Genomic DNA, 67,255 nt, shown 5'->3' with positions numbered 1-67,255 from the left:
TCCTGGGGGCAGCAGCCACACGGAACTGGCCAGAGGACCACCTCCCTTTGCTCCAGGCCAGAGTTTAGATCCCAGGCAGGTTGGTCCTGGGGACCCCTCACCTGACCCCCTCGATCTGCCTCTCTGATGCTGGTGTCTGGACATTTCTCTCCTCCAGCCCTGCCCACTCTGGACCCCGACATGTGAACATCTCTTCTTGCACCCTGCCCCCTGGACCAGTGCCCCTGAGGTCAGCCTGCCTTCATGGCCCTGCCCCAAGCCTTTCCATCAGCCCCTCAAAGGATCCTAGCCAGTACTTGGCCTCCTGAGGCCCTCTGGAGTGCCCCCTGACTCTCAGCTGGGGTTGCCCTTGCCGGGCCTCCTGCCCCGGGCAGGCTAGGGCAGGCCCTCAGAGTGTGCTGAGTCGGCAGCCTAGACAAAGCACCCTTCTCTGCCTTAATATCCTTCCCTAGCTGCCAGGCACAGCCTCCAGGGAGACCACAGCCCACAGCACGGTCATAGCCAAGGTGCCTGAGGTCCTGGCTCCGGGCTCCCCACCCCCCGGCAGGACCTGAGCTTAGACTCTCAGGGCCTTTCTCTTACAACCAGCTTCTGCTGGTTCTCGGGCTGGCCTGAGGTCCCAGAGAGGACGTGGAATACTCTTCCTCAACTGGCTCTCGGTCTGGACGCGGCAAAACCCCTAAGCACATCCCTCACCCTACGGCTCCTGCTGAAACTGAGTGTGTGCCACAAAGTGCTGAGACTCCAAAAAGGGGAGAGTGAGGCATCAAGGAAGGCTTCCTGGAGGAGGAGGTGATGGAGTCAGTTGTGAAATCCCAGTGGGAGTCCCCAGGGTGTGGAAATAGGAGAGAGTGACTCAAGCAGAGGACACAGCAGGGGCGAAGGCCCTGAGGTGTGGTGTGAGGCCGGCTGTGAGGGTGGAATGAAGGTTCTGTGGCCATAGACAAGCCTGTCGAAGCCTTGATGGCCAGGCCAAGGAGTCTGTAATTCACTCTAGAGCAGGGCTAAGGGCGGGGGGAGGGGCGGGGCGGGGTGATTAGCACTGGCCTGGCACATGGACCCCCAGCCAGTTCCCTGGGACCCGCAGCTCATTTTTGACACTGCCGTCCCTTCCCTCGGGTCTGCCACCTCCCAGGCTTCTTTCCATCAGGGAGTCAGCGCAGACTCAGGGGCCACTCCTGCCCAAGGACAGCTGCCAGCAGTTCCTGACCCATGGCGGGGAAAGACCACGGTGGACACTCTCAGTCCGAGGCAAACCCAACCCTGCCTCACCGTGTGGCCGTGGGCAGAGTGTTCCCACTCAGGGCCTCAGAGTCCGCCTGTCCTGCAGGGGTCCCATGAGGTTTGGCCAAGGCTGGGGACGAGTGAGGAGCCTCCCCGACGCCTTTGTCCCCAGAGCAGGCCACGGCCCCTCAGAGTCAGGCCCTGGGGTGGGAAGTCAGATCACTGTGACCTTGGGTGGGTCATCAGAATGGCATCTGTCACGGGTGCAGCATGGGCTCCGGCAGTAAATCGATGGCCGGGGCCACTGCCCCGGCGCCTGTTTGCTCTCTGGGAGATAAGGGCCAGGCGGGCTCCGGAGGCACAGGGATCGTGCACAGCAGGCAACGCCGGCCCTCGAGTGTCACGGGGTGCGAATTTGTCAGGCACACCTCGGCAGGTGTTGAGTTTGGCTAATTAAAGATTTCAAGGCCCAGGAATCCAGGCCACTGCGTGGGTTGGCTGCTGTGGGAAGCACACCTCTCTGCTTTCCTCCCCAAGGCTCTGGGACGAAAGTGGCTCTGCAGTAGCGAGCTGGCTACTGGGGGCAGCCGCACTGTCCTTCCCTCAGCCCGGCGGCCACGGCCTTGGTGGAGGCGCGGGCCCCACAGAGCTTGCTGCCACGGCCCCAGGCTTCTCGTGTAAGGGCGGCCCAGGTCTGAGGAGATGAAGCTGGCCTGGTCCGAGGGTCCACTGGGGTTACTTCGGGGGGCTCAGGCATGAGGGTTGCCCCCAGTTCCAGCTCGCCCATCCTTACCACTCCCCTCCTTGGCTGAGACGAGATGCCCCTTCCATCCTGGTACCCCTCTGCCTACCTGCTTCTCCAGGCTTCAGAGGGAAAATGCCCTTGTGGGACAAGCTCTCTGTCAGTAGGGGAACTGGATTCACCGGACGTGTCTGAATTGTGTTTTCAAGGCACAGCCACAAGCACGCATGGGGAACTGATTCTAAGGCCAGGGGTCTGGAAACAGGGTGGCTAGGAAGGTGCTCAGAGGAGGGGAAGGCACTGAGACACGCCCTGCGCCTCCCCCAGACCCACGGCTCCTGACCCTGACCCCGACCCCAGCAGGCCCCGCCCTCCACCCGCTCCTCCCTCGTTGTCCACAGCACTGGGTACGTGACTAGTATGTGGCCGAAACCCGGCTGGGGCAGGATGGAGGGGCAAGTCCGGGGAAAGGCAGGTGGCTCAGAACAGTGCTGTACTAGGCACACCAATCCCTCATCCCCTAGCTCCCTGGCCCTGGGGTCGGGGCATCTGGAAGGTGGGGACAGAAGGTGGACTTCCCTGTGACAAGGCACATTTTCTAGACTCCCAACAGATGCCTAGAGTTGGGCCTAGCCCCAGACACCTAGGCCTCCCCTCCCCCGCCCCCCAGCCCTGGACCCTGCTAGCTCAGGCTGACCCCAGCAGAGGCTACAGCTGGAACTTCTTGGCTCAAGACTGGACCAGGGCCAGCAGCATCCCCCTCCCCCCGTTGCCAGCCTGCTGAGAGGGACGTGCGGCCTGAGGCCCAGCTGAAGCAAAGGACAGGACATCACATGCCTGTGGCCCCCCAGGATCAGGGGAGACCCCGAGCCAGCCAGCCCATCCTCCTCCCTGCTGACCCGGAATCCCCTGGAGGCGGCCAAATATTTGGACAGCCGGACTTCTGGCCCCAAAGAAAGCTGGAACAGGGGCCTGGGGCAGCTCAGGACTCATTGGAGACCCCACTGTGGGGGCTAAGGGCAAGGTCAGCTTGAAGGAGAGGCTCCATCCAACGTCAGGAAGAAGCAGAGAGAGGCCGAGGGAGGGAAGAGAGAGACGGAGAGAAAACACAAGTGGCACATGCGTCCAGCACACTGACCCGGACCGAGAGGCGCTGGGAGTCCAAGAACTGCGAATGGACAGACGGGGACACAGACAGAGAAGAGTACACAGGGAGCTGGAGCGACGTTCAGGCAGGGAGAGAGGGAGACGGACAGCCAGAGAAGGCCGACCAGGCAGAGAGAGCCAGACAGAGGAAGGACAGGGACCAGACAGCAGGAGGGGACAAGGGACAGCCAGCGAGAGACAGAGAGCCCCAGAAGGTGCAGGGGGAAACAGGAAGCCAGACGTCTAGGTGAGGGGGCAGCAGACCCAGTGTGCACTGCAGGGGTGGCCGGGTAAAGCCTTGCAGGACCCCTTAAAATGCTGCCACAGCATTTCCAGGTTCCCACAAGGGCAGGGTGTGCCCCCGTTAGCCAGGAGCAGGGACATCCAGAGGGCAGGTCTGAGCCCAGCAGGGCCACAAGGTGGGGCCCAGCTGGAAAGAACCCCCTAGCCCAGCACCTGTGGCTTGTCTCCCCACACAATGGAAAAGATACACGGAGCGGACGGCCGGCGGGAGTGGCCCCGTTCTCAAGGGCCATGCACGTGTGTAGACGTGCCAGCGGAGAGGCTGTGTACAGGACGTGGCCCGCAGAGCGGAAATTCAAAACCAAGCCACCTCAAGCTGCTGGCCGGAAAGCCCCTCCTGCCCCAGCAGCTGGTCCTTCCCTTTGGCCCCTAGAAGCCCTGCCTGGCCTTCTAGAGCACCCCACCCAACCTGCGTTTGTCTTCTTCCCCAGAGTCAAAGGCCAGCCCTCCACCCACCGGACTGAGGGCGCACAGGGCACGTGGTAGGTCCAGAGTAAACGTCGTTAAACCAGTGGAGTGGGTTCAAGGTTCTTGACAAGCCCCCGGCCCACCTCACCGGCTCCAAGGGACACCTGGCCCGCCCCCGCCACGTCTGCACTAGAACATCCTCCACGGGACCCCTGTTCTGCTACAGCAACAGCTGTGCGCACACAGGTGCCGAGCTCCCCAAACACGTTTTCCCCTCAGACTGAGCGCCTGTCCCCACGCACAGCCCAGGCTTTCAGGGTGCGCTCACTCCAGCTCAGAAGCCTTTTCTGACCCCATCCAGAGGCCATGAGCCCCCAAGCCTGTCCTGTTTCACCTCAGTTTCTCCACTGGCCCAGGGCTCCACGACTACTTGCTAAGGGCAGGAGGCACCACGACAGGAGCAACCAAACCTCACGGTCTGATACCTGGAGCCCTAGACTGGGTGGTTTTGAGGTTTGTTTTTTTTCCCTTTGGACCAAAAGAACCAGTACTGAACAAAGGTGTGGTTTCAGAAGCCACTGAGGTCATGGGCTCTATGGGTCCGGGCAGAATAAAGTTCTGACACATGTACCCCCACCGCCCCCAGAGATATAGTCCTCTGCCCCCAGCGCCAAAGAATCAGAGATTCTCATTCTTGCTCTCAGTCATTCCAGTCATCTTGGATATGCGTCAGGCCTGGCCTCATCCACCCCTGATTCCTCCCACCTCTGGTGCTTCCTACAGGAAGCCTTCCAGGTTTGTGCAGAACCTTCCCCTCTTAAAACGGAACTGTCCCCAGAACACTTTCTATGCTCCAGACTGAGAACCTGTGAGGGATAATCTTCCTTTCCAGAAGGAACTGAGCCCCCATGCCAGACTTCCTACTGAAAAGGATCAGTAGCAGGTTCAAAGGCCTCTTCCAGGGACAGCACCGTGGCCCCAGGCAGTCATGAAAGGACAGGACCCGCAGGCTGAAGCAAGGATGGACCTTTGACTTAGCCACCCTCAGACCTGTCCTAGAGCCCAAACCTGGCCTCAGGGTTCAGGTGACTGTGGGGGGGAGAGGGCGGGTCCCCCTAGGCCCCGCCCCCTGTCCCCCTCCCTGAGTGTAAACAAACGCACGCAACCGGTGCGGCCAATCGAAGGGGCCAACCGGGCGGGGCGGGCTTCTGCAAACTAGAGTCCAGCTCCTTTCCCTCGGGGGATACGCGTGCCATCGCCCCCAGCCCCGCCCGAGCACGGGGCAGTGAGGAGCGCACACGGAGCCTCGCCCTCAGACTCGGGAGTCACACGTGCCCGGTGCCCGCCGTGCCTGCTGGCCGGGCTGCAAATGGCACGGGCTCTAGGACCAACATGTGCCCCGCGGCCCCTCAGGCAGCCTGGCCCGATCTGCCCTCAAACCTCTGCGCAGCGCGGCCGGGATAAATATACCCGGACTTCCCGCCTGCCAACCGGGCTGATTTGCCTGCCAGATGCCCGTCGGAGCAGCGCTCCAGGGCCTGCTCCCGAGCCCTCTTAGGCTCCCCTCCGGGGCCCTCTCCTGCCGCCCCCACAGGCAGAGCCTCAGGAAGCCCATCGGCGCCACCGACCTCCTGCTGTCCCACCCGGCCCTGCCGAGAGGCCCCGAGGCGACGTTGTGCCTCTCCAGGACACCTGCTCAAGCTCGGAGCTGAGTCTGACCGGTGGGTTCCCAGACCTGGGTCCAGAGCGCGCGGGGCTCTGGTTCTCGGAGCCCGGGGCGCCTGCCCCAGGCGGGGCGGGCGAGGGTAGCTACCCAGAGCCGGGTTACGCACGACAGGGTGGGCGATAGGGCTCGGCCCGCCCGGTGCCCCTTGGGCTGGGGGTCGGTGCCCCTAGCGGTACCTGGTTTCACGGGTGGGGACGCGCGGTGCTCAGCTCTGGCTGGCGCTGACCTCTCTGCTCCCGGCTGAGCGCAGCGCAGGGGGATGAAGGGCGCCCGGCCCCGCCCCCGGCCCGCCCCCCGCCCTCCAGTCCCCCGCGGCCCGCGGGAGGAGGGGCTGGTCAGGGGCGAGGCGGGGGCCCGGCCCAAAGAGCAAAGGGGCAGCCGGAGTGCGGGGCAGCCCCTCGCCAGAGTGCAGCTGGCCCGAGAGGGTTCAGTTGAGTCCTGTGGGGAGCGAGGGGATGCTTCAGTCCAAAGCAGATGCCCTCTGAGTGCCTCCTTAACCCCTGAAATGCTCTGCCCGCATCCCCCTGGGCCAGAAGGGGCTCTTCAGCCAAGCGGAGTGGGAACAGGGAGATGCTTAACCTCAGTGGAAGATGCTTGAATGGAGGACTCTCAGACCTCACTCAGGCTCCAAAATGTCTTTCTTCCTGCCTCCCCCTTCCCAAGCAGAGGTGGGATAGGTAAGGAGGGGGCCCCTGCATCAATTCTGTCTTCACCCCAGATGTTCAGAAGTGATTGAGGCTGGAACAGATGGGCCAGGGGCAGTGAGGTCAGGGGGGAGCCAGGCTTGGCTTCTGCCCGGTCAAGTTCCCCATTTCTTCATTTCCAAGCAGTAAAGGACAGCTGTCAGTCTGCCCATGGGGAGTGGGGCCTGGGACTTGGTGTCCTGGGGCCAGGGGCTTTGGGATGGCCCTGTTCTTGGCTGGGGGCTCCCATCCCACCCCTACCTGCTTCCCACCCAAGACTTTGGTGCCCAAAAGTGGGTGGTGGGTGTTAAGGCCCCCAGGCCCAACCAGCAGGGAGCTGGGGGAGGCCTTGACCATGGGGGTGAGCTGGGGGGGAATGGAGATTCCAAGAACATCTGTGTGCTTGCTTCTCAGCCACTGGCTCTGATCCTATTAATCCCATGGCTTCCGCTGTTCCTGGGCAAGCTGGGTGTCTCTGGGTCTTGTCTGCCCCCCTCCCTGGGGCTGGGGGGAGTGCCCCCGGAGGGCAGGCCTCGCCCCTCCGCCGCCCTGGGCTGGGGGTCAGAACTCCTGGACTCTCTTCCTACTGACTCATATCACCACAGCCAAGCCTTCGGTGCCTCAGTTGGCCTATGTGTCACAGGAAGTGGCTCTGTCCTGTCCCTCAGCCTGGGGGGCTGGGTGGGCCAAGGGCAGAGAACTTGGCTTTGGCTGGGAGCCAGAGGCCTGGAAGAACCACGGAGAAAGGCGCTAGGGCGGCGCCATCCCTGCAAACCCCAAACCACCCAAGCTCTCACCCTGCTGATGGCTGAAAAGGGGAAGGGACTGTCTTTCCCTCCTGATCTGGGGCTGATATAACCCCCAGATCAGAACTAACCTTGGTCATGAGGGACCGAATGACACTCATCCTCCCAAGGGGCCTGGGGACTTCCTAAGGGGCGGTCGGATAGGAGAGGTGCTGACCAGGGTGTCAGGCCTCCCCCCACCTCCCACCCATAGACATCTTGGATGCTCACAGAAGCCGTTTGCAAAGGGCTGGGGGCTCCCATTGGCAGTTCACGAGGGGTCAGGCCTGGCTTCAAGGTCACCCAGTATGTGGGGGTTGAGGTCCTCAGTCCAGAATGGCTGTGTGGGGTCCCGGGGCCAGGCCAGTTGTGGCCAGGCTGGGGGAGGGACTGCCTGTTTGTTGATGCTGGGCCTGGGCCCTGGCCAGGGCAAACACAGCTCTGAGGCCTTTCCCGCCACCTGCCGAATCTCCCAGCCCAGCCTGTGGTGGCCACACAGCTGGCAGCCAGGTTGGGGCTCTGAGAGCTGCCAGGCGCCGCCCCCCAGAGACCAGAGGGGACGTCCATCCTTGCAGCTGCCGTGTGGAGGGCAGCCGCCTGGAGTGGAGGCTGTCAGGAAGCTCAATTGCTGTACCTCAGCCTTCAGCCCAGCCCTACCTTCACTCCCCATCCCTGGAAACTGAGGCACAGGCCCAAGGGACTGGCACACTCATGAGGCAGGACGTAGGGTCCCAGGATCACTCTGAGCCTCCTTCCAGGGTCCTGGCAGCTCCTTGCTCTCCTCCTCCCTCTTCAGTCCTGCCCTCACTGCCTCCAGCTAGACAGCCTCCCTCCCCCATGCCACCGCTTCCCCTGGCACGCTGTCCACACAATGCACCCAGACCTTGTCTGCCAATGAAGCCCCATCTTCACCACCCATCCAGTTCTCCCCCAAGCCCAGCGTCGGTATTCACTGACTCCTTGGACCCCCTGCAAACACCTGCCTTGCACCCAGCTGCCCTCTACCCCCCATCCTCCTGACCCAGCGGGCTTCTCCACCTTCCTCGACATGTGGCGGGCCACTCCAGGTTCTCCCTTCACTTCCCCATGCCTTCGTCCTCCTAGTTCCCACCCTGTCCCACCTCCTGACCCAACTCCTACTTGTCCTTCATTCAACCCCCTGCCCAAGCCCCTGGGGAGAGCCAGCTCCTCTGGTACTTCCTGTGGCTGTTCCTGCCTGCCCCTCCACAGCCCGAGCCGCAGCGTCTCTAAGTGCCCACTACAGGCCAGTTAGGCAGAAAGCTCCTGCCAGGCTGGAGGACAAGACTGATGGAGAAGCAACCTGTGGGCTTGTGTCTGCGGAGGGGAGAGACGCAGCCACCTGGGCGGGGAGGAGTGAGGGTGCTCCTTGGGGAGGAAACAGCTCGGCCGCAGGGACACCTGGAATGTGGCTGTGGGATGAGCACGGACAGGTGCGGGGCTGCCTGCGGGGGCTGGACGCTCGGCCTGGCGTCAGTGTCGGGGGTTGCTAGGCCTGCCAGGACGGTAGCTCTCCCCTTCCAGCCCGCAGGGTTGAGGACCCACGCTTCCAGCTCCTGGCTACGTTCCGCTGCCCCTGCTCAGTGTCTGAGACATTCTACCGTGAGCATAGCTGGGGCTCAGTTGGCACAATACCCGGGGAGGCTAGAGGGGACCCTCCTCTTCAGCCTTTACCCTGAGTCCCCAGAGTTGGTGACCTCTTGGCTGAGGCCTGTCCCCACAGTCTTGGCGTGCCTTCCCTCTCTCTCCTGAGATCTGGCCCCCAGCGTCTCTGGCCACTGAAGCAGCTTAATGAGCCCAGGTCACGTGGGCCAAGCTCCTGCCTGAAGGGAGGGCCCAAGCCCCCAGTGGCCACCCAATCGGGCCCTGACGTCAGTGGCATTAACTGTCTGCCAGGCTCGTCTAATCTCTGGTCAGTGGCTGGGCCAGGTTAGTCCCGCCAGAGCCAGAGCTGAAGGCCATGAGGGCCCTCAGGGGCACCTTGAGGTTGCAGGTCAGGCGGGACGGTGGTGGCCATCGGTGCTTACAGTAAACGCCCCTAACTACGATCCTGGGGTGTGGCCATGGTGCCAACCCTGGGCCCGCTCTCTCCGATCCTCTGCCGTGGACTGTGAGCTGGGCACTGGGCGCCCACCCTGCTCCATAGGGTGTGATTACACTGGTGTGGTGAGTGGGGCTGAGGAGGCTTGCCAGCCATGCACTGGGCAGCCTGCATCCAGGCGTCATCCCCAGTGCATGGAATCCAGGACTCTGTGGGTGGAACCATGCATGGGAGGGGACTCTCTGGAGGGTGGCCTCCAGCCCCTGGATGGTGTTGGACTTCTCTCTGCCCCTTGCCCAGGAAGGCTCGGGGCTCTTTACCTTTCTTCCATGACAAGGTGGCTATGTGGAAGATCCCATTTGCCCACCACCCTCGGCAGCTTCCTCCCTCTCCAACCCACCAGCTCCTCAAAGCTTCCTGTCTCCCTCCTTGCTTCCCTCCATTAAACCCCACTGTCACTCTCCCCTGCCCAGCTCACTCCAGACAGAGGTGAGCAGCCCCAGCTCAGCCAGGCTCCAGGCCACCCAGCGGGGGCCCTAAACCACTAGCCCGGGCCCCAGCCTCCCCTCTGGTCTCCGAGTACCAGTGTGGCTGCACACACACACACACACACGCACACGCACAAACACGTCCTCGGCTCCCTAACCCAGCCAGGGTCTCCCCCCCCCCCCCCCCCCCCCCCCCCCCCCCGGCAACCCGCACTCTCCCCTCTCTAGCCACCCTTCATTCGACAAGCTCACAGCTCCACCCTCCCCGGGACATTGAGGGTGCTGCTCAGATGCTGCTTTCTGACCAGCTCCAAGAACCCATCTGCCTTGGGGACAACCCAGGCCCTCCAATGTCCCCTGTAGTCCCAGCTTGGCGGGGGCATCACATGTACTCGGTCAACAGACAGGCCTGGGTCCTGTCGCCTTGCAGACCCTGGCCCCTCAGGGTAAGGAGGACATGTCTTCCCCATGGATTCCCCTGCCCCCTTGTCTCCTCCCCCATGCCCCGCCACAGGTGCCCCGGCAACATGTGTGCCCCTGCATATGTGTTTTTGTGAAAACTTTCAATGATTATTTTTTCCAGAAGCAGATTTGGAAAATATCGTTGATGATCTTATTTCCATTAAGGTCAGGAAAATAAAATTATAAATTGTTTTATGCATAAGTAAAATATTTAAGCTTAAAGTAATAATTTGAGATTTAATATACCTACTGTAAATTGTTTCAATGTTTTTGCAACTAAAGTTATGTGACAAAATTAACCATTAAAATACATAAAACTGTATATGTGGGAGTGGGCATTTTTCTTTTTTTCAGGCTCCAATGTGGCGCCAATACAGCTTCAAAGGGCTCTCTCGGATTTTGTTTTTATGTAGAATTTTGATATTTTGTGCATCTTGGATTTTTTTGCAGTCATGTTGATTTTTAAAAGTATTGATCAATATACTATTTGATCACTGAAATGTTTGGCCCACCGTTAAATTCTGCACCGGAGGTGCTGCCTCATTTGCTTCACTCGGCCTGATTCCAGCTCAGCGATTCTGTCCTCGCTTTCGGGGCTTCTGGGTCCCATCGTCTTGTGCAGGAGGCCGAGGCCTCCAGGCTGGCATTCGGCACTTCCCACTGTTTCCCCACCCCGTGTCCCCCTTCCCTGCTTCTGCTCTACTGAATTCCTGTGGCCCCCAAGCCCCTGTTCCTGGAGCTTATACACCCTACTACCCCAGCCAGAATGAGCTCCCATCTCAAAACTCCCCCTTACCTTGGCTGGTGTGGCTCAGTAGATTAAGCATCAGCCTGTGAACCAAAAGGCTGCTGGTTCGATTCCTAGTCAGGGCACGTGCCTGGCTTGTGGGCCAGGTCCTCAGCTGGGGGTGTGCGAGAGGCAACCTGTTGATGTTTCCCTCACACATCAATGTCTCTCCCTCTCTAAAAATAGTCTTCAAAAAATAAAAACAAACAAGCTCCATCTTGATCCAAGACCACCCCTGCGAACATTTCCCACGGCTCCTCTGCCCCTTGATGGGGATCAAGAGGCACAGGTCTGCCCCATGCTCCCAAGAGTGCCCCTCTTCCATTAGGCCACGTGCTTCAACCTGGAAGGAACCATCTTCCCGCTCAAGTCCAGCCCAGCTCTGGGCACTTCATAAATGCTCATGACTGGTGACAACCAATCCTCCCCCCTCCCCCCAAGAAAGGACAGGGAGGCCGGATGCGAAGGTTTATTGATGAGTCTGTGCATCTAGCTGAGGGGAGTGCGAATCCCGCCCTGGCCTCAGAGACGGAGGCACCTGTCCTCGCCTGCAGTACAGGTCCCGTCCACGGACATCAGCAAGCGCTGGGTGATGGAGGGGCAGTAGGGAATGGGGATGAGGGAACGTGGGCCTTTGTCCCTCAGTTATTCCTGCCAGGGAGTGGGCCCTGGATAGAAAGGGCAGAGTAGGTGCTGTCAGAGATGAGGGTCACCTGGGTTTGCTTGTGACCCTACCTGAGATAGACCCCTGGGGCCTCCATCCTGTCCCCCATCCCTGCCTGGGGCTGATCAATGGGAGCTGGACTCTGCCCCAGCCACCCCTCAGGACAGTTCAACCATTGGCCACCACTGGTGTCAACAGTACCCTCCCTCAACAGACCGTCCCTTTGGCCAGCTGGCCCGAAGTGCTCTGGGTTGGTGGGTGAGGCAGGCCAAGGATCTGGTGTCCAAGAACGGAGGGGGCAGGGTCTGTGGGGGAAGGGGCTAGGGGCCGCTCTGAGACTGGCACGGGGGGATGGGTCCAGCTTGAGTCTCTCCCCTGGCACCCAGGGGCTCCCAGGCCTGGCCCCACTCAATAATTCACCTATGTAGGAGCTGCACAGGCCAGAGCTGGCTTAGACTTTGGACCCCCAGAGCTGCTGGGAGGGACAGTCACTGGCCACTGGGTAGACAGGTGTCAGAGTTGTCACATGGAGGTGGTAAGGCTGGAACGGGCTGATGGTGAGCAGCAGGCCTGCCTGGAGGAGGGATCCTGGCCTACCCCCCGCCCTTCATGAAACTCTGGGAGGGAGGGCTGTTTGCTGAACTCAGACCCACCGGGTGAGTCATGGCCCCCTGGGGCGGGAGAGCTGCTGGAGATTGGTCAGTCGGGCACTGCTGAGTCACCGTGTGCTCTGGCTGCCCCAAGTCCTGCCAGCTCCTAGCTGGGGCTGGCTGTGGTGGGTCCTGGAGGCCAGCGCAGCCAGGCCGTGAAGGGCAGTGCGGGGGCTGGGCACCTGGCTCAGGGAGGCCTGGGAGCCACAGGGGAGGGTCAGGAACTCAAAGCCAGTAGGGCTCTGGGTTTTGGTTCTGTGGCTGGTGGGGCCACAGGCTGGGCCCTGGAGTCCTGAGGGGCTGACTGGGTCCTGTTGGCTGAGGCTACAGGGTGGACAGGCTGCAGGGTCTCAGGACAAGCCTGGGTTCAGGAGCCTGGGAAAAGAAGAAGGAACCTCGTCAGCATCCCCAGCCCCAAAATCATTGGGCTTAGGCTCAGAGACATTGTGGAGGTGGATTTGGAAGCGAGGCCATCTGAGGGATTGGGGCCTGGTCCAAACAGATTAAGTGGGTGGGACTTGTGAGCCAGGGGAGGGGCCTAGGACAGTGGGGTAGAGCCTGAGGAGCCAGGGTGGGGCCTGGAAGCAGAGGGTTCTGGAAGCTGGGAGCGAGGCAGTGGAGTGGGTAGGCTGTGGTGAAGTGGGGTGGGGATGCAGCTGGGGCACTGAGACCAAGGGTCACTACTGGGAGGCCTCCCAGCTGGGAGACACCCACCTCAAAAGAGACCGCAGTCTTTGAGGTTCTCCTTGATGATGATGTCCGTGACAGCGTCAAAGACAAATTTGACGTTCTGCGTGTCGGTGGCGCACGTCATGTGGGAGTAGATCTCCTTCACATCGCGGCGCATGTTGAGCTCCAGGAACTGCACCTTGATGTAGTTGCCTGCGTCCTCGTACGTGTTGGGCCCTGCGGGGCAGGGGGCTCTCACTCCCAGCCCCAAGTCTCTCGGGGATGGCGCAGGAGCACGACCCAGATCATGCGGGTGGCGCGTCACCCTGCGGCGGGCTGCGGCGGGGCAGGGCCGGGGAAGGGGGTGTTTTCTCACCGTCATAGTCGGGGAAGCAGATGCTGAGATGCGCCTTTTTTATCTTCTCGGTGAACACGTCCTTCTTGTTGAGGAAGAGCACGATGGACGTGGTGGCGAAGTAGCGGTGGTTGCAGATGCTGTTGAACAGGTGCAGGCTCTCGTGCATGCGGTTCTGAGGAGGGCAGAGGCCGTCGGGCACCCCGGGCCACGGGCAGCGACGAGTTCCCTCCAACAGCTTCAGGCCAGCCTCCCCTGGACCCTCCCCGCGGGGCTGCGGGCTTCCCCCTCTCCTCTTCAGACAGCTCTGGAACAAACGTCCCCTCCCGGACGCGCCCTGCTCCCGCAGCACGGGTCCTGCTGGGCGCTCACCACTTCGTCGTCCTCCACCAGCACCATGTCGTAAGCGCTCAGGGCCGCGATGAAGATGATGCAGGTCACCCCCTCGAAGCAGTGGATCCACTTCTTGCGCTCCGAGCGCTGCCCGCCCACATCGAACATCCTGCAGGGCCGGTGGGGCCTGAACCCGCGAGTCCAGCCCCCTGGACATGCCCGCAAGCCTTCCCTCGCCTCCCAAGGTTGGCTGGGGAGCACTCGGACGGGAGGGGCATCCAGAGGGGCCGGGCCTTCCTGCGGGCGGGATAGCTGGGAAGGGGCAGGGTCTCTCAGGGGGGACGGGGCCTTGGGGAGTGAACTTGCCCGCATGGGGCCCCTGAGTTGGGACGCGGGCGCGGCCGCTGGGTCGTACCGGAAGTTGAGGTCCTTGAAGGAGAATTGCGTCTCGATGATGCCGGTGGTCTTGACACGCGAGCGCAGCACGTCCTGCTCAGTGGGCACGTAGCCTGGTGTTACCAAGCGTTCCAGGTCCGAGAGGTAGCTGCGAGAGAGCCGGGGATGTGGGCGGATGGGGCGCAGGGGCGTGGCCGGGCCCGCCCGCGCCCCTGCTCCCCCGCGCCCCGCCCACGCGCTCACTAGCCCGCGGAGTCGTTGAGCTGGTACTCAGAGGCACGGTCGAAACAGGCCTGGATACCCGAGTCCTTCCACAGCCGCTGGATGATGTCCGACATCTCCTTGGGCATCGTGCCCTCCTCAATAGTGTCCGCCATGTGCATCAGCTTCCGGGCATCGTCCTGGGGACAGGGTGGGAGTGGTTGGTGGTTGCCCGGGACTTGAGCCCGGTCCTGCGCCTGGAGTCCTCCGAGGCCCCGCTCGGCCCCGCTCGGCCCCCCTCGGCCCGCCTCCCGGCACACCTGGCGCGCGGAGTCTCCGTACTGGATGTTGAGCGTGGTCATGGCGCGCACGATGGCAAGGATGGACTGCAGCGTGTTGCCATAGATGATGGCGATGAACTCGAGGCACTCTTCCAGCGAGTACCCATCCTGGTGGATAATCCTGCGGCCGGGGCGAGCCGGGGTCAGCGCCTCGTGGTCAGTTGGGGAAGGACTGGCCGTGTGTGCACGCCCCCACCCCTCCCCCCCACCCCGCGGCCTCGGGAACGGCACCGGCACTCACTTCATCTGCTTGACGATGGTGCTCTTCCCAGACTCACCCGCACCTGGAAGGGAAGCCCCGCCTCAGAGCCGCGCCGACCGCCCCTCCCCCCCACTCCCTCCCATCCCCTGCCTACAAAGTTGGGGAAAGTGGCTAGGCCGACCCAGAGCGCCAGCCTAAACCTCGGTTCCCCCTGTTTTCCTCTCATTCCCCCATAGTAAGGTCCTGACACCCTAGCAGCAAAAACGTTTGTAAAGGCCAGGAGTGACGGAAGAATGCTGAAGAGGGGCATCAGCGACCTCAGCTGTGCTGGGGAACCTGCAAGGTCCAGGTTTCCTCCATCTGTTAGTCTGACACGAAAATAAAGAAAGCCTGGAGCGCCACCTTGTGAAAACATATGGGATTGCATGCCCGGGATTATTTGAGCCGGGTGGACCCAGCTTTTCAGCTGGGGTGGGGAGTGTCTCCCTGAGGCTCAGAGGGCATTAGCACCTTTGGTGGGGGAGAGACAGAGCTGACAGCCCCTCTAAGCCTGCCCTCGCAAGGGTATTGGGCACAATTAACGGGATTTCTGGCTTAGCCTCCCTGTCTTCCCTGTCCCTGGAGAGCCCGGGTGGAGCCTGCACCCCTCTCATAAGAGTTCCTTCTTCCCCTGGGGGGATGGCAGTGGCCTTGAGGTGCTGGATCCGAGCCCCACGTCCCTCATGGCCACGGGGCCATGGGCACGCTTTATCTATTCCCCTCCGTGCCTTAGTCCCTTCCTCCCCCTGAAGCTGCTTTGCAGTTTGCCCACAATACAGCTCTGAAAACTGGGAGCCAGTGCGTGGCCCTGGGTGGTCCTAGAGGGTGCCCACTTTCAGAAGGCCTGTGACCTCCTCCCCAAAGGAGCAGCCCTAGTGTGTGGCCCCCAGGAGTTCCCTGGTTTCTGAGCCTTGCCCAGCAGGGCCACCAAGCCCAGCCAGGGCAAAAGTGTGCCCGTAAGCACACGTCTGTCTACAAGAGTGGCTGGTACACACTTCTTAGGAGGGGAGGCTGCCGGAGGTGGGCCCTCTGGAGAGGGGTTCCACAGTGTGCCCAGCTCTGGGGAGCCAGGGCACCAGCAATCAGGTCTGGCCTTGTCCGGCCAGGGCTCCCATTCTGTTCCCTGCCCTGCTGCAGGCTCTCTGTGCTTCCCAAAGTCATCCCTGCTTCACAGAAGGACCACCTGCCTGCCCCCAGACCTCTGGCTTTGTGGCAGTGGCCCCACCTTGGCCCACACCCCTACCCAAAAGCAGCAGTTTCACAGTTCGGGCATCCTTCTCAGCATCTTCTTTCAGCTTCTTTTCTAGCTCCCTTGAGTGCTTCTCCTCCGCGCTGGCCCCGGCCCCCATGGCCCCGGCGGCAGGTGAAGAAATGGGGTCAGCTGTCTCTTCTGAATGGAAGGGTCTCCAGAGCCAGGCTCAGGCCAGCCTCTGGCCTCCCTGGACACTCTTCTGGCCCCAGGACTGGCAATCAACTGGCTTTCCAGACCTGTGCAGACCCTGGTGGGGCTGCTTAGTGGGATTTGGGTGCTGGGGGTACCCAAGAGCCAATCAGAGACAAGGACAGGTGAATCCAGCTCAGCCCCCAGCCCTTCTAATCAGGCTGGCATGGCCCCAATCCCTCAACTGCTGACTCTGCACCCCCTCTACCACCTCCTCCAATCCTCCAGGAGACACCCTGGACGGGGAGATACATCAATCTCCTGCCCCTGCCCTGGAGGAGGGAGACAGGTCAGGGGGGTCCAGGCTCAGAAAGGGGAGGAAAAGGCCTTGAGCCAACAGGGTGGGGGCCATCGGGGTGGGGCTGGCAGCAGGGAGTGAGGGGGAAGGATGCATGGAGCACCCCCACTCCCGCCGGGCCCAGCACCGGGCCGGGCACTGCTCCTTGTCTTGTGAGGTCAGGCTGCCCCTGGGGGAAGGCGCCCGCATCCTCGGCCCGTCGTACTGGTGAAGGAGCAAAGGCTCAAAGAGTCACACAGCAGGAGGTGATTGGGAAGGGCAGGGTGACTCTGGACCTGGACCTGGACCTGACTCCCTGGACTCCACGCTCTTCAGGGAGTCAGAGGCAAACGTGGACATGGCATTTGTGCCACATGAGGGGGCGGTATCCGGCCCCGGCAGGGCCGCTGCATGCTGTGTGCCAGTGGGCTTGGCGGGTGTGCACGTCTGCTGTGTGTGCCTGGGGGGGTGTCTATCTTTTACTGGCCCCAAGTAAGGCAATGGCATGATACATATTTGTCCGTGTATACACGTGTGTACACACGTTCCCGTGCCTTTGCGAGCACATGTGCATGCCTATGCACACCTGTTTGCACACATGTGTACGTATATGTATGCACTTTTGTACACTTCTCTTTGTGTGTGCATGTGCTTGTGCACGTGTGTTTGGGTGGATTAACATGTGTGCAAAATGTAGAGATGTGTGTGCATGCATGTTACTGCATGTTTACATGTGTGTCTGTGTCCACATTTGTGCATGTGTATACCGGTATGTGTGTGCTTTCCTGTGCTCCTTTTAAAAAAGATTGTGCTGATTTATTTATTTAAACTCATTTATTTTCAGAGAGAGAGGAAGGGAGGGAGAGAGGGAGAGAAACATCCATTTGTGGTTGCCTCTCCCACACCCCCAAGGGGGGACCCGGCCTGCAACCCAGGCTTGTGCCCTGATGGGGAACTGAACCGGTGACCTTTCGGTTCGCAGGCCACTGTGCCTCCTTCTGTGCATATGCACCTGAGTGCAGCAAAGTCTCTGACCTGCAGAGGTGGCCGAGCTCGTCCAGGGAATGTTTTGCAGGTCTGTTGTCAGCTGGGGAAACTGAGTCCCAGAGCAAGTCTGGCACTCAAAGGGAAAGGAGGGGTGGGGCCCATCTGCTCTGCTCCTGTTCTGTACCCTGTGGGTGCTCTGGGACCTGCCTAGTGGTACCTCTGAGGCCTGCCTGCCAGTCTTTGGGGACTGTGGTCTGTGCGTGGGTTCAGGTGGGACAAGGCGTGCTGCTGGGAGGCAGTGGCTCGAGGGAGCCTGGAGTGTTAGTCCCCAGGCTCTGGAGATTTCCCACCACCCATCAGAGGACCCAAACCCTGGGCTCCCAAGCCTCCCTCCAGGGGGGCCGGAGCCTCCTGCTTGGACTGTCTTTGCCTTTTAGCACTCAAAGCTGTTCGAAACCCGAGACCACGAGAGGTTGCCAGGGCCCCAAACCCTGAGCATTGAAGACTGTCGCTGACACAGATGGGGGTACTGGTTCAACTCTACCCTGTTGGGAGAGGGAGGGAGTCTGTCCAGGAGGGAGATCATTTGTCCCTTTTCAGCTGCAGGTTCCATACTCCACCCCCCACATTGTAAGTGGGGCCCAGGGAGGTTCTCTGCAGCCCTTTAGACACTCACTGCCCAGAGGTTTGGGGGGGTACAGGAGCCCAGGTTCGTTAAACCCACAGAACCCAGGTTTCTGCATATCGAGTTTATTTAAGGTGGGGACAATCCACTACCTCCTAGTCCCTACCTGGCCACCAGGCACGGCCCTAAGCCCTGCTGGGTCCATGGGCCTCTGCAGCTAGGGCCTGACTCCACACGTGTGGCCCAGGGTTCCCAGCCCCACTGTCTCCCCTGCCTCAGCTCTTCACCTATCTGTTCTCCCCGCCTCCGCTCGTCTGCTCCTGCGGGGCCCTCACCAAGAGGAGAGCCGCTGGGTGCAGGCAGGAAAGATGGGGCTTTCGTTGCTTGAGGGGAAAGGGGAAACTGGGCTGTGGGGCTGTGGCGTTGTCTTGCCAATTCTGAGTCCCCAGTGATGGCACAAGGCGGGACACAAGGCCAGGTGAGGAGAGTGTTGAGCAAACCAATCAACAACCGAAGGAGCGAATGGAAGCTGGTCTGCAGGAGAGAACGTGTGGGAGCGATGGCCAGGCCACAAGGATGGGGGTGCAGGGCAGGAAGGGCAGAATCTGGGCATGGGCTGAACCCCCATCCTTCTTCCCCTGCCAAGGAGAAAAACCAAAGTCCAGTCCCAGAGCCAGTGTTTATTAACAAGATGGAACCCAAAGGTGGTGGCGGCCTGGGCAGCAGAGGGCCACCAGGAGCCCCCCACCTCCCCAGAGGCCCCCCTGAGCTATTTACACCCATCATCTGAAGTGGTGGGCAGAAGGGAGCCTGGGGAGCCCCGCAGGCCCCAAGCCTCCTCCGTGGCCCCCTCTGCCCTCAGCCCTGCTTGCGCCCGGCCCCTCTGCTGTTCTCCCAGCCCCTGAGTCAGTGGCACAAAGCGAGGAGGTAGAATGGCCAGGCGGGTGGGTGGAGGATGGGGTTGGGCTTGCCCATGCAGGGCTCCTCTTCTCTAGTCCCCAATAAATAGAGAATAAATACCTGGGAAGGAGCTGGCCTTAACTGAGTGCCCCCCTCCCAGGCAGGGGCAGGCATCCCGCGCTGGCCCCTCCTTCCCTCCCTCTCCGAGTGCATCTGAGCCCCCCCGCCCACCCCCAGTCTCCAAAGCAGTCCTCAGTCCACAGCACGGCTTAGGCCGACAGCACACACTGGTGAAGGTGTGCAGCCACGCCTGTCTGGGTGGGCGGCGGGCTCCCTCTCTGTGTCTTGTGGGTCCCAGCAGCGGCTGTCAGGCAGGTGGACCCCCAGCTGAGCCGGTGGCCTGTGTGGTCCTGGCCAGGCCCTACCCGCTGGCCGGGCCCGATTAGGTGGCCTTTGTTTCCTGTTGTCTCTGACCAGCATGGGTCTGAGTTCTGGATGCTGCTGCCACGGAGGCAGGCTATGTACAACCCACCAATAAATACTGTCTTTGCAGGGGCAGGGTGTGTATAGAATATAGATATTTTTATATATATATATATCTATATATCTTTTATATTAAAAGGGACAAGGGACAGGCTGGCCCACGGCCCGGCTCAGGCAGCTGGCCTCATGTGTCCGGCGGGTGGTGGCGGCGGTTCCGGGGCTTTTTCTGGTCCTGGGGGTCAGGAGGCCTGGGAGCCCCTGGGGCCTCCCTAGGGCTGGGGGGCACGTGGCGCCAGTAGCCCTGGCAGTACTGGTGGATGAGGCCCACTTCCGGCTGGGCCAGCAGCTGGGCCAGCTCCTGGTACGAGGGAGTTGGGGGGCCGGCGCCTGCGGGCGGTGGGGCGCTCATGGCCAGTGGTGGGAAGAGGGCAGCATGGACAGCGTCCCGGCCCAGCACGTGCAGCTGCACCCGCGTGACCACGTGTTTGAAGTTGTTCTCGGTGGCTGTGCAGGAGTACAGGCCGCGATCGCTGAGCTGCAGGGCGCGAAGCAGCAGGCCCTGCTCGGTGCGCAGGAAGCGGTCCTCGGCACGGATCTGCGGGGGCAGGGAGGGTGGCTCAGGGGCTGTGCAGCCACCCTGCTTCCCCAGCCAGCTCCCAGATCAGGCCGCCTTTGTGGCCGTCCCGTGGAGGGGCACCCACGTGGAATGTCCATACACCAAGAAAACCCACACGGAGGTTTCACATAACACCTGAATGAGGCACCCGTACAGTTTTCATCTCAGGAGGGGTGACCCTTAGGGGATTCTGGACGACGAGACAGTTTTGGAGCACACACGGAGTGTTTCTATTTAATGAGAACATCCAGCTGGGCTCCCTCAGAAAATTTCCGTGGAAGGAGGGAGGCCTGGAAGGCATTTCCATGAAATGAGGGCCACCCCACAGAGCTTCCACATGCCGGGCCCACCCCCAGGAGGTTTCCCTACAATGGGCACACTTCCCACGGAAGCGCACACGGAGCTTCATGTACAGACGCACGCCCATACTTGGTCCCCTGCAATACGGACCCCCGCAGAGCTCCCACATGACTAGGGGACTCCCTCATAGGGAAGGGTGCTCAGGTTGGCTCCTGTCAACATTTCGCCCACGTGGAATTTCTACTGTACGGAGGACTCCCACACCCATGGGGGTGCTGCGGGGCACAGGAAATCACCTCCCGGCGCCGGTCACTGGGATCTCGCTGGAACAGCCACTTAACGGTGGCCTGGGGCGAGCGGGGTTGGCACTCCAGGAAGGCGGCGCTGCCCGCCACACCATACTGCACCGATTCCACGGCATTCTTGTTGGCTGGGGAATGAGAGGGCGCTGCGTTTAAGCTGGTGAGGGGCCGGCACCGAGGAGCCCGTGCAGGGGCAACCCCCACAAAGGCAGGGATGCACCATCGGGCATCCACTCCTTGCGGGGGTGGCTAGGGACATCCCATCTGTGAAACCCCAAGCCTCCTCACCCCTGCGGGTCACGTGAGACTCCTGTCACTAAGGCCCCGTGAGCAGCTCGGTGGGGGGGCCGCATGGGGGGCCTGCACACTCACCATTGGAGTTGAAGCCGCGGCACTGCCTGATGGGGTTCCCGTGCCGGACGTCCTGCCGGCGGCTCCGCCTGGGTGAGGAGAGCTCCTGACGGAGGGTGCCTGAGGAAGCTTGCCCCCCAGGTCCCTAGCCCCTGGAGACCAGGGCTCACAGACTCCCCTGGGGTGATATCACATCCACCTCCCAACCCCCGGGACAGGGCCCTGGGTGTGGTGGCTCAAGTTCCAAGGGTCTGGGGGGTCCACACCTCTTGGAGGATGCTGTGTAGCGGGAACAGGCCTGGCCATCCCAGGCGCAGTAGGGGTCCCGGGCAAGGCAGCAGTCAGCACAGGCAGCCCCATATGCCTGGCAGCGGTGCAGGCTCAGGTGTGTGACACCCACAGCGGAGGCCACGTACAGTTGTTGCTGGGGGAGGGGATGGGGCCTGTCAGTCCCCTCCTACAGCCAGCCCCCATCCTGAGCCAGCTGGGCTGGGCCCCTGCTCTTCCTGTTCCATGCCTCAGTTGCCCCATCCCTATGCCAAGGGCTTGACCCCAAGGGGCCGCAGGCTCCATCCCTGCTCCCAGACCACTTCACCAAACTCACCCTCTTCGAAGAGATGGTCATGGTCTTAACTGGTGCTGGGTCCTGGAAGAAGATAAGGATCAGCTGTGGGTTCTGGGGAGCCCCCACCAGCCCTACCCTGGAGGTCTGAAGTCAGGAGCTGGTACTGGAGGAGGGCCTGGGTGAGGGTGGGCCTGGGGTGTCACACCGACCTTGAAGACCTCCACCTCCTCCAGCATGAGCTCCTCCATCTCCTGGTCGTCCTTGGGTAGCACAATGACCTTCTGCACTGTCCCGCGGTCTGGAACGGGCCGGGCAGGGCCTCAGTGGGGCTGAGGACACTGGGGAAGGGGCACCAGCCTCAGCCCCTTCCCCCACCAGGGCCCAAACCCCAGAGGGCAATGGGGCAGCAGCTCTGTGCGAAGGTTGAAGAGTTTCCCCAATGACGGGAAGAAGTCCAAGGGGACTGGCCCGGGATGAGGGGTGTCAGGGCCAGGGCCTGCCCCTGCCACCCTAGACCCTCCTTTGGACTCTGCTCAGAACAGGAGGCTGGAGGTGGCCCCTGGCTGAGGGCTGCCAGGACTGGGGTGGGTGTGCTCGCATGTGTGAGCATGGGAGTGCGGGTCAGCATTCGGACCCACAGGTCCTGGAGGCGTCTGCCACCTGCTGCCCCTTTCCTACACATACGTGGGTCCTCGGCACCCAGTGTCCCTGCTCTTCTGGCCCCCAGGGGGTGAGGATGGGTCTGCCCACCCCTAGTCTCAGTTATCCTGGCAACAGGAAGAACGCTCCAAAGGATGAAGGTGGCAGAGCTGACCTTGACCCGCCTGTAGCAACCCCTAGCAGCGTAGGTCCCAGCCCCGCGGGTCAGCACCCTCCACCCAGCGGGCCCAGCGCAGGAGGAGCCGGGAGCAGCAGTGGGTACCTGTGCCCAGGAAAAGCACCTCATAGCGCCCGTCGGCTGCATCCACCTGGTCCACGGCGACAGTGGTGAGCCGGTAGGGAGCGCCTGTGCGGACCACCAGGGGTCGCCGCTGCAGCGGGTACACGGCCTGGTACATGAGTGGGTGGCTGCGCATGAAGTTGATCACTTCGTCAGGATAGTCCTTGGTGGACTTCATGGACGGCGTGAAGGTCCCACCAGGGCACTGCAGGCAGGTGAGAGCGTCAGGCCCCGGCCACCCAGGCGGGGCTCCCTGGGCCCCTGAGCTGCAGGAGAGGCCCCTGTTCCGTCTGTCCCCCCCCCCCGCCCGCTCTGCTCTCCAGTGCAACTGGGCTTCTGCCCACACCCAGCCTCTCTGCAGGGCCTGCTCCAGGGGAGGTCCCAAGGTCCCGCATCACCAGGTCCCACTGCCACCTCCCTGGACTCATGTGCCACGACCTGGTGGCAGCATTCAGCAGAGCTGACCACTCTCTGTCCATGTCCTCACCACTCTGACGTCTGTTTCCTCTGGATGTTCCTCGCCCCTCCCCCCCACTCAGCAGGACTGCAGGCCCTCCGCACCTCTGCCCAGCCTCCCATTTCACCTTCTGGGGTCAGCCTCCCTGACCTCTGCTGAAACCAGCTTCTCCATCCCAGTCCCGACCATACTGAGAGGGAACCTCCCACTGCCTTTGATCGGATCCCACGGCCTCGCCTACAGTCAGCCGGCCACGCTGACCTCCTGCCCGCCATCTTTGCTTCGGGATCCTGGTGGGGCTGCTTCACAGCCTGATGCTGTGTGTACATGGTGGGCTCACATGTGTGTATGGTCCACCTCCCCACCTGTGAGCCGCACGATGGCGGGCCCCTGTCTGCACAGGGCTGGACCCAGAGCAGCCCTCCCAGACGGCGCAGAAAGGGAGAGGCAGGGGGTCCTCACCGTGCCAGGCCGTGGGTAGGGCATCTTCCCTGAGAAGGGCATCCACTGGTAGTTGGGGCCCTCCTTATGCGCAAAAGGCCCATTGAAGACCATGCGTATGTCTGCCATGGAGTAGACGCACACGGCCGAGCCTCGGAACACGGAGCTGCGGGCAGGGCGGGCTGCTGCTGTGGACGGGGCAGACCCTCGGCCCAGGGCCCGTCCTAGCCGGCCCCACCCCACAGCTGACCAGCAGGGTGGGGTCCTCCACAAGGCACAGCCCCCCAACCTAGCCACACCCTGCCACTGCTGGCGTGGGCCCCAGCCTCACCCCGAGGAAGTAAAGACAGCGTAAATGACAGGGTTCCTCACATCCTGGGTCTGCTGGACAAACACATCCTCTGGGAGCAGAAGGAGAAGGCGCTGGGAGGGTGCCATAGCCAGGAGCCCTAGGGCCCTGCCTGCTCCTGCCCAGGGGGACCCACCCCAGGTGCCCGCACCAGCCGCCTCCGCTCCCGTGGGAGCCATAGGACCCCACCCGCCTGCTGGGTGCTCACGGAGCTCATCAAAGTGCGTCTCGATGCCGTCCTCGCCCGGCACGGAGCACACCAGCCGCGCCTTCAGGAACGTGCTCCACTTGTTGACCAGGCAGCAGTGGCCTCCATCATCGTTCTGGGGGGCGGGGGGCAGGGGGCTGGGTCAGATCAGCTCGCTCAGCCCCAAGCCCATGCTGGGGAAGGGCTGACAGAGCCAGGACCCGGGCTGCCCACCCGCAGCGCCTACCAGGCAGATCCGCCCGATGCGGGCGTACACCGCGGGGCTCTGCGACGTCTCTGCCGACCGCTCGCGGAAGAAGAAGTAGAGCTTGTCGTCATTGCGCTCTGCGCTGTCGGGGATGAGCTCCGCGTGGATGAAAGACGGGTCTGCAGACGGGCAGGAGTCAGCTAGGCCAGCCCTCCTGTGACAATGCCTCTGTCCCCAACAGAATCCCTGCCACGTACAGGACCACCCCCAACTCTTCCCAAGTACAGGACCCACCTCCTCCACCAGTCATAGGGCTAGACACGCCCCCAACCCAACCCAGACAGGCTCCACCCCCCCCCGCCCCGCCCCGCCCCCAGGACCGGAGGGATGCGCTCACCATTGAGCCACCGGGAGTTGTACTGATCCGTGCGCATGGCCGTCTGCTTTCCAAGGGTGCGGAAGATGGCTGCGTCCGTGCCCATGAAGTCGATGTACACGCCAGCATAGAGCTCCTCATCTGTGGGGGGGCCGACGGGCCAGTCAGGGGGACCGCCCTTTGCCAGGGCCAGAGCACAGCCCAAATGACCTGCAGGGCAGGGTCCTGTCTCCCCCGCTGGCCCCCCAGGGCACAACCACATCACCAGCAGGATGCTGGTCCATGTCTGCTGGCTCTGGGAGGCCTGGGATTAAGTGGCACTGAGCTGTGATTAGCAGCCAGAGCCAGCTTCTATGGGGAGACACCCCCAGCAGGGCTGACGGCAAGGGGCACCTGCGGTCCCTGGGCAGCCAGCCCCACTGTGTGCTGCCCCCACCCCGCCAATCCGATACCCGTTAATAACCTCAAGAGCACAGATAAGAACAAAATGGAGTAAAACAATTAGGAAGTAATGAGTTGGAGTGTTTTCACCTTTTTAAAAGTAATTGATTTCATTGTAAGTTTATATAATTTAATTTTGAATAATAGCTGTGTTTGACAGCTGGCTCACAAAACACCTGAAAATGGAACCACCTCACTGGCTCCAAGTCTTCCTTCTAGACTCCCCCAGGCAGGCCTTGCCTTCCCGTGGGACCCCCTGGTCTGGGTGCTACCTGCAGGCTAGGACCCTGTCACTCACCAGGAGGGGGAGGAGAATGCCCATCCACTGCCCCGGGGGCCTCTCCCAGGCCTGAGGTGGCATGATGCCCAGCAGCTGCTCTGGGAGGCAGACTGGGGCGGGCAGACAGAAGGTGGGCATAGTGCAGGGCCCAGGACCAACGGTGGGCTCCCCCCACCTGTGGGCAGGGGCGGCAGCTGCTCCCGAGACCCCAGACAGGGCCCTTCCTCAGAGAACATTCTCCCAACCTTCCCAGATACCTGGCCAGATCAGAACCAAGCTCCCTCCAGTGGGTCATGGGGCCAGGACCCCAGGAGGGCTCTGGCCTTTGCAAGGGCCACACCGTGGATTTGGGGATAGGATCTGGCCTCCACAGCACCCAGATCTGTGGGGCTGGGTGGTGCCTCACACGGCCTAGTCTCTGCTGCTCAGCTCACGCTGGGGTAAGCTGTACCCCTTTCCCCTGCCAGGTGGGGCTCCACCGCAGGGGTTCAGGGCCATCATTTTCACCCTGGGGTAAGTGTTGGTGCCACCCTCCCCCCCATAGGCAGAGGCCACACTTCCCAGCTGTAGGACCAGGGTGGATGAGGGTGGGTGAGGGCACTCACTGATAAGGGCTGAGGTTGTGTCCAGCTTGGGGTCGTATGGACACTTTCCCTTCCCTGACTCGAGTCTCTCGGGCTCCAGGTAGAAGATGTAGTCCTGCAGGGCAGAGGCGGGCTCAGCATCGTCCAGGCTGGTCCCACAGCCAGGAAGGGCATGGGTCATCGGGCCCCCAGGGATACCCTGAAGCCGCCGCCCCCCTTCACTCCCCAGATCTCGCTGGGTTTTAACTCAGTCCAACCAGGTGTCCCAGGGCAGGGCCACAAGGCAGGTTCCAAGGGAGGTGCTGCCTGGTCCCAGGTCTCAGAGGGCTCTGCTTTGGGGGCCATTAGAGGGGTGGGCTTACAGGGGCTGAAGCCCCCGAATGCCAGCTGGTTCAGGAAGGCTCTGGCTGGGGCCCCCTTGGGCCATAGAGGCGCAGCATTGTGAGCTGTGGCTGCCTGTCCTGGGCCGAGAAGGGGCTGCCAGCCTGACCGGGGCAGCGGCCACTGGCCAAGGGCCCGGCTCCTGTCCTTTGGCGTCAGGTCCCACCAGGTCAGAGGGCTCTGAGGCAACTGTGTCCCCAGGTTTTGCGCCCTACCTGTGGTCCTCAGGCCAGACTATAGGCCTTTTTCTTGCCCCTTAGCAGAGCCCCCAACTCCAAATGTCTCCCCAGGGAGGCAGGAGTTGAAGGGTCCAGCTCAGACCCCACAGAATTCACAAAGGTCCCCGTGCCTCCCAGCCTAGCCCGGAAGATGCCTTCACGGAGGAAGGCTGGTGAAGGCACTGGGAGCGGGATGAGCTCACGGGGACAAGAGAGGGAAAGGAGAGAGGCGCAGAGGCAGAAGGAGGTGGCAGCAGGGGTGGGGGGCAGGGATGGTGATGGGAAGGTGTACACAGGCCCAATTCCAGTTACACATTGCACAAGCGACTTCCTGCATACATGGGGCTACACACAGAGCTTGGCACACATCACTGGCAGCGCACGGAGCCCACTGTTCACACCCTGGGCACACACACGAGGTCAGAGCAGCCCCACTCTCCAGCACTGCCCACCACACACACATACTCGAGGGACCACTCGCTCTCACACACCGGCAGCCACTGCCCAGCCCCAGCCCTGCCCCCAGCTGTCCGGGGTCGACAGGTGACAGACAGCTCTGCCACTCCCACCCCCCTGGGAAGAGGTCCTCAAGCATGTGAGTTTGCAGGACACCTGTGCTAACTCAGGACCCAGCACAGGAGGCATGCGGCACAGACCCGATAGTAGCGTGTCACGGCACACATGTGCCACATTCCCACTCTGGTGCTGAGTAAGGTGTGGGCTTGAGAGAGAACAGTGTGTGCCCAAGTGTATGTTGGTGTGTGCTCGTGCGCGTCTACACACACGTCCCGAGGGCTGAGGCATGGCTGTCCCCAGGGCTCCTGGCTTCCCCACCTGGTGGCTTCAGGATTTCTTGCCTGCAGGGGTCCCACTGAGGCCGACTTCAGTCCAGCTGGGACTGCCTTCAGAATCACTGCAGGGGAGGGGCTGGGAAGGGGCACACGGACAGAGGGGAGCCCCCGGGGAGGCTGGCCTGGGGTACAGGCTCCTGGCTGGAAGGCCAGGCCCAGGAGAGTTCAGTTCAGAGGCAGGGCTGCCTGGCAAAGGCCTGGAGGGATGAGGCCCACCTGGCGTGGGGCTGTGGGCGTCGGGCGGAGGGCACCATCCGTGGCTCTGCTGCCTCGGCCTCGGACCACCTGCATCTGGGTCCAGGGAGCGGCCTGAGAAGACGAGGAACAGGGGTTAGAGCCAGGGGCAGCAGGGGCCGGGGGAGCGGGCTCGGGCTGCCAGCCTCTCACACCACACATGCCAGGGACACACATGAGCACCTGGGCCCCCAGAGTACATACATGCACCTCTGCACACACATATACACATTGCTTGGCTCACACACACGTGCCCCCTAGGTCCAATCACTCTTGCACACGCCCTATGAGGTCACACCGGCTACACACATGCCCACATGAAAATGGAAAGGGCAGAAGCAGGCGGGAAGCGGGGGCAGAGCTGGGGAAGCGGCAGCTCTCCCCCAGGCCGGGTGGCAGAAGCTGACCCAGGCGTCTAGCCTTCTGACGCTGAGGCCCCCGCCAGGCCCTCTGGCTTGGCTGCAGGGCACGGTCCACAGGCATGGCCCAGAGAACTGCTGGAGCGAGTGCTTACTACGCACCAGGCCCGGCGCTAAGAGCTTTGGGAATGTTAGCTCACTGCCTCCTCCTCACCCCGACCTGTGAGAAAGGCAACTATTAGCCCCATCTTCAGAGGAGGAAACTGAGTCTCTGAGAGGTGAAAGAAGTCACTCACCCAAGGTCACAGGCCTGGGAAGTGGCAGGGCTGGGGTTCAGGCCCAACCTCCCATCAGAACCCTGGAATGCAGCCTCCCACGGAGGCAGCACAGGGTGGGAGTGGGCGGGGCTTACCTGGGCCCGGCGGCCACGGTTTACATAGGTGCACATGGGGTTGTAGGCGCCAGTCCCACACACGTACAGGTGTGTTCGGTTCCAGGGCTGGATGAGCCTGACGAAGTTCCCGCACTCACCCTGGGGCCAGAGGGAAAGCCAGGGAGGTACCCAGATGCCTCCCTGGAGTCACCTGCCCGCCCCCCCATCCCACCTGTGGACCCACCACACTCACATTGCCATCCTTGCCTGAGAGCACGCACTCCTCAATGCGCTGCCGGGAGGCCGCCCAGTGGATCTGTTGGAGACAGGCGTCAGGGTGCGCAGCCTGCGGGACAGGGCCCCAGCCCTGCGGCCCCTTGCCCCCCAGTGCCCCGCCCCACACCTGGGCTGGCCCTTACAATGAGCGGCTCGCGGTTGATGTCATGCAGGTCCAGAGACAGCACGTAGTCCTTGCTGCCCACGTACATGCGGTCGTGGTCTTCGTCCTTGAGCAGGATGCGGTAGTCGGTCGTGTTGAGCAGGAAGTTGAAGAAGTGGGCCGTGCCTGTGGCCTTCAGCTCTGGGGACAGAGGGCAGGGCGGCAGTTGGGACCCTTGGAGACCGTCCAGTCATACCCCCTTTGGCAGAGTGGGTCCCCCTGCACTCGGTCATCTTAACCCCCCCAGGGATTACTTAGCTCTTTGTTTAGTCCCTGGTTTGCTGGGAAGAGAAAGTGGGACAGGTGGGCAGGCCAGGGACGGGCCACACCCAAAGCTCGAGTCCTGATTCATCGGCAACCCCAGTCAGTCTCTGGGTCCCAATGAGAGGACAGTGGGCGGGAGCCAGGGAGTGTGACCGCATCAAAGAGTCCTTGCTCTGGCGGGGGTTGGTGCTCCTCCGCTCACTCGGGGCAGGACTAAGGTCTCACAGGGGCCTAAAAGGGTTCGAGAGTGGGAGGTGCGTCCAGGACAGCCCGCAGACGCTGGCACAGTGCCGGGGTGCCCTGTCCTCACCCCCAGGCAGAGGGCGATGCTGGTACACAGCAAGGCCCCCACCTTGTCTGAGCGGGTTGGCCAGGATACGGGCAAGCCCTGCCGGAGCTATACTGCCTTGTGGAGTGAGCTCTCCCCAGGACCCCCTAGGCTTCCAAAGGTCGGGGAGTCTCGGGCTCCTTGGAGGCAGCCAGGAGCAACAGCCATTTCGGCAGGAGTCCAGCAGCTGGGCCCTCCCACTTCCAGGGTGCTGGGGAGAGTCCTCCCTGGGGATGGACGACAGGAGGGAACTTAGCAAATGACAGGCCAATGACAGACACAGGACTCCAGGAAACTTGGGAACCTTCCTCTGTGAGGGGGAGTGCCAAGGGGTTCCCTGGCAAGCCCCTCCTGCACCCACGCCTTGCTATTTTTAGCTCAGCGGAGACGGAAGGCTGTAATGAGGGTGATGAATATTCACCAGTGCAGGAGACTTGAGACAGAAACACACAGAAGAGCACATGCACGTCTGCACAGGGCGCAGGTGTGCACGCGTGCACACGCGCCCGCAGTCAGACGAGGCATCCCCCGGGATCGCACCCCATCCACCTCCCCGACCCGCCTCCCATCCCGCTGCTGGTTCCCCACCCACAGCTGGCTCCCCACCCACAGCTGGTTCCCCATCCCACAGCCGGTTCCCCACTCACAGCTGGTTCCCCACCCCACTGCTGGTTCCCCACCCACAGCTGGTTCCCCATCCCACAGCTGGTTCCCCACCCACAGCTGGTTCCCCACCCCACTGCTGGTTCCCCACCCACAGCTGGTTCCCCACTCACAGCTGGTTCCCCATCCCACAGCTGGTTCCCCACCCACAGCTGGTTCCCCACCCCACTTCTGGTTCCCCACCTCACAGCTGGTTCCCCACCCACAGCTGGTTCCCCACCTCACAGCTGGTTCCCCACCCACAGCTGGTTCCCCACCTTACAGCTGGTTCCCCACCCACAGCTGGTTCCCCATCCCACAGCTGGTTCCCCACCTCACAGCTGGTTCCCCACCCACAGCTGGTTCCCCATCCACAGCTGGTTCCCCACCCCATAGCTGGTTCCCCACCTCACAGCTGGTTCCCCACACCACAGCTGGTTCCCCACCTCACAGCTGGCTCCCCACCCCACTTCTGGTTCCCCACCTCACAAGTGGTAACCCACTGCACAGATGGGGCAATCAACGGGGAGGCCTGGAGAGGGAGAACAGCTGGGATCCAAGGCCCTACAGGGCTCCCTGAGGTGGAACCAGTGGGTGGCCCCATCCCATCAGTCAAGGTCACCCTCGCTCAGGCAGCTATACTGGAGTGGCCTGGCTGGCCCTGACCCCTACTGTGTGAGGGGAACCTGGAGCAGAGCAGGGAGCACTGTGCCTGCACACAGCTTCGGACACAGCTCCCGGATGTGCCAGGACGGGCGTGTGCGGTGGGCTGGCAGCCAGGGGCCTCCCACAGCAGACCCAGAGCCCATGTCTGAGGGCTGGAGGGCAAGCAAAGGCCTTGCCCTGTCCAGCCCTGACTGTGTGGCGACAAGAGAATACAGGTGATGACCTTGGCCAACCTCTGGGACGCAGGGACGCCGAAGGATCAAAGGGCCGATCCCTGCCTGGCTGCGGCCTCGCCCGCCTGTCCGGCGGCGCCTCTGAAGTCCTGGGCAGGGCAGCCTGGGCACCTGTCCTGCACCTGTTGTTGGGCCACTCGGAGTCCCCTGCCTGGCCACCCGGCCATAGCGACAACAGGAAAGTAAACATTCCCCCACCCCCAGGGCAGGAAGTGGACAGAGAGGAAGTGGGGCTGCCAGCGGAGCCCCCCCAGGCTGGGACGGCCCGCCAGGGGTTATTTATACCCTGGCTGGGGGCATGGCTTGGTTGTGCCCTTACCCGCCCTGCTGGGACAGGGGCATTTGGGGGACAATGGAGGGGAGGGACGCAGAGACTCAAGTGGCACCTTCAGTCACAGGCACTGGGTGTGGGGGAAGCTCCTGACATTTAGGTCCAGGGACGGTACCAGCCAAAATCCCTGCCCTCCCTGCACCCCGCCCCCGCCCCTGCCCCCACCCCTCTGACATGCTGCGACTCCCCAAGCTTGAGCCCCAAGGCCAAGTCCCCTCCTGGGGCTCAAAGCCCCGGCACTCCAGGCTCCAGCCGTGTGCAGGAGAGGCAGGGGACAGGCCACTCACCCTGCAGGTTAGGCAACTGACACATACACGGGGAGTGGAGAACGGGCCTCGGTCTGACATTCCACTTTCGCCCCTCTGCACCCCTGCCCTCGGGTGGGAGTGGGGAGAGAGGGAGCCCCTCACTTAGTCCTCAAGCTTCTGTGCTGCGCAAAGCCCTGTGTTCACAACACGCAGTTTACAGACGGGGCGGTCCAAGCACAGGGAAGGGAGGTGGCATGCAGAGCGTGTGGCAGGTGGGCTTCCCACCTAGGGCTACAGCCCTTTGGATAGGAAGGAGAGGTGGCCCGGGCAAAGCCAGTCCTGGTGGTGGGGACTGCCCACCGGGATGGCCAGGGCCGGAAGGCGACTTGCCTTCCAATGACAGGGCACATGACTCAGGACCCTCGGTTTCCCTCCCAGTGGCCATGGGATATGGCGTCAATGGCTCAGTTGCCACAGGACATGATGTTTTGGTGACTGAGGAAACTGACGGGGGCAGGGTACCCCGTGAGGCCCTGTGGTGTGGGAACAGGGTGGGACAGAGGGCTAGGAATCTGGGTGTAACGCAGGCTTCTGCGGTGGGCTTCATGAGCCTGCCAGGGCGCTGTGCCTCACGTCCCTCCCAAGACCATCCCCTGGTCTCTCCTAGTGCTGACATTCAAGGGGATCCTGGTGGGGGAGGGCGCTACCACTGAGCATCTTTGGGTCCTCCCCCCGCCCAACAACCTTTTGGGGCCATCTCTGCCTTGGTGGGGAGAGGAAGCTCCTTCGCCATGGATGCAGGCCTCCCAGAAGTCAGCATCTCTTGGAGGCCATCTACCCTCAGCTGTGTCCCTGCCTCCCCATTTCCGAGTGCTGGGTTGGGAAGTGGAGAGGGCAATGAGCAGGAAGGAGCTTCCTGTGACTCAGCCCCAGCCCTGCCCTAACTCCTCCCCAACCCCCACCCACAGGAGCACAGCAAGACCCCAAATTATCTATCCAAAGCCAGGCTACCGAGGGGGAAAGGGAAGGGAGAGAGGGTGGGAGTTCCTCAGGGTCCCGGGGTGAATTGGAGGTAGGGCTCCAGCCCCACCGCCCACGGCCGGAGTGTCCTGCCAGACTGGGAAAGTGTTCGGACAAGGGGCCGCAGCCCCAGGGCACAGTCGTGTTCACCGCAGGTCACACAGGGTGAGGAGTAAAAGTGGTGTCCTGTCCCCTTCCCACCCTACCAAAGGGCCAAGGAACTGCGGGTCTTTCTGCCAACAAGAAGCCTGGGGTGGGGCCGGAGGCAGGGCAGGACCCCTGGGCCCTCTAAGAAGCAAGGACTCAGCCAAGGATCTGGGGGCCAAGGGGCATGACTGTGTGTGGCTACGTGGGCCCAGCCTGGTCATGTCCTCAGGCCAGTGCCCACCTCTGCTCCACTTGGCCCAGGCCCAGGCCTGGCGGCGGGAGTGTCACTCCTCCCCCACCCCCACTCGCTACTGAGGAAGAGGCTGGGTGCACTCAAGGGTTCGGTGGGTGTTGGGACTCAAGTCTGGATAAGCTTTGACCTTGGGGAGGGAAGGTGATGTGCCTGGGGAAGCAACCTGGGAAGGGCACCCCACCCCATACCCTCACCCAAGCTGGGCACAAGTTGGGTGGGGCAACATCCGGGAAGACTTTTCCCGTCATCAGGGAAGGAAGAGCCTTTTCTGGCATCAGACACCTCATTTCCGCAGCCGGTCCCAGCCTCTAGCCCTCCCCCATGGCCATTAGACACTCAAGGTCCCGGCCAGAAAGCCTGGCAGAGGGCCAGGCGTAGGAACATCCTCGGTGTTTGGGGGCTTCGTGCGGGAGTCTCTGTCCCCTCCTCTCTGGAAGCTGCCGATGATGCCTCATTTTACAGGAGGTGGTGGGTGGGCGAGGGCAGCCCTGGGGAGGCGTGTCTGCAGCCCCTGGCCCTGCAGACCCCAAGTGGGGGGCCCCAACCCCTGCTGCCCGTCTCCAGGACAGCAGGTCCGCTGCAGAAAGGGGATCCTGGACCAGAGGTGGGCGCCCGCCCCCTTGGTCACAGCCCCACAAAGCAGCGGGCCTTGACTGACAGCAGCACTTCCTGGGCTGTGCTTGGACGCTGGGGGGTGATAGACAGGTCCCTGCAGCCCAGCCCCGACCTCTGACCTCATGTGGGCTGGTTCGGCCCTAATCCCTTAGCTGAAGAGAAATGAGGTTGGGGGTCAGGGGTAGGCGTGCTGGCCAGGGTCTCCATCAGCCCTTCATCCTCCTGCCCTTCTGAGGAGGGAAGCTGAGGTGGACAAGGAGACAGCAGTGGCAACAGCATGGACGGACCCGACCAGACACCCCCATGGGCTCTAGGGAAGGGTGGCCCCCAGTCCTTTTCTCACTTCCCCAAAGCTGCAAGGGGCCCCAGGGGAAGGCCCAGGGGCGGGGCTGGCCCCCTGGCTCCCTGCCTAATCCTCTTTTAATGAGCGGCTGGCTGGAAGGCCTCAGGCCTGGCCACAGCCTTTCCACCCTGGGAGCCCCAGTCAGTCTGAGCTGGGGCAGAACAGCCCCGAAGACGTCGCACACACTTTTCCCCTGCTCAGCGTACCCAGCTCACTGTGCCCCAGTGCCCACAAGACTCCGACACTGGCCCGGGCAACCCAGGGCCCTGGCGTCGGCAGGGGTGTACCAGCGTGACACCCGCCCTGTGTTCCCACGGACCCTCTCTTGGGCTTTTCCCATTATTCGGGTCCAGGTGCCACATGGGGCTGGGAGGACAGGCTGATGATGCAGGGGCTTGCTTTCTCAGTAACCGCCCCCAGGATGTTCTTGATGGAAACCCCTAGAAACCAGATCCAGGGTTTTGCCGTGGATTTGAGCTGCCTCCTTAGTACCTGTCCCCTCCAGTCCTGTCCCTGAGCCCGGCTCTCCAGGTTGGAGACCCAGAAGCCTTCCTGGGAGCCACTGACACTTGCCCCCTTCCCCCCAGGCAGGTGAGCCAGGTCGGTGCCAACAAAACAAATTACAGCCGCTCTCACCCAATTAGCAACTAATTATGGCCTCTAGTCCATTCAACATAATTAACATGTAAATGACTTGGTGTGTTTATATTCAATAACTACTCTGATTGAATTTAATTTAAATGTCTGAACTAGGGACCCAGTTACCATATTTCACCACCTAGAGCTGCCACTTCCTGGGACTACTCACTTCTCCAGGGAAGAGGGACCGGGGGCCAGAGTGGAGAGTAGAGGGGCAGGCGCCTCAACGCTAGCCGGCCCTGGCAAGGGTGGGGATGGGTGCAGCCCCTGCGTCCCTGACATGCCTATCCCAGGGGTGCGGGGAGGCAGTGAGTCGGAAGAGCCCTCAGTGGAACCCTCAAGATGGGAAACCCTCTGGAATGAAGGGCCCCATCTTAAGGGCTACTGTAAACATCCCAGCTGTTCAGTAAACACCAAGCTGGACAGGAGCCTGAGCAGAGGAGCCACCCAGCTGGACTAAAGCTCCACTGCAGGGTTCTCTCCCATTTGGGGAGCTGGGGCTGGGCTAGGGCTGGGGCTGGGCTGGGGCTGGGGCTGGAGCTGGGGCTGGGGCTGGGCTGGGCTGGGGCTGGGGCTGGGGCTGGGGCCGGGGGTTGGGGGCTCCGGGGCTGGGGCATGCTGTTCCCACGCCCGTTCCGCCCCAGCGCCCACCTGCTCCGCCCAGGAGAGGACAGGCTGGGGGCACAAGAGAAGCTAGGAGGCAAGGGGCAGCAGGGTCACTCCCTGGCACACAGGCCAGCTGGAATCAGAGGCTCTACACTTCTCCCCTGCAGGACGTTAGTGAGTTTCAGCCATTTTGTCCCCAGCAGGTTGGGGCTCTCCAGCCTGGGCACCTCCACTGATTGTGGCCCACCCACCGGGCCCCACGGGGCCTGATCTTTCCAGGCCTGGGCTGGTGGCTCAGGGGGCCAACAGGTCCCACACGGACCCTAACAGGGGACACGGATGATTGTGATAAGACCTCTGGGAGTTCACCAGCCACACCGCGTTCAGAGCTCCAGCCCAGCTTGGCAAAGACGCAGAGCAGTGGAGGGAGCTGGCCCGGCCCAGCCGGGCAGCGCGGCCCTGCACACAGAGCGGGAGGACATGGGCTGGGTCAGGCAAGCGGCTTGCACAGCTATGTGCCCTAAAAAGTGTGCGGGGGTGGGGGGCGGGGGGAAGAGGGATTGGTGGTGAGGGGGAGGGCTGCCCTGACCCATTTTTCAGGTGGGGACAGGGAAATGACCGCCAGTGCCTCCAGCTCCACAGGCCTGGGGACCTACCCCTCCTCCCACATTCCAGACCTGGCCCGGAAACTCCTCACTCCTTCCTCAGCCACCTCCTCCTCCTACGACTGCAAAAGACAACAAACTCTCCATGGCTCATTTACTCCGATAAATCAACCAGATGGACAGGCCGTGATGGGCGACAGGCTCAGCCCCAACCTCTGCTGCCCTCCTTGGACTCCCAGGCTCCCTGCGGCCCCTTCACATCACCCACCCAAAGATTCCCAGGATGTCCCAGACACTCTGAGCCCCCTGCCCAACACTTGGGTGGGGAGAATGAGGCACCGCACAGACAGATGTGTGCCCAGGGTCAGCCGTGGGGGATGCCGTGTGGCCGGGGCAGGAGCCCTGCAAGGAAGGCCTGCACTGGGACAGGAAGGTGTGGGACAGAATGACAGTGCGGCAGCCCTGGGCTGAGGCCCCCTGGAGCGCCACCCACGGGACCTCGGTGATGAGGAGCCCACGAGGCCCCCACAGCTAGCTGCTGTTCTTCCAGGGATAGAGCATGACCGGCAGGGACAGCGGCCCTGCCCCGGGTGGGGACTGAGGGTGTCAGCACCAAGCCTTCGGCAGGAGGAAAGAAAGCCCCTTGGCTAGGTGCAGAGACCTCAGAGGAAAGAGCATGTCCGGGTAGGAAGCCAAGGACGGGTCAGGGTGATGATGGGAGGGGGTGCAGGCAAGGAGGGAGTGGGGGGAAGGAAGGAAGAAGAGTGGGGGAAGGGGGCGGTCTGGATCCGAAGGCTTCCTGGTCCCAGAGGGGCCAGCAGCTTTGGGGCTGCCCCTGCCTGTGAGGGGTGCAGCAGCAGACAGCCAGTTCTTGCAGGGCTGCCCCCTGCGAAAGCCCCCGTCAGCTCACTGAGGCCTCCCGCCCCCCCAGGCTGGCCCCTGGGTCCTCCACAGCCACCACCCAGGCCCCATTTTCTGCTGGGTCAGGACTGGTGGTCAGGGTCTGGAGCCCAGGGGACCACTGTCCCCTCCCTGCAGCTGCTCAGCTGCCTTGGTGGGATGGGGGAGGGGGGGCTGCAGACCTGCCAAGCTCAGGCGCCCACGTGAGCTGGGCTTGGGATTCAGACTGAAGCATTCTGGCATCCAGGCCTCTGGCAAAGGTCCTCTTTCTATTTCTAAGAAAAATGCGGCAGGAATCTTCTCTGCTTCTCCAAAGTGCCAAGGGCCCCCTTGAGGTGGAGCCCAGATTCCCAGGCCAACACCAGGCCAGGCCAGCTCAGGCTAACAAACTCTGGGCCCAGCTGTATAGATGCCCAAGTGAATGGCCCAGGTCCGGTCACTCCGGCACAAGCTGCAGGAGGCAGGACAGTGCCCGGGGAGGGCCACTGCCACTGACGTGGGCCCCAGCTGGACTGGGGAGCTTATCCCCTGGGCGCCCCTCCGAGGCATCCCCTCCCCAACTGCATCTCTGTTGTTGGATTTTCCCCACGATAGGGAGGTGTCACCTCTGCCGAGATTAAAAAGAGCTTAAAAATCACAAGGAGAAAGTGTAAAGGACATCCTGGCACCAAGGGCGACCAGACTCCATCCAGCACTTTGCCCTTTCCACAGTGCTGCAGCACATGCCCCGCCTCTGCTCCTGCTTCTCTCTCTCCCCAAACCGCCCTTCCCTTACTTGAGACATGGCTTCCTCCACCAAGAAGCCTGCGGGGATGCCCATGGGAGCCACTCCTCCTCCTGACCCAACTCCACCCACAGGGTGCAGGGGCCCTCCTGCAGTCCTCACCAAAGGTTAGAAATCCAGAGGAGGGGGGCAGTGCGGGACTCCTTGGGCACCCTCTGGGGCCACCCTCAGTGAGGCTCCTGGTTACTGAGAGTCCCGTCATGGAGGCTGCAACCCAACTCACAAAGTCCACGCTCCCAACAACACAATGAGGGTGGTACCATGTTGCAGACGAGGTAGCAGGGCCACCCGAGGGACTTTGCTATTCAAGGCCCACCCCCGGCCAGGAGGCACCAGGATAGCCTGAGCCTTCAGGACGCTGCTTCCACAGGGCCAGGGAGAGGCCCGGGTTGAGAAAGGCTAGGGCACTTGTCCAAGGTCACCAGGCTGACCAGGGTGGAATGGGGTTTGTCTTCAGGGCCAGTTCTCTCAACCCCCACCACCAGCACCTCGGCATTCTACCAAGTTGCAGTGCCCGCTTGCTGCCCTGAGTGTGGGGGTGGGAGTGGGAAGCGCTGGATGTCTCCCAGGAGTCAGAGGCCAGGTACCCTCGGCTCTGAGACACCCGCTGGGCCCGCACCACCTCTGGAGGGGCTGCCAGGTTGGGGTGCGCACACACAGGTGCAGACAGTCCGGAGCCTGTGCTGAGGCTGCTGCCTCCAAAGCCACAGGGTGAGAGATGCTTTCATGAGCCGGGATGAGATTTTTATCTTGGCGGTTTCTCTTTAAATTCTTTACGATTACAAAGCAGTGGGGGCTGCCAAGGAACATGATTTACTCCTTGAGCATGCACCAGCTCCCCGATCAGTGCCAAGGAAAGCTGGAGCCAGGGAGGGAGGGGCAAGTGTTGTACCAGGGACTCAGAGACAAGGCTGCGGCTGCTGAAGCCCAGCTGGTGGCGATCCCATCCGAAGCCGGGATGGGCATGGCGAGATCACAGCTAAAGGCCCGGCCCCTGGCCCTGCTGACTCAGGCAGGGCCTCAGGCAGGTTCTCTGCAAGCACAAGGACCTGCCCCACTCCCTCCCAGGCTGATGCTGGCCAGCTGAGAGGCGGGGAGCCAGCCCCCAGGACCTCCCAACTCTCTAGAGTGGCCACTTCCAAGTTCCCTCCCAGGAGGGAGGCAGCTCCCATTTCCAGGAACACTGGTCCCAAATGCAGGGATCTGGGCTCAAGTTCATGAGTTGGGTCTTCCTTCCTCTTTTCTGGCTCATCCCAAAACACCCACCCATCCTGGTTTGCTCGCTCCAAACCCTCCTGTAGGTGTCCAAGGCACCTGACCCTCTGCCCAGCTACCTGGTGCCACCCCTGCAATCCGAAGTTCCATGCCTATCTGGCTGACCTGGGACACCAGCAGGTAAGGGTGGGCCCTCTAACTCCCCACCCCCACCCCACCCCCATCCCTGTGCATCAGGCCTGGGGAAGTGGCAATGTGCCATCAAGGCTTGCATAACCCCTGCCCACGGTGACCCCTCCTAACCTCCAGTCTCAACATCTCCTAACAAGGAAACCAGGAGACTGGCTCTCTGACGCCATATGAAAACAACGTCGGTGGTGGCACAATTCTGGGCCACCTGGGCCATTAGCCGCACCCCCTCCCCAGGTCAGAGGCCCCACCCATTGCTCCTCCAGAGCCTCCGGGGCCAGGTTTCCCTTCCTGAAGGGAAAGCACCTCCTAGGGACACGAGAAGCTGCCCAGTGCAACCCCAGCCCTTTCCTTGGGAAATCTGGGATACCTAGAGCGGGCCCTGCAGGACCCTGACACCTTGTCCCTAGCTCACAGGGGAGGGCTGGACTTGCACCCCCTATATGCTCCACTCAGTCCTAGGCCAGTCTCAGACATCAGGCAGGGCCTGGCTCCACCCTGGTCCTCGTCCTGCTCCTGCTCCTGCTCCCGAGCCCATTCGGGAAGCCTGTGGATCTCCTGCCTCACAGGAAACCCAGGGAGGCCCCTCAGGTCTTGGGGAGATGGCCGGTTAGCATCGTGGGCACCTACAGTTGTCTCTATTTTTGGCATCTTTCCTGACCTCCTTTGGCAAGATGATCTTCTGCTCCATCTCCCCACCCCTGCCTCAGTTTCCCCTGTAGCCCAGCCACCTCGTACGTCATCAAAAGCCCTCTTTCCCCCACCAAACACCTCATGGCCCCAGTCCTGGCCAGAGCCAGCCCAGGCGGCAGCGTTGTATTGTGGGGTGGCTTCCTGGCAAAAAGTAAACATCCCCCAAGCTGAACAAAGGACCTGGCAGGGCCCTGGAACCTCCCTGCTGCAGCCAAGGTGGTGCCCTCTCGGGGTCGGGGGTCTCCTTCTGCCAGACCTGGTCAGTGACTTTCGGGTGAAGGGGACCCCAGGCCCAGGCAAGGAGGGGTGGAGGGAAGGGGTCCTGCTGTCCAGGCTCTCTCGTCCCAAGCCCCAAGAACTCTCAAGGGCACCTCGCCTGCTCCTGGAGATCTTGACCCCTCACTTCTGCTTGACCTTGGCTGTGCTGCTGACAGGAGCTCAGGAGGTGGGCCACAGGAGCCCTAACTCTGACCGAACCCTGGGTCCCTGCCAGGGTTAGGATCTCTCAGCTACAGGCTTGGCTGGGGCGCCCAGGCAGGACAGGCAGGAGACAGGCCCGAGTCTGGCCAGGTCCCTGCCTTTGTTCCTTTATCTGCCCCGGGCAGGCTGGCCCCTCAGCCAGCACCTCCCAAGTGCAGCAGGACAGCAGCAGGGGAGGGGACGAGCCTTGGCTGAGTCCCTGAGGCCTGGTATGCCAGCTCCTATACCCATCCAAGGCACAGATGGAGAAACTGAGGCACGGAGCCGGAGAGTCCACCAGTGCTTCTGAGAGCACCCCTCTCTCTGCCTGCCTTGTGTGCCCAGGAGGAGAAGCGCCCTCCTCTTAGCCCCTGGCCCGGCTGGCCTCTGTTCTCACTCCACAAACACTTGGTGAGGACTTACCCCTCACCGAGGGGACATGACAGGGCCTGGCGCACAGTAGGTGCTCAAGTCTTGGCTAAACTAAGTGATGTTAACCATAAAACTAGAACACAAGATCAGGGGTGGGGGGGAAGGAAGGACCATTGGGGCAGGGAAACCTACGTGTGCAAAGGCACCAAGACCCTGGGATGGGGTGGCCCTGGGTGTCCCACAGCCCCACCCAGGCTGCCAGCACCGTCGGCACCACAGCAGGCTGGCTGCCAAGAGCTGGGCTTTAAGTCACCGCAGGTGTTGGCTTCAGAGCTAATTGAGAGGGAATCGACCTGACTGATGTAGGCGTCAGGCGTCAACAAGGCCAGGACACCAGGGTTCTATTTCTGGCCTCGCTTGTGCCTCCTGCCTAACCTTGGCCTTGCCCTTGCCTGAGCCTTGGTTTCTCTCTCTGGAAAACCGGAACAAAAGCCTTTGCCCCTTTGCCCCTGGAGGTCCAAGAAGGTTTCAAAGGAGCTTACAGAGGACCTCCCTATGTCTCATCCCGCCTGCTACCTCTCATGGGTCCCCAGGGTGATGACAGATAACACCCAGAGCGGGTATCTGGGCTTCAGGGTCCCTGGGGTGTGGAAAGCAAGCCGCCCTCCCTCCCTGCGGGATGCTCTAACTCTGCTGCCTGCACATGGGGCTGGGAAGGGGGAATCAGGCCCTTTCAAGATTCACTAATCTGCCCTGAGGAATTCCACCAGGGAAGGGGGGTCAGCAGAATAGATATCTCATCTTCCAGGCCTGGGAGGGGGCCACTTCCACAAACCAAACTGCTCCACGCTTCAGCCCACTTCTCAGGCCTGCAAGGCCTCCTTGCAGGCCCCCTCGGAGAGCCATGCCCCGCTGTCCCTACCAGGCGGCAGGGGCGGGACGAGGTCAGGAGAGGGGCTCTGCCAGGGGACACAAGGACACGATGAGGTGAGGGCTGGGTCTCGGCCAAGCCTGAGGAAGGAAAGAGGTCGGCCCAGCCTTTCACCCCAATATGTGTGCCCTGAAATCTGGCCAGCCAGGGCTGAGTTGCCCCACCCATGGCAGGCGGCTGGACAAAGTGACCTTGGGCCAGAGGAGGGCCAAGGCTGAGACTCAGGATTGACCCCAGGTCCCCCGGACTGAGTTCAGAGTCTCCTGGCCACACAGGCCTTCACGGAAGGGACTAGTGACGAGCCATCTGTGCAGCTGGCTGTGTGTGCTGCACGCGGTCACCCGCCCAGTGGCTTAGGTGCCAAGGGGTCAGAGCTGCAGGACCTGCCTCTCTGCAGACCCCAGCCCAGCACTGGAACCTTCCACAGTCTTCCAAAGCAGATACGCTTTCCCAGAACCCACCAGGTAGCCTTCCCTTCAAGCACAGCCCACAGCCCCCTCCCCTCACTCCAGGGAACCCCTCCCACACGGAGACCCGCACGAAGTTTCCTCAAGCCGCCATGCCCCACAGAACAGGCCCTGCTCCTCCAGCTTCGCGAAGCCTCCATGTCTGCAGGGTGGTCCGGCCCTCCACACCAGGGACTGCCCAGGTCAGGACCCCACACATGGCAGCGGCAGGAAGGGCTCCTGCACACGCCAGTTTGGGCGGTGTGGCAGCTGCAGCTTCCCACCAGGAGCCGCTCTGCATACCCCAGGCCGCCTCCCCAAGACCTCAAGTCTTGACTCTAGAAGGGACTGACTCAAGAACCTTCTTCAAAATGTCTAAGTGGCCCCGTCTCCAGCCTTTCCCAGTAGGTCACAACCTCCCTGTCCCCACCACACACACACCCAGGGAGACCCACATGGCTCCACATTTGGTCCTTGTTTGCCCTGACCACTCCTCTCTCTCCTAAGCGCCAGGCCAGGCACTGTGCACGGAGGACCAGGCTGAGGGACGACAAGGAGGCCTCTTACCTTTGAATGAGAGCCGGACCCGAGGTGTGGCCGGGAGGTGGTCCTGGAAGGGGGTGGCTGGCCAGGCCCCAATCACTAGGGAAGCCCAGAGGAGGAGACCAGTGACAGGCATTGTGGGAGGGGCCTAGGACCCGGGAGCAGGCTCGGCTGTCTGGACACCTGGGAGGGGGGAATCAAGATTGGAATGTGAGAGGCAGGTAGGGGAGTCCTGCCCTGCCCACATTTCCCCTATGTAATTCTGCCCCAGGTACCTTGATTTCCTGATCTAAACAAGTGGGGTTATGGGTGTCTCCTCGTTCACACCCTCAGCCTGGAGCCATGAATGCCCCAGTGTGCAAACCTCATGTACTTTCTTGTCTCTGCTTTTGTCTGGGGTGGTGTAACCAACAGGCCCGAAGATCAAGCAACCAGGTGCAGCCTGGGGCCAGCAGAGCTAACAGGGGCCACTGGAGACTCACCATGCAGCCTCTGGCCCCCAGCACCCTGCCTGCCGTTCACAGGGCCCGGCTCACCAGGTGAGCTCGCAGCCCTCTGCACCCCACGGGCTCTCTATATGGTACCCACACCCCACCTCATGGGCTGGGGGAAAGAGGTGGGTCCAGCCCTGCCTGCTCCAGCGAAACCTCCCCTCCCAGTACAGGAAAATCGGGACCTGGCTGTTGGGGTGGGGTACGTGGGAGAGAGGGGAGGATGAGGGAGACCCGCACAGACAGCCTACAGGGGAAGAGACACAGCAGCAAGAAAAGGAGAGGCAAAGAATAGCAGCCTCCTTTTACTGAGATCACAGCAGGAGGGATCCAGGTCAGACCTATGGAAGGACTTCCTATTAGGAAAAGTTCTAGTTCTGCCTGGAGAGGGTGAAGAAGGGGAGCTAGGATGGCTGGCTCACCTAGGCAGTCCTGCAGTCTCCCCTGCAGAGCTCCCCCACCCCCAAGTTTCAATACTATGTTTTTCAAATATTGTCTCCCCGGGCAGGCGTACTGTTGGGTAAACGCAGCCCAGCACCAGTTGTCGGAACATATTGCTCCTCCCGGCAAAAACCAGCGCCAACTCCCAACCCCCCACCCAGATGCACTGGAGGTGGGGGCACCAAGAATGTCAATGTGAGCCCCATCCTCCAGATCTACCCTGTCTATCCCCTTCTCCCATGGGGGGGCGGGTAGGAGCCCAGGTCAATTTCAGGACCCTGGGGTGGGGTGAGGCTTACTCTAATGGGCTGGCACGTGCTGAAGCCAGGCCCAGGTGCCACATAGGACCATCAGGCCCCAGGAGACAGACCCTGGTGCCCTGCCTTGACCCCCACCCCCCAGCCTCTGCCTCTCCTGCCAGGGCAAACCCCTCGTGGTTCCTCAGACAGGAAGTGCAGCCTCAGGCCCCCTGGCCCATTCCCCAGGTGGTGCCCTCGGTGGGAACAGCCTATCAGGAGTGCCTGCCACACCTCTCCAGTTTCTTCAACCCCCCCACCCCATGGCAGATGCCCCCTTGGAACCAGCCCCGCCCCTGCCTGCTGGAGCAGCACGCTGGTGCTGACTGAAGGGCAGGCTCTGATGAGGGGGGTGGGGGGGCCTGGAAAGGACTGTGCGTCCACATGATCCTCGGGGTACACACGGGAGGCCCCCAGTTACAGTTGTGGATGAACACACACACACATCCTCACTGCGTGCCCACACATGTCTTAACAAGCATGTGTTTGCTCAAGAACTAGACCTGCTAGTGGGGTGGGGCTCAAGGAAGCTGGGAGACACTGTCCTGGCTTGGGGAGGTCAAGATGCAGAAAGCGTCCCTCGGAGAGCTCTGGTCCCATGTACCAAGGGCCCCAGGCTGATTCACTTCCCCTCCTCCCCATGACCCCATTTGTCCTGCATCCATTTTCATGGTGACAAGGTCAGGGTCACCAAGGACAGTGTTGGAGTCCCCCAAGGTGTCCAGGAAGGTGGAAGGCTTTGCCCTACTAGACCCCTAAAGGGAACTCCACAGTGCTCTGGCCCTTTAAAGGGGTGAATAAGGGACGTTCAAATCTGCTGGGGCCTCAGGCCCAACTCCAAGCCCCCTCTTTGGCAGCCTGGGGACTATGGAGAAGAGAGAAGGAGAGGGGAGGGAAGGAAGAAGAGGAGGACAGAAGGAGATTTGGGGAAGGCATTTCTGCAGTCACCTCCCCTCTGACAACCCCTAGATGCATTCCACTCAACCCCAGCCTCAGAGAAGCCCCCAGTCACCTAGCCCAGGTGGGTGGACAGAGAAGGGACAGGCACCGCCACCTGGGAGCCCACCAGGAGGAGAGCAGAGAAGGAAGGAAGGAAAGAAGGCTGGTGGGAGGGAGCAAGGGAGGGAGGCAGGCGGGAGGGAGGAGGAGAGAGGGAGGAGAGAGGGAGGGACAGAGAAGAGACGCTTGAACAAAGAACCGAGGAGCTGGGGCTGGCAAGGGGTGCAGGGAAGGGGCGGTGGATCGAGGGGGTCTGGAGGCACCTGGGCTTGGGGCAGGGGGCTAGGTGGTAGGATTGCCTGGTCTGCTCCAGACCTCCCAGGCTGAGGGTGGGGGTGGGGGTGGACAGCCTGCCTCAGGGAAGGGAGGTAGGCTTCTCGGAGCTGAGAACTGCCAGGCTGGAAGGGAGGTAGGAGCAGGGGCCGTGGGGGAACATGGGGAAGGAATTAACAGCATCCCACCCCCTACCCAGCTCCTGGACACTCCTGGTTCCTTGGTTCCCCCCCTCCCCCAAAACCCCACAGACCAGGAAGCAGAGCTGTCCCAGCAGAGCTGGGATTGAAACCCCTCCTTTCATGGTGGTGGTGGTGGGGTTCCCAGTCAAGGTCACCTGGTTTGGCTCCATCCTCCCCCTCAAGGTATGCCTAGCAGAGCAGTGGGAGGCTGAGCCTGGGCTGCTGGCCTTTTCTTCCCCCAGCCACACTTCCGGACCTGGCTCCCTCAGAATTGAGGGGCAGCAGCAAACGCAGCTGTGCCCAGTGCCCTCATCTCCCAGGATACCCACCCCACGGGTCCGGCACACTCCTGTTGCAGCCTGGGAAAAGGCTCCAGCTCCACCTAACCCCCTGGGCTGCGGTGAGCCTCCCAACCCCCGGGGTGCAGCTTCCATATTCTGGGAGACAATCTGGGCGAGTTCAGGAGGAAAGGAGCCACCAACCTGGCCCAGCTCCAGGGCAGACAGTGCTGTGAGTCCGCCCCTTCCCCCAGGTGTTCATGGGCTGCTGTTCACAAGACAGTTATCTCAAGAATGAGAAGTGATTTATCTAGCCAGGCCCCTAGCTCTAGCTCCAGGTGACCCCCTCCTGCCATCCCTGCCTCACTCCTGGGCCACCTTAACACTTTCTGGTCCCACCTGCTCTAGGAGAGCCCACCAAGCTCCTGGTGTCCCCTGCTCACTTCACCACTGGGGCTCCAGCCCGCCCAAATGGGCGGCAGGCTCTCCCAGTTCACCTAAACCCCACATACAACTGGGTCCCTAATGGAGCAAGATCCCCTGTGGAAAGCAAACCCAAGCTGGCACAGTGCTGGAAGAAAAGCCTTGGGGCTGGCGGTCCTCCTGCCCTGCGGATCTGGGAGACCCTCCACGTGGGAACAACCAGCATAGTGCTTCCTTTGAGCAGAAGATAGTCAGGTCGGGACACCGAGGCAGGCCCGGCGCACCTACCGCTGAACGGCGCTGCCTGAGGCGTTAATGGGAGAGAGCTGAGCCAGGAGAAGGGGCACTCGGATTCCTGCTCCAGGAACGTGGGAGTGGGGGGCAGGGTAAGAGAACATCCACCCACCCACCCAGAACCTTATGGGAAAAAGTTGCTTTGCACACTGGAGACTCCGCAGGCCATATCATCCACACACCTCCCTGTCGCCCCAATGCTAAGGGTCCGGGCAGACCGAACAGGTACAGCGCCCACTCCAGTTCGGTCGCCCCTGTGTCTGTGATAAGCCCCCTGACCCTCCGATGCTCGCGCCTCGGACACTTCCGCAGAGTTGCAGTGCCGCGGGGTCCCAGAGGGATCGCAGGCTGGCCCGGCCGCCTGCCCGCTCCCTCCCGCTTCCCGCTGCACTCACCTCTTCCGCGGCGGCGGGGCCTGGGCTCCCGGGCGGCGGCGGCGGCAGAGCCGCTCCCGGTTGGGCCGGCCCCGGCTAGCGACCCCCCGGGGCCATGGCCCTGCCCGCGCCCTCTCTCCGCTGTGCCTGAACCCGGGTCGGCGCCTCGGCCCCGGCTTAAGGGGTTCCGAGGGCTTCAAGCGCGTCAGCAGCTGAGGCCCCGGGCCCCGGCCCGGGCCATGGGAAGGCTCAGGGGCGCTCGGGGCCGCCTCCCCCCGGGTGGGCTGCGGGCGCCCCCTGGCCGGCGCGCCGAGGGCGCATTCCCCGGCGCGGGACGCGGAACGCGGGGCGCGGGCAACGGCGCGCTCGGCTTCGGGGCGCTGCGCTCAGCTCGGCCGGATGGCGCTGTGCCTGCCTGGTTGCTGGGCTGGGGCCCGGCGGCCGCGCGGGGATGCACCGCTCCTCGCCGCAAGCCCTGGCCCTTCGTTGCACTCGGGGCTGGCCGGACCGCGACCGTTCGCTAGCTCGCTGGCTCTGGTCTCGCGGCCGCAGCCGGGACGGGGTGCTCCAAGCCGAGCGGGGAGCGCCCCTAATTGGCCACCGTGGGCTACATTTGCATAGCGCGGCCCCGCCCCGCCCGGCCCCACCCCCGGGGCGGGACCCGCCCGGCCGCCACCCCGCCCCCGCTCCACCTGTCCGCTGGCTAGGCTGGGGTCTCCCAAGCGGTGGGGCAGCCAGCGCCAGGGGAGGTTAATCTGCACCCCGCGCCCCCGCCCTGGCTTCGCGGGCGGCGCCCCCGCCCCGCCCTGGCTTTGTCTCTCCGTGGATACACCGAGCTCCGGCGCCTGGTGTTTACCCGGCACTCAACTCCCTGGCGGGAAGGGCGAGCGCGCCGGGGAGCAACGAGCCTGCGCTCACCTGCGCACCCCTGGTCGTGTTGCTCCTGCCCACTCCCTGCTGACCGGCCGCGCGTGTGAGCCCCGCAGCACGGGACCCAGGACTGCCCGGGACGCTCAGCAGGTGGCGAGGCAGCCCCTGGGACAGCTGGCACCGCTGGATGCTGCCCACACCCTCCAGCCCAGGCCGGGTCTCCGCAGTCGAGCCTCACAGCTCCGCCGCCACTCGTGGGCTCCCTGTGATTCCCTGCAACCTCCAGCCTTATTTCAAGCCAGCAGCCCCAGGGACCCACCCATTATGGTTCTATACCCCAGAGAAGCCAGATAGGCTGGGCCTCCTCTCCTAAAAGGGACATTTGCTTTCAAATAGCCTTGTGATGACCCCAGAGCCCTGCAACTGAACGTGAGGGACCCTCTACCCAACCCCCAAGGTCATGGCCTCACCAGCCAGGACCATGGTCTCAGCCCTGCCCCAGGCACTTTGCTAAGGTCCCGAGGGGTGGTCTTTGTCCACTCACTCATCCCTCTTCTTAGTCCTTCTCCTTTCTCCTTTCCTATCTCTTCTTCTCCCTCCTTCTCCTCCCCCTTTTTTTTTCTTACTCCTTTCCCTCCTCTTCCTCCCAACTCCTCTCCTCCTTTCTCTAGCCCCCTTCTCAGGGCTCCTCCCTCTCCCTCCCCCTTTTCCTCCTGGCTAACCAGACCCTCTGGAGAAGGCCTCTCTCCCTCTGACCCAGTGGCTGGCTGACTGCAGATGCAGGGTGGAGCGGGATGTTGAGGGTCCTGCTGACCAGCCTTGGAGTGCTGGCCCGCAGGCTTCCAGCAGGGGCTGGCTGTCCGAGGAAGGAAACCCCAGCTTGGAGTCATGTAGCTGCCATGACAGGGCCCGTACCTCTCCTCTCTGTCATGTCTCATTTCAAACACTGTGACTGTGACCGTCATTGCTCCTCATCCCCACTCCTCTGTACCAGGGTTACCCCAGAGGTCACCACCACTGAGCCACCATCCACTATGCACCTTATGCCACCATAACTGTGGTTTCCAACTCCATCCCTTCCACCACCCACAGCCCCGGCTTCCCTCAGAGCCCCGCCACCTCGGTCACCACCCCTGGCGTGATCATCATCATGGTCACTAAAGCAGAACTGTAAGGAGTTGCCAAAGCCTCCAGGGTGCTGGGCTGGGAAGGAAAAAGACTCAGTGGATTTGGCCATAGAGCTCCACTCCCACACACAGAATAGGCCCAGGGCACGGAGGTCTTGGGAGGGGTGGGGAGCAGACAGCGAGCGGGAAGAGAACTAGAGCTGAGCCTGGCTACACGCGGCGGGATGCCAAGTCTCTCCTCAACAAATTGAGAAGGCCGAATAATCAATATAAATAAGAACAATTATGATTGCAGCAGTGAATCTGCACTGCACCCTTGCCCTGTGTCTGTGCCGGGCTGCACAGTATGTGTGTGTGTGTGTATGGAAATTGTAGAGCCTTCCTTTCTTTCATTTCAGTGTTCAAAGGCCCCCTGAAACCAGCCTCTGTGCCAGGTTGGGAGCCCTGTGTGCCAGGTTTGTGGTTATTCAGCCCAAGGCACCTCACAGTCCTGCTGTGAAGCAGGGCACGGCATCCCCATTGTACAGATGAGCAAGAGGAGACTGAGGGGAGCTCTTGGAAGGTTCTAGGAGGGAAGGGCCAGGCCATGGGGCCCCACAGAGCCAAGGGCCCACAGCCCAGACAGGTGCTCTGAGCTGGCCGTGGGTGCTGGAGCCCCACACGGCACTTACCACGGAGGTCAGTAAGTCTTTCCTGAATGAATCAGAGGGCGAATCTCCGCAGCACCCGATCTGAGGATCGGAGAGGGAACCGGAGCCAAGAGCCAAGTGGCTAGGAGCCAACTCCCCGCCCTACAACCCAACCCCTCGGGACTCGCTGGCCCCACCCAACACTCTCCTTGCCACCCAGGGTCCTGCTGTCTCCCCCTCCAAAAGCCATTCAGCTGTGCTAACTTCACCTGAGAGCCACCCAGGACGCCCTGTGGAGTGGCCCCTGGCCAGGTCTGCCTCCTCTCTGCCGGACACTCAGATCCCAGGCATCAACTGCCCCATGGCCCACCCTGGCCCCGGTCTGGACATAAAAGGTGGGGGGGGGTGCAGAGATGCTTATGCCAGGTCTGGTTCCCTCACCGACCCAGCCTCTGGGGTCTCCCTCCGGGAGCCACCCCCACGTCCTTCCCAGATGGCCTCTGGTGCCTACAAGGTAGGCTCTTGGGGTGACACCCTGACTGTGTAGCCGCAGTCTCGCGGCTCAGCATCCCCGGGAGGCTCAGAGGTGCCACGCAGCCCCACAGCGGGTGTTGCAACGGGGAAGGAGTTGGCCCCCTTTGTCTCAGCCCCACCCAGCGCTGACAGCAGGCAGGAGGGCTTGGAGGTCTTCTCCACCCCCACCCCAGCCCTCCAGGCTGGTCCAGTCTTTGTTTCTGGCCGTGCTCCAGTCTGTTTCTTTTCCTTCTGGCTCTTCCAGCCATGCTGTGGGGACTGAGGCACAGCCCTGGGCCTTCTGGGGCCTGAGCATCCTCTGTCTGTCCACCCCATGGCCTCCATCCTCAGGTGGGAAGGGGGAAGCCCGCTGTATGGGGTAACTGGAGAGAGACTGCGCTTCAGGCCTCTGCATCCGGAAGGCTGGACTCAGAAGGCCTGGGCTGTGGAGGCCCTCCATGCCCCCTGGATGAAGGTGGCGACTAAGCCGGCACTCCCCCCTCTGGCCGGGTCTCTGGGGAACCTGTTTCCCGGGCCTAGCAGGCTAAGCAAGCCCTGGCCCGCCCAGCCCCGGCGTTGCTGGCTCAGGTTTCCCCACTTTCTGGTTTTCTCATCTCCCCTGCCCCAAGCGCTGCCTGCTCTCTGGCCCAGCCCCCACCCGCCCGTGCCGGAACTGGATCCCAGAGAGGGGGAGTGTTGGAAAAGGGGCCAGGGAGGGGGTGCAGGGAGGCTGCTCCGGCAGCACCAGGAGGGGGCGGGCATCAAGGAGTCACCAGCAGCCTCAAGCTGGAATGGGGGTCGGCGCCTCCCGCTCAGCCTTTTCCTGCCCAGCCTGCCCCAGGGGCTGGCTCTGAGCCGATCAAAAGTGGAACGACCCACCTCCCTGGCCGCTCCCCAAATCTGCCTCTAGGTCTTTTCTGCTGCTGTCCCCTCTACCAGGAATACTCTTCCCAGACTTCAGTGCCAGTGTAAACCCCATGTTTCCTCTAGACCGGAGCCCTGGCCCGGCCGCCTCCTTCGCCCAGGAACACTGTCCCTTTCTGCACAAGGTCCTGGCCTCCCTTCTTCAGGCTGCTTCACCTCAAGCCTCTTCCAGGAGCTCTTCCCGCCCGTCTCTGGGTCTTTGCACATGCCAATCCCTTGTGCCTGGAACCTTTCTTATTCCCTTGTAGGGCCTCACGCCTCTGGGAAGACGTCACCCCCCAGAAAGCCAATCCTATCGGTCCAGCCAGGAGTTTCCTTGGGTCCCTGCTGGTCCTGCTGCCCCATCCAGAACCTCCAAGATCCTGTCCGGGACCCAGGCCCCTCTGCATCCTCCCAGCTGGGCCCCACGTGGGCCTATCCTACCAGCAGCTGCTTCTCATGAGTTGAGAGTGAACGAGAAGGGGACACAGGGTGTGACCCTCACACGCCCCCCCATTATGTGTATGTATTTGTACTTGGGGGGTGAGGGAGGTGGGGGTTGGGTGGGCTTAAGCTTGGCTGGCTGCCAAGTGACCCATGACTGTCAGCCAGTCTAAGCATGTCCTGTTTAGACAGGGGCCAGACAGCCGTCTCTCGCCCACTCGGGCCTGCCAGCCCCTGCTGGGAAGCCCAGGTCTAGGGCCTAGAGCTCAGTCCTTGTCTGGTTGCAGAGAGGCCTCCTCGCTGAGTTGGGGTGGGGCTTCCAGGTTCCCTCTGCATGATGGCAGAGGCCCTGGGGGGGGAATGGTTGGGCAGCCCCAGCGCCTGGGGGTCAGGTGGAGCCCAGCTGAGGAGACAGGTCTGTGTAGAAAAGACTGGGATCTGGAGCCCAGCCTGGGAGCTCCCACCAGCAACTAGTTGGCCTCTCCCAAGTGATCTGGGGCAGCTCCAGCTTCCAGCTTCCCGGGCCAAAAAGCCAAGAGTCGGCCTGGACTCTCCCACTCACAGTTGCATCCAAACCGTCAGCAAATACTTTCAACTTTACCTTCAAAATACAGGAAGTATCAGACGACCACCTCCTGGCCGGCAGCTCTGCAGCCATGGTCGGCGAAGCCTCCACGCCCACAGGACCCTCGTCTTTCGTCAAGAACAGGAGCCCCTCACTCGGCTCCCTGCTGCTCTCACAGGCTGTACAGTCTTGTCAGTCGGGATCGGGGGATGCCGTTAAAGAGAGAGACAGGTCATGTCTCTCTCTTGCCCAAAGCTCTCAAAGACTCCTACTTCGTTGAGAGTCAAAGCCAAGCCCTTACAGTGGCTGTCCCTCCAGCACCCTGCCCACCTCTGGACACCTGCCTTCTGCTCTGGGCTGCATCCTCCCTTCTCTTCTTCCCACACCAGGCCCGCTCCAGCCTCATGGCTCCTGCTGACTGAATTGGAGGGGGCCTCAGCCCAGGGCCCCTCTGTGCTCTGATCAGGGTCTGGGAGCTGCTTCCTACCCTCATCTTCGGGTGGAGCAGGGTTGGCTGCCCATTTGCTGTTATCTCTTCTACTCAAGAGCCGGGCTGATCACACAGTGTCTCAAGCTACAGCTGCAGAGACTCAAGGTAGACTTGGCCTTGAGTTAAAAAGTGGTGGAGCCTGGCTGGTGTGGCTCAGTGGCTTGAGAGCCGGTCTGCGAACCAAAGGGTCACCGGTTCAATTCCCAGTCAGGGCACATGCCTGGGTTTTGGGCCAGGTCCCCAGTAGGGGGCGCATGAGAGGCAACCACACACTAATGTTTCTCTCCCTCTCTTTCTCCCTTCCCCTCTCTATAAAAATAAATAAACACAATCTTAAAAATAAAAAATAAAGCAGTGGAGCTCCAGCGGCAAGCCCCCCAGGGGGGCAGAGGTGCACCTCAGAACTCGGCGAAGCCTGGGCAGCCCCCTGCACGAGCTGACTGGGATGGGCTTGGATCCTGTGGGGTTTCTGGCTGCCTCCCAGGCCCACATCTGCCGCACACACCCCTCCATGTGTCTGTGTCTGTGTGGCCACAGTCCTGGGGGAGGGGCCCAAGGAAGGTCCTGCAGCCAGGCCTGCAGGCTGAGATCTGGACTTACTTAGTTCCAAATGACTGGGGAATGTCCCTTCCGTGACAGCCCTGGAGTGGCTTTCCCTGGTCCCCCACTACACACAGGGAAGTGGACCCAGATGAAGGCGACCCCCCGGGAGGGAGCGGGCTGGCAGGCAGACTGGGACACCCGGCCATCCTGGTCCTCTTCCCAAAGCTTGGCTCCAGTTCCCCCCCAAGGAAGGGCTATAACAGGAGGTCCCTGTCTATCTATACCCTCAGACCAGAGACCTAAGCCCGGAGCGTCCCGTTTTGGTCTCCCCCCCGACCTTGAACCAGACACAGAGGATCCGGAACAGCACTGGGGCCCGCTGGGCCGTGAGGCTTCTGCAGAACAGCAGCGTTGGGACGGCCCAGGAGAAGGGCTCCTTGCAGAGAACCTCCCGCCAGCTCATGGCCCCAGTGTCTTGGAGGAGAGTCTGGTAGCGGGGCTAATGCCAGGCAGCCTGGTACCAGCCAAGCACTTCATCCAGCTGATGAGCCTCTTCACTCCCTGGGCCACAGTTGGCAGGGCAGCAAAGCTGAGCCCAGGCTCCTTGCTGAGACACAGGACAGGGCGTCTTCCTGTCCTATCAGGGTTTGATTTCTAAACAGAACTGGACAGGGCTGCTCCCTTGGTCATCCCTGACCTCTGGCCCTGCACCCAGGGATCATGGCCTCCACCTGCGCTGTCTGTGGATCCCTAGGAAGGATCAGGCCTCTGGCTCACCTTGGCTGGAACATCACTGGGAGCCCATTCAACAGAAGGGAATACCACGACCTTGAAGAGTAGCAGCCTGGGCAGCCTTGTCTGTGGATTCCAGACTAGGGCCCCCTTGAGTGTTGGGGGGCAGCTTCTGATTGAGAGAAGACTAGGACTGGCTGGAGGGTAACGAGGCATGGCACAGTCTGATTTGAGATTGTAAAGGATTCTCTGGCTCCTGAGGGGCCACAGAGGAAGCTACAGGCATTCAGGCTAGTCACTGGGGGCGCCTCCGAGTATCTTCCGAATCAGCCGTGGTCCCCTCATCTTTCCTCTGGAGCCCATCCATTAGGTCTGACCTGAGATTTGGGGTTAGGGAGAGAGGCTTCGTCCTTGATCCCCATACACCCTGCACGTGGCCTGGCTGGCTGGCCTCCCTGCCCCCTCTCCTGAGACAGTGGTTGAAGCTTTAATCTGAGGACAAGTTTCTGCAAAGCTCATATTAGCTACAGGAAGGAGTGGGGACCAGCCTAGATGGAGGGATAAGGGAGGGGGAGGGGGAGAGGGAGGGGACAAGGCCTGCAAAGGAGACATCAGAAATCTGCACCACCCTCTGGCCTGTCTCCAGCACCCCCAGACTAACTTGGGGGCCTTGCTCTTGCCACCCTGCAGGACACACTCCTGTGTGCACAGCCTGCTTGAGTACCTACTCTGTGCCACCTCCACCTCAGTCACGGTCACACAGGTTGTTCCCTCTGCTTTCCCTCGCAGCCTGCACCTGTGCCCCGCAGGCTGTGGCTCAGCCTCTCCCTGTGTCACTCCGCCCCAGCAGCGGATCAGTGCCTCCCGGCCAAGGACATCTGTCCCAGCCTGAGAGGAATCTGAATTTCTTGGGGGCCCAAAGATGAGATCTCAGGCAGCATCCCAAGGCCCTGGGACAACACAGGCCCTCAGGAAGCCCATATTTCCCAGCCAAGGCTCTGGTTGGGCCCCATTCCCTGGGAGGGGCCCTGCGGGACTGGCTGAGACCTGTTCTCTGAAAAATACTGGTGTTTCTTGCTGGAGTTAGTCACCCACAGAAGGGGCCTGGTCCTGGACCTTTGGCTTGCTCAGGGCTCTGGTTCTGCAGTCTTGGGTTATATAAGGTGTTCCGGGTTGAGTCCCCATTGTCCTGAGGCATTCTGCTGGGGAAGGGGCCCTGGAGGGGGGTAAGGCCTGAGCTGGAGAGGGGCACAAGGCATGTGTCCCCACCAACCAGAGTCTGAAAGAAATTCTGTGTTTAACCGTGAGCCCCACCCCCTACCCCCCTAGACCTGGTGGGGGGTGCCAGTTCCTGCTCTCTCTGTCTCTTATTGATCGAGGGCACTAACCACCCTGCCACACAGGGACTGCATGTCCTGTGGAGCCTGGGCTCTAGAAAACTCACCCCACGGGTCCCCAGGATGGGATCTTCACACCTTCCCATGCCAGGGACGCCCCCCCCAACCTTCTACCAGGCCAAACCATTTGGCAAAAGAGGAAAATAAAGCGAGGGCCCTAAAAGTCTGAGTCAAAACCAGCAAAACCCTGCCTGCTGGCTAAGGGACCAGGAGGTCACACAGGGGGGTCCTGCAGAAGCTCCTAGACAAACCTCAGTGGCGGGGGAGCTGTATCCCCAGGGCCTGGCTGTGTTGTTCCTTGGGTCCCTGGAGGGTCCCTGCAGGGCCGCAGCCTCGTCACCCTACTAGCACATGGTTCTCAAGCCCTTGCCCAGGCCAGTCTCCCACCAGGAATGTTTCCATCTCCCTGGGTAGGCTCTCTGGGTCTTTCTGGCCTGGCTCAAATGCTGCCCCCGCCCCCAAAGGCCTCCCCAATTATCCAGCCAGTCTCTGTCCTCTGAGCTTTGGGGGAAAGCCCTCACTCTGCCTTTTGTCTCAGTCAAACGCGCTCATTCATTTATTTGTTCTTCACTGCCAGTCAGTCTGCAGATATCACAGGCGCCCACCCTGCACCAGGCGCTGGGCAGCAGAGGCTGACGGCTCCACGCCTCAACCTCGTTCTGGACCCTGAACTCCAGAGGGTCTGGTGGAATCTCCCTCAGTTGGCTCTGGGAGGACGGTAACATGGGCTGGCCTGCCACTGGGCCCCTGCTCACTGGGTGAGGAAGCCACCAAGTCCCCACCCCCCACTGCTGATTTTCCACCCCATGATGGGCTGAAATTTCAACAACATTGTCTCTGAGATGTGGAAGGACAGGCTTACAGGTCTAGGATGGACGGCTGGCATCACCTCAAGAGACCTCAGTGGCACAGGGCAGGGAGTACAAGCTCTTGCAGGGCCCAGGCCGCGCCTGGCCCCGACCCCTTGGAGAGGGCTCAGGAGGGCTGGGAGCTGGGCCCCAGGCAGGAAAGGGCCTGGCACCCACTGGAGCCTCTACATACGTGTGGAGACTGGCGAGAGTCCAGCTGTGGCGGAACCCTGCCGCTCTGGCCCTGCTGTCTGAGACGCTGCTAGAGCTTCCGTTGGAGGAGGACCATGGCCACCACAGGCAGGGCCACTGAGCAATCTGACCTCACTGTGCCTCTCGCTATCCGCCCAAACGTCCAGGCCAGCGAGGCTCAGGTGTTATACATGTGCACGTGCAGGCGTGGCAAGGTCCCCGCTGGCCCCGCCCAGGACCCTCAAACCCACGCCTGGCGGTGAGGCTTTTGCCCCACCATGTGCATGCACAGCCCGTTCTCTGGACCCCAGTTTCCTCATCTGTGACAGGAGAACGAGTCCCTCTCTCCCAGAGGCTGGGCGGCTGAAACAAGCCACCGAGAGCGAGCGGATTGCTAGGAGCACCATGCAGGGCACACTCTGCCTGTGTCCCTTTTGTTACGATTCCTTGTCCCTCCCCAGTGGATGACAGACACAGATGCCATCACCAGGGACACAAGGGCTTGCCTGAATTGCTCTGTCCCCTGCTGGGGCCCCAGGAGAAAGAAGGCAGGCATTCGCCCTGTTGTCCAGCAGAAGGGTCCACCCAGGATGGGGCAGACTTAACCCAAGATCCTGCCGCTGCCTCTGCTTGTCAGGCACGCAGGGCCCCCACGGCAGCCACACAGTGGCCCCACTGCAGCCTTGACCAGCAAAGGCAACCTCACCCAGTGGGTCCTCATGGGGTTGTCATGGAAGTGTAGTGCTAGCAGAGCAGGCCACCGGGGATGCCCAGGACACACACCTGCATCCCTCCGGAAGCAAGCCAACCAACAGCGCTGCAGCCGGGAGCCCTCCCAGCATTGACGAACGCAGAGTGCGGGAGTCTGCTAGGCAGGGGATGAGGCTGCCCGGCTGGCTCCCAGGTCAGCAGGGAAGGGTCCTGGCAGGTGTGCAGCAGGCACCCAAAGGACTATGAGAGTGGTTCAGAAAAGGCTGTGCAGAGGAGGTGGCGCTGCCACTGGGACTTAAAGAGCCAATTAGAGTCTTGCTGGTTGTAGGAATGGCTGGAGCTAGAGCCCCGGCAGGACATGTCAGGGTGTGTCCTGAGGCCGGACTGGAGAGCTGCCTCGGACAGGACGCAGACAGCGTCAGAATGTAGTAGAGACTAACACGGGGGTGGGGGCAAGGGGGCAGGTGGGGAGAAGAGGGGCAGGAGCACTCCATTTTGACTGATACTGGAGAGCTTGGAGCGGCTGGGGCGGAGCTCAGTGCGGAGGCAGGTGTGGACCCGGGAACAGCCCTGGGGAGGCCCTGCCAGAGGAAGAGGCCAAGTGAGGGGCAGCCACGGGCCCCAGGCAACTGGCGAGTCAGTTGGAAGGGGAAACAGAGGTCTGAGGAACCCGGTCATCTCTGCCCAGGGCCTGGGTGGGGGACTCCTGGGCCACCGCTGAGCACAGTCTGCTGGTGGCTTGTGAGCTGTCTTCCCCAGAGAGATGGACGCCCTGTCTGGAGAACATGCTTCCTTCCCGAGGGGTGAGGAGCTGGTAGGCCTTGAGGTTCCAGGAGAACACAAAGCCAAGAGCTGCATCCCTCTGGAACCTTCTCCCCTCCCCAGTGTCCTAACGACCTCCACACCCCTGGCAGCGGTTCAAGAGCACCTACCGAGACCCTGGGGCTGGGGCAGGGCCCCCTGCTTCCAGGAGGCCTGGGCTACTCCTCAGAGGCCCTGTCCTGGCACTCTCATTCACAAACGGGGAAACTGAGGTCCAGAGGAAGAGGGCCCAGTGTGCCAAGGGGCTGAGGCCTCCAGCCCTCCACAGTCTCTGTGGGCATTGCTGCCAGGCCCCATGCATGAGAATTCCTGGCAGAGAGAGTGGGCTCCGACTGCAAGCTGGCTTTGAGGTGCTGCCAGGTGCCCCAGCCCTGACTTTCAGAGCCCCCAAACCCTCTCAAGCCTCTGGCCTCTGTCCCCTCCCCAGGCGCACAGACTTGGCAGAGCCTCCCTACCCCAGGACTGCCCGGGGAGGACTTGAGGCTGCCAGCTTCTCCCGATGAGAACCCTACATACTGCGCCCTTTCCAGCTTCCTGTGCACTGAAGGTGCCCCGTGCCGCCAAGCCCAGGGACTCCTTGTCTCAGGGGTTGGCTGAACCAGGTCGGGAAGAGATGGGGAGGGGTGAGGAGAGGGCTCCCCAGCCCGTCTCCCCCAGGGGTTGTCTGGGTGTCAGGCCGGGCTCTTGGCTGCCCTGCCTTCACCAGGTGTGGGGCTTCCGGCAGCTCAGAGGCCCCTTTGTCCCTTATCTTCGCTGCCTCCTCGGTGGCAGTATCCAGATAAGCATCCCATTGGGGCTGAAATTCCAGCCCAGCAGCCCATTCCCCCACCTGGGGGTCTGGTCCCGCCAGCTGCACACTCTCCCCAGAACCCGCCCAGAGCTCACGGTCCACCTCGGAGCCCCTTAGCCGCATGTGTTCCCCAGGACCCCCCCACCCCACGGTCACTCAGATGCCCCTTACCCTCCCCCATGTTGTTGACTGTGGGCCACTCTGAGGCCCCTTTCCTCCCCGCTCTCTATAGCTAGGGGTGGGGGTTTTGCTGACGGCCCTGACCTACCAGTGGGAGCCAGAAGCCGAGGAGCTGACCCCTGAGTGATCCCAGAGACCCCCTCAGGCTACCCCCAGACACAGATCCCTGAGCTTCCTGGACCACCCCTCTCAGGGACTCTGTCTCCACCTCCCAGGCCCACTCAGCCTCTCTTCTTCCCTGGCTCCCCTTCCCCCCTCATTAAGCCTCCTAAACCCGCCAGCTCCCTGAAGCAGGAAATTGCATTCTGCCAAGATTAAATGGACTTGAACGCCCTGCCTCTGCCCGCCAGGGAGGGGAGCTGAGAGGAGCCAAGTTTGCTGGGCGGGGGGGGCCTGGAATTGCAGGTTGAGGAGGGGGTCCTGAAAGGTGGGGTATTGCAAGATGGGGTAGGGGCTTCCTGATGGGCAGAGGAGTGAGGACAGGGACTTAGGGAGGCTGCGGACAGCTGATAGCCTCCCTCCCCTGCGTGGGAAGGAGACCAGTGAGAGGAAGCCACTCTGTAGGGGTGGGCACAGTCTGATTAGGTAGGGGGAGGGGAAGGAATGGTGATTGGGAGGTGAGAGGGGATGCCTGTCAGGTGGAGACCCAACTGACAGGAAATGGGAAATGAACCTGGGGGGCGGGGCACTCACCGCTTTTTGGAGTACCAGGGGGAGGGGCTGGCCCAGCTCATCTCCCCCACCTCACTGGCTCAGGTCTCTTAGCAAGGCTGGTCAGGCCTGTTAGGGACCCCTGTGGGCCCTTGCCCGTGAGTCTTTGGGAAGCCCTATGCAGTCCTAAAGGTACTCAGGACCCTGGGCCCCACCACTACGCAGCAGGCAAAGTGGGGGCACAAGCCTTGAGGGTCCCAGGTAGCTAGGGCCCAGAGCCTGGGTCCCCAGGGGCCCCACTGCCCACAGAGGATTGTGCTCCTTGCCCGTGGGGCTGAGAGCTCCAGGAGGTGGACACCACCTCCGGGCTGGCCACACCCGGTCCCCAGGTCCTGGCAGCACGTCATCCCCATTTCTCAGTGGCTGCTCCTCCTCCCAGGTCCCAGGGTCCCCCCTAGGACCATGCCGGATGTCAGGGAATGGGGGAGGGTCCTGGCGCATCCCTTCTTCCCCAGGTGGGCAGGGGCAGGGACAGCTGGACTGAGGGTGAGCCTCAGTCGGCAGTTCACACCCCAGGCCCAGCCCTGCACAGAGTCAGGCACTGGGCCGGAGGAGCAGGAAGAACAGAGGGCCAAACTGGTCGCCATCATCCCCGGGAGTACCACACCAGGAGCCGTGAGCACAGGCAGCCATGTTTTCGAGCCCCACTGTGTGCCAGCCTGTCCTCAGCTTTAGGGCAGCGGCGGGCACGGGGAAGGGTTGCCCAGCTTGATCAGTGTGGTAGCAGGGAAGGCCATGCGAGACATCTTCTTGGAGGAGGTACAGACCATTCGTGTGCCAGGAAGAGAAGACAGGTCTGGGGTGGCAGTGGTCAGCCATGCTGAGGGCTTGGAGGCCCACGTGGTCACCGGCAGGCCTGGGGCAATGGACAGCTGTGGGAACTCCCCGTGAGCTCCAGAGCAGGGCTGGGGGGTGCCACCCCACCCCCACCCTAGCTGAGCAGGTTGCTCAGATGTTGGTGCCCATTTCAGGCAACCTGAGCTGGGTGGACGGTTTCCCAGGAGGGAGGCTGGTGAAAAATGGGCTTCATCTGCGTCCCTGGGAGGTGAGACAGGTGTGCCCCTGGCTGATGCGCTGGCAGTCACCCCAGCAGGCCCTGGGGGAGACACACTGGTCCCTGAGAATAGGGTGCCTGCCACAAAGACAGCTGTGCCGTGCCGGCTGGGAAGGGACACACCTGAGTCCAGATAAGGCTGAGGTGACAAGTAGCCCCACAGCCTGCTCCCCAGTGCCTCTGGCCTGAACTGCTCCCTGGTCACTCCCTGGCTGGGTTCTCAGTCTCCAGGCAGATCAGTGAGGCCAGCTCCCTGTGAGATCTGAGCTGGCCTGTCCTTCAGGTCACTGACGAGCAGTGACCCGAGGCCCTGCCACTGCCTTGTCCTGGCTCCACATCCCCAGGCTATCCATTGTGGACCAGAGGTCCCGGCCCCTGGGCTCCCCTCTGACCTCCCCTCCCCTCCCACCTCCCACGCCCCGCTGAGATCTCTGTCAGGGAAAACCTGCAGACAGCCTGGGCCAGGAGGGCGCTCCCAGGTGCTGACCTGCCTGGGCTCTGGGCTGCAGCCGCAGACTCCTGGACCTGGCAGGCCCAGCTCAGGGGCCTCTCCTGAGGAAGCCCCCCAGTCCCTCCTCTGCGGTAACTCACATCCCTGTGGCCTCTGTCCCAGTCAGTCCCCTCCATGAGACTGTGCGCTCTAGGCTGGCGGGTCCGTCACACCTGGTACCCAGGCCCTGGCAGCACGGGGCAGCCACTCAGTCAACTGAGGGAGTGACCGACCACAAGGTTCCAGTACATTTCCAAGGCTTCAGGGCAAGTTCATGGCCTTGTCCGTAGATGGCCTGTCTGCCCCATTCCTCCCTGGGGCGGGTGGTGGCTCAGGAGGGGTGTCGGCATCAGGCAGAGGTGTTTTCTGCTAGCACAGAGCCCAGAACCTTCCTGGAGGACAGGCCAGGGACTGAGGAAATAGGTGCCCTGCCCTCGGGCCCCAGACACTTGAGAGAGACTAGAGATAGACGGGCCAGCAGAGCAACGGGGGATGGGTGGACCGTCCTGGTCAGGGGCCGGGGCTGGGGCCCTCCCTTCGGGCACTGTCATCAGGTGGGTGGGTTGGGAGGGCTTCCTAAGCTTCTAAAGATCACCTGCTCAGCCAGCAGTGGGAACCACCTCAGTGACACCCAGTGCTTGCCACCCTCTCAGCTCTGATCTGCCCCTGCCCCTGTTGCTGGGTCACCTAAGCTGCTGACAGGGCAGTTTACGTCCTCCACTCAGCAGCCGCCGCTGCACCCACCCCACACACCATCTGCCAGCCTTGGCTTCATCCGGGGTAACTGGGCTCTGGACTCGCCTGCCAGGAGGCCTATTCGACCACCCTTTCTCCTCGACCAGGGCGGCCCACCTGGGCCCAGAGCCCCGCCCTGGCTGTCTGAGTAACGTCCCCTCGCAGGGCCCTGTCCCCACCACGCTGTGCCTGGGGTTGGGCATCACCCCCCCCGCCCCCACCCCCTGCCAGCTCCCAGGGCTGTGCAGATCCTGGGCTGTGGGGTTTCTGTTGGGCTTCCTGCTCTTTCTGAAACTTGGGGGCCTCCCAGCTCTAGAGCAGAAAGGCTCGCCCCTTGCTTAGCGGTGGCACGGGGGCACACGCCCTGGACTCGGTCTGGCATAGCTCGCAGTCTACAAACAGTTGCTGGCATTTCTTCAGTTTCTCTTTCAAATGGCCCCTGGGGAGGCAGCCTTCTGGGCCCTGACTCCTGGTCCTGCAGCGCTGAGGACCCTCCACTGAGACAAAGCGATGCGGTGCTTCCTGCAGCGCTGGATCCAGCTGTCGCAGCATCTCACCAGTGGGTCAGGGGCCGCTCCCCGCAGGGTGTGCACGCACGGGGTGTGGCGGATGGGGTGCTGGCTCTCAGCCCAGAGCAGAGGAGGTGGCCAGTGTCTGGGCCACCAGGGGTCCCAGGACAAGGTGGGCTCTATGCCCATGCCGACCCTCATCCTCCTCAGAGGAAGGTTTGGACCAGCCCAGCCCTGCTGGTCCCCCCTCATCTGCACTGCCCCACCCCCGGCTCTGATGGGGTTCCAGTGCTGCCTGAGCGACCAGGGCCAGCAGGACGTGCTTGGTGCTCACCGATGCCAAGCCCCCATCAGCAGCTCACAGAGAGTAAGGTCCCCAGGTGCCCACCACTCCCAGAGAAGGGTCTCCCAGTTCGATCCCCAGCCTGGGTTGCAAGTTTGGTCCCTGGTCAGTCGGGCCTATGGGAAGCAATCGATCCACATTTCTCTCTCACGTGGATGTTTCTCTCCCTCTCCTTCTCCCTCTAAAAATAAATAAACGAAATCTTTAATTAAAAGTAAAAAGAAGCCTCCTGTGGCCTGGGGGCCACAGATTGCTGGGGGAGAGCAGGGCTGGCCTTCCCTGGAGCCCCACAGCCCTGGGAGAGGGTCGGGGCGGCAAAGAAGAGGCACTGGGGAGCTGAGCAGAGCAGCTCCCAGGCACCTGCCAGCTGAGCCTGTGGAATGCTCGGGGGCCAGGGTGCCCCCAACAGGACACCCCACTCTCACTAGGGCTTGCCTGGGGTTTCTCTGGTCTGGGGGCCTGGGAGGAGCAGGGGCTAAAAGCAAGGTGAATGGGGGGGCTGGTGGTGGTGTCCACAACCTCCTCCCTCCTGTGCCCCCAGGCCCCACCACGCCTTCCCAGAGGTCTCCTCTTCCGCAGCTCTCCTGCCGGCTGGCAGGAGAGCAGAAAAGGGTTGACTGTACCCGCCATCGAGAACCCTGTGGCTTTGTCTGGGACAACAGACCCCACAGGCTGGTGGGACTAATAACTCACGAAATTGTCAAACAGAGACTTTGTTACCCTGCACGGGGCTGGGGGGCGGCGCAGACCCAGGTGGTCAGGCACTTGTGGACCTGACTGGGCCTTGTGGTCAGACCGGGCTGGGGCTGCTATTTAACAGGAGACGGGGCAGGGCCATGCTAACCCAAACAACCCTTAGCGCTCTGGGACTTCCCTGCCTCGGGTGAGGGAGAAGCAGGAGTGGGCAGGGCCTCACACAGCCTAGGCTCCAACCACGGGTTCTCTGTAGCCCCTCAAGGTTGGCCTGCACACCTGTGTCCCCAGAAGGGCTATTGCTATGGGGTCTTATCCCTTGAGCCCAAGGGATAGGGAAGCTGGGAATGACTTCCCTTTGGTCTTGGCGCCCACCTGAGGACCAGCCTGCTTCACTCAGGGAGGCGTCCACCTGTCTGCCCTGGCTGTGTGTGCCTCTTCTCCCAGCCAGGAGGCAGGTGGCGGCAGGGGCGAGTGCCGGGCCTCATGAATTTACAATGATCAGACTAAGGAAGCTGGTGCTTGTGAGGATCCACCCTGGAGGGGAGGGGGCATCTGGTACAGCGCAGTGTCTGCATCCCCTTCCGTCCATCCTCAGACGCCCTCTACCCAAACCCTGCCAGCCCGGGTTCCAGGAGGCTAGGCTCCTTAGCACCAGGACACTGCCTAAACAACATCTGCCCCCTATTGTCCACGGTGCCTTGAGGTCCTCAGAGGAGCCCTGGGGACACAGCGGGGAGGCGGGGAGGGTCCTGGCTGACTCCCTGCGTGGGCGCACAGCCCCATGGGCTGCACTGCACCCAGGCTCCCCGGCGCGCTGGCCGCTGCCTCTCTGGCAACGCAGAACACTCATTCTCTCACCGTACACCTGGGCCCAGAGAGGGGACAGGGAAGAGGCTCCCGTTCTCCAGTTGGGGTGAAGGAGTCAGCAGGAATGGGGCCTGAGTCCAAGTCTTCCCACCAACACTCCACCTCTGGTTGGTGGCAGTGGCCCGCCCCCACCCCAGCCTCCTAAGATTCAGAGAAGAAAAAGGAAGAATGAGGTGTCTGAGGATGAGGATTGAGGGGTGGAAATTACCTCAACTGAATTTTAAAAACCCCTGGCTGGTTGCCATGGTAACAGAAAGGTGCATCCCATTGCCATGGCAACAGGCAAACACCGAGGTCTGCTGCTGGGATTGGGGATTTGGGATGTGGCCGGAGGGGGTAGGCAGAGGAGGCTGGGCCTGGGTGATAGCAGTTGTGTGTGTTGGAGAGGGAGTGGCTACGAAGCCTAGAATCCACATCCCCACCTTCCTGGGGGCCACAAGTCCAGGCTGGGCACCCTCGCCTGCCCCCAGCAGCGGTGTCAGAGGAGAAGGATGGCTGGGAGTTCTCCCCTGGCCCCCAGCTGTCTCCCAGGTCTCCAGCCTAGGAGCCCCGAGGGGATCCTGAGTCTGCTTAGCCGGGCTCCTCACTGGGCAGAGCCTGGGACTTGGAGACCATCCAAGTGTCTCCTGACCTTAGAGAGTGGCAGCCTGGGAGTCACGTCAGTCACTGGTCCCAAAAACCAAAAGTACGTGGCCGGGAATCGGCTCTCTGAGGCCCGGAGGAGAGCTGTGAAATACCCTGCGTAGCTACACTCTTGGAAGATGACCACACAGCACCGAGGAAGGCTCCTCAGGGCGTAGACCTCCCCTCTGAGACCTGGCCTGCCAGACTCCGGACCTAGCAGCGGGACCCGGGTTAGCGTGAGGGCCAGGGAGGGGCAGAAAGGCTCCTATCCTGCCACCAGCAGTCTCGCTCTGAGGAAGCCCCAGAAAGCCTGGCTGTCAGCAGCACAGGCCACGTTCGACAGGTCGCGGTGTGGGTTTGGGGCCGATTCACAAACCGTTGGCCTCTACTGATCCTGTCAGGTCTGCGGGCTCCAGGGACACTCTGCCTGGACACTCAGGCTCTCTGGCCCTGTGGCCTGACCTCCACCCTCAGCATCAGTCTCCCGCGTTCCCAGCGACGCCAGAAGATGCTCGGCAGACACACCTGGGAGCCTCTTGGCTCCGGACTCTCAGGCTTTTCCATTAGCGCATTAGTGTAGCCGAGGTTCCGACTCCTGTGTGTGGGCTGCCCGTGGCCTCGGAGACCTCGCGCTGCGTGGGCACGTGCACAGGGCGGTCAGCAAAGGGGGGCGTCCACCTTCCCAACCTGCCAGCCTCAGACAGGTTTGTTACAGTTTGGACGCTGAGAGAGCGTGGCCCAGGCGCAGAGCTCCAGAGGGACCCTGCAGCACCAGGGAGGCTGTGTGACACCCCCACACCCTCACCCTCACCTCCCCACCCCTGCACCCCCTACCTGGGGTGGGTAGAGACTGGGGCGAGTTGGTCTAGAGGGAAAGGAACCCTCAGGCACGTAACAGACGCCTCCTGACTGCAGAGGTAAGGAAGCAGGGAAGAACCCAGGCACTCTGATGCCTCCTGCCCCTTCAAGGCGCCGTCTTGGCCCTTCCTGGAGCACGCCCACTCCTGGGCACGTGGGCTTACATGGGGGCTGCAGGCAGAGTCCAGCTCCACCACTAGGACTTGGACTTCAGACCTCAACGCACTTCCCCCAAGGAGGCCGATCCCTCTTCAGGGCAGGAACCCCGCAGCTGCATCAGTCACTGCAGCCTCAGCTGCTCTGTGACCCACCGGAGCACCTGGGACGCACACATACAGCCCACCGAGCCCTGGGAGGAGGACGCCAGCCCCAGCCAGCACACTTAGCCTCCGCCTCGCACCAGAAAGGGCCTGGTGGTCTTTCTGTCAGAGGGCTCGGCTTGGCAGCACCCAGGCTCCCAGGGGCTGGCACCAGCGAGCCTGGAAAGACAAAGGTGTGGGGCCCAGGAGGCAGAAGCCAGAGAGGGCAGTGGGGCTCCCCCCCCAGGCCCCCCTAGGCTGCCCCACCCCCCCGACACCACCAACCCCGAGCCCAGTTTGGCCGAGCTGGGCTGCCTGCTCTGTGGGGGCTGCACCCTGTGGGTGACCCCTGGATCACACCCCCTCCAGGAACACAGCGGTGGTCTACCCTGACCCTGGAGCAGGCAGGAAATATGTCCCAAGTGCAGTGTGTACCCATGTCCCCAACACAAGACCTGCCAGGGCCAGGCAGAGGGGCCTTGGCCAGTGTTGTGCCTTGGAGGCAGTCCCTCCCTCTGCTCCCACTTGTGAGCCTCGGCTGTCCCATGTCCCAGCCCTCACTGCTGCGAGCCCAGGCAGCCGGCCCACCCTGTCAGGCCTGCCCCTACCCATCCTGGACTGAGAGCCAGCCCTGCCCCCAGAAACGCGAGTTCTGTGGTCTTGACCCTGGCACTCCTGCAGGCTCTCAGGACAAAGGTTGGGGCTGGGGCCTGGCAGATCCAGCCTATCTTGTCATTAATATTTATCAGTCCTCAGGGGCCAGAGCCTGCAGCTGGCTTGGGGTTGGTGGGGTGGGCAGAGGCTTCAGAAGGGTCTCAAAGCCCTTCCCTAATGAGGGTGCGGTGAGGGGAAAGGGCCACCTGGGCCTTGGGGTCCTGGGGGAGGGAGAGGACAGATGGGCAGCGGGACAGAGTCGGGGAAGCCTGGGGAGACTTGGGCGTCCTCCAGCAACCAGAACTGGCTACGCACCCAGGAATGTGGGGGAGGCAGGGTCCATGGAAGCCCCCTCCCTGGACCCTGGACCATCCTCCCACAGAGGATCCTCGAGAGTTGTGCTCCCCACTTGCGAGCCACAGACCCCCTTCTCACTCTCAGAAGGCTCCTCCCACGTGTCCCTGAGAGCCGGGCGCCCGTCCTGCATCGTCCCCCGGGGCTGCGCTCCTGCCGACAGACACCCTGTCCCTGCAGAGCCGCGCTCCCAGGTACACAGTCCACGAGGATCTGTGTCCCACGCAAGCCTCTCCTCACATCTCCTGCCCTGCCCCTTCCTCTGAGACTGGGCTCCACCTGCCCCTTCTCCTTGAACCAGGCTGAAGAGTGCTCCAAACGCTCCTCCACCCTTCCTCCTGCAGAGCTGTGCTCTGCACCACCCAGGAGCCCCCACCACCCAGCATGAGACCCTCTCCTTGTCAATGGGACTCCTGACCTTAAGTGCTGGAAACCCTCTGGTGAGAGAGCAGACCTTGTGGGGGGGCGCTACCCCATGTGCCCACGCCCCTGCCCCCTCATTGGCATGCCAGTGGGACCCACAGGTGGAATCAAAGCCCTTTGCTCAGAGCCGAGCTGCACAGAGGGGAACTGGGTGCCTCCATCTCCCCAGTGCTGGGCATGGAGAGCTAGGGGCTGGGAGGGGGCACACGGGGTGGGGGGCACAGAGCCTCCTCACTGCCACAGGCAGGCGCAGCTGCAGATCAGGGGGGCTGCCTGAGCCAGTGAGCACCCCCAGTAGATAATGAGGGGCTGTGGGGGAAGGGACAGCCTCAGGCACAGCCTTGGGGGGAAGGCTGCCTCCCAAAGCCCAGAGCCTCATTAGTGGAAGCCTAGGAGGGAGGCAGCTAAGTGGGTCAGTCCCCTCCCCCAGCCTGCCTGACAGGTGTGGGTGGGAGGGAGGACTGTCAGCCCAATTGAAGTCAGTCCCACTCTGAGTCCCCCCTCCCTCCAGCCCCCTCCCTGAGCCCCCTGTCCCTCACAGAGCCCCCGTCTTCTCCAGGGGCCCTCCCCCTAGGAACCCCCTTCCCCTCTCTGAGACCCCCTCTGTGGCCTCCTACCCCTTCCTGAGCCCCACCCTCTCTCTGCATTGCCCCTCCCCCTCCCTGCATTACCCCCACCCCCCAGGTGCTGGCCCCTCAGCCAGCCTCCCCAAGGCATCCTGCAGACGGAGC

General features: G+C 62.2%; 3 protein-coding genes across 6 annotated transcripts in view; all 3 read right to left on the bottom strand.

The window, feature by feature from the left end:
* SLC38A3 (solute carrier family 38 member 3) overlaps nucleotides 1-7,373 on the bottom strand; it is a 14,936-nt gene extending 7,563 nt beyond the window's left edge. The window contains exon 1 of one of the 3 annotated variants that reach the window (XM_024566033.4): nucleotides 7,249-7,373. The gene's annotated coding sequence lies outside the window, so the exon portion shown is untranslated. Of the gene's footprint in view, nucleotides 1-2,865; nucleotides 3,013-5,725; nucleotides 5,826-7,248 lie in introns of those variants that run through there. The other 2 variants (XM_045199811.2, XM_045199812.3) reach the window with 2 other exon arrangements.
* Nucleotides 7,374-11,268: 3,895 nt separating this feature from the next.
* Nucleotides 11,269-16,153, bottom strand: GNAT1 (G protein subunit alpha transducin 1). The gene is made up of 9 exons (XM_045199809.3): nucleotides 15,907-16,153; nucleotides 14,664-14,706; nucleotides 14,402-14,543; nucleotides 14,124-14,281; nucleotides 13,900-14,028; nucleotides 13,524-13,653; nucleotides 13,173-13,326; nucleotides 12,842-13,033; nucleotides 11,269-12,502 (listed from the first exon to the last, which is right to left on the bottom strand). Exons 1-8 carry the CDS (start codon nucleotides 16,010-16,012, stop codon nucleotides 12,843-12,845), a joined length of 1,053 nt encoding a protein of 350 aa, XP_045055744.1. The 5' UTR covers nucleotides 16,013-16,153; the 3' UTR covers nucleotides 11,269-12,502; nucleotide 12,842.
* Nucleotides 16,154-18,656: 2,503 nt separating this feature from the next.
* On the bottom strand, nucleotides 18,657-46,719 carry SEMA3F (semaphorin 3F). Of its 2 annotated transcripts, XM_053929847.2 has the most exons (19): nucleotides 46,173-46,719; nucleotides 42,125-42,283; nucleotides 28,609-28,769; nucleotides 28,443-28,505; nucleotides 28,229-28,348; nucleotides 27,440-27,532; nucleotides 25,795-25,888; nucleotides 24,490-24,609; nucleotides 24,132-24,271; nucleotides 23,906-24,020; nucleotides 23,680-23,749; nucleotides 23,370-23,514; nucleotides 22,433-22,655; nucleotides 21,720-21,808; nucleotides 21,550-21,591; nucleotides 21,212-21,369; nucleotides 20,967-21,034; nucleotides 20,589-20,722; nucleotides 18,657-19,971 (listed from the first exon to the last, which is right to left on the bottom strand). In XM_053929847.2, exons 2-19 carry the CDS (start codon nucleotides 42,234-42,236, stop codon nucleotides 19,561-19,563), a joined length of 2,358 nt encoding a protein of 785 aa, XP_053785822.1. In that variant the 5' UTR covers nucleotides 42,237-42,283; nucleotides 46,173-46,719; the 3' UTR covers nucleotides 18,657-19,560. The 2 variants fall into 2 exon arrangements, with proteins under 2 accessions (XP_053785822.1, XP_053785823.1); XM_053929848.1 differs by lacking the exon at nucleotides 27,440-27,532 and having other exon boundaries at nucleotides 46,173-46,718.
* Nucleotides 46,720-67,255: the final 20,536 nt, after the last annotated feature.

This window comes from Desmodus rotundus, chromosome 8, assembly GCF_022682495.2.
Source record: "Desmodus rotundus isolate HL8 chromosome 8, HLdesRot8A.1, whole genome shotgun sequence".
Taxonomy (NCBI): domain Eukaryota; kingdom Metazoa; phylum Chordata; class Mammalia; order Chiroptera; family Phyllostomidae; genus Desmodus; species Desmodus rotundus.
This window is presented reverse-complemented; position numbering and strand designations above follow the sequence as displayed.

Coding starts and splice junctions, on each gene's coding strand:
- SEMA3F (XM_053929847.2), bottom strand. CDS start 42,236: ATGCCTGTCACTGGTCTCCTCCTCTGGGCTTCCCTAGTGATTGGGGCC. Junction 24,610..25,794: donor CACAACCTCAGCCCTTATCA/GTGAGTGCCCTC, acceptor GCCCCCCCACAG/ATGAGGAGCTCTATGCTGGC. Junction 24,021..24,131: donor GCATCGGGCGGATCTGCCTG/GTAGGCGCTGCG, acceptor CCCGCCCCCCAG/AACGATGATGGAGGCCACTG.
- GNAT1 (XM_045199809.3), bottom strand. CDS start 16,012: ATGGGGGCCGGGGCCAGCGCGGAGGAGAAGCACTCAAGGGAGCTAGAA. Junction 14,707..15,906: donor TGTGAAACTGCTGCTTTTGG/GTAGGGGTGTGG, acceptor CTTCCCTTCCAG/GTGCGGGTGAGTCTGGGAAG. Junction 13,034..13,172: donor CTGCTTCCCCGACTATGACG/GTGAGAAAACAC, acceptor CCTGCCCCGCAG/GGCCCAACACGTACGAGGAC.